Source organism: Amia ocellicauda, chromosome 19 (assembly GCF_036373705.1).
Source record: "Amia ocellicauda isolate fAmiCal2 chromosome 19, fAmiCal2.hap1, whole genome shotgun sequence".
Taxonomy (NCBI): Eukaryota; Metazoa; Chordata; class Actinopteri; order Amiiformes; family Amiidae; genus Amia; species Amia ocellicauda.
In genome coordinates, this window is record NC_089868.1 from 747,205 (window position 1) to 814,341 (window position 67,137).

Below are 67,137 nucleotides of genomic sequence, written 5' to 3' on the forward strand. Positions count from 1 at the left end.
CCTCTCTCCCAAAACACTCAATAATGGAAAGGCTTTAAATCTTTAACTAAACACAACCTCATTGCGATTAATGCACCATATAAAAACTAGAAACATCCCATGTGCGTATTAAGAGAGACCACATTTAGGCAAGATTTAGTCTAAATCTAAATTTTGACCTACTAATCAAACACCAGGATTGTAATTGTTGAAACTTGTTTTAATATGAGCCTACGTTACTTAAGCAAAACGATAGTCAATATGTTGTTATAATTATGTATTGGTTGTAGTTAAATATGTATTTAAGAACTGGTGTCAAACTTGCTATTTTAAAGGTAAAAGTTAAAGGGATGTATTGTAAGAGTTTTGAAAAATACCTTTAACACTGTTATACCTTCAAATTTGAAAGGACATATTAACCAGTATACTAGAACAATTACACGGCACATGAATACATACAATGTCAAATGTTTTTGTGACCAAAAAATATAATTTATTGATTGATTGATGGATTATGTGTTTTCCCGTAGCCCTAGTCTGTAACACTTCATCTTGACAGCACTTAGCTTTCACCGTCCAGGATGTAGGAAGTCTCTTACTGTACTTGTGTAAATCGTAATTCGAATTTGTAAAATGTATTATTTTGAATTGCTATGTTTTAGCTAATATGAATTTGTAATGATTGATGCCTTGTACTTCTCTGTATTTTTGCACTTATGTTGTAAGTCGCCCTGGATAAGGGCGTCTGCCAATAAATAATAATAATAATAATAATAATAATAATAATAATAATAATAATAATAATAATAATAATAATAATTATTATTATTATTATTATTATTATTATTATTATTATTATTATTATTATATTTAATGCATTTAATGTCCCTTTTCAGTTTGGCTGAACATCCTTTACATTTCTTGGATACTTCAGCCTGACCAGACAGGGAATTTTTTGTTGTCCCTTGTTGAGACATATCCTACCTACCAGCTCCTGTAACTCGGATTCAAAGGCTTGTAATTAGAAAGCTTGGGTCACATTTTACTCCATACAATTCACTGTCTCTAACACTAGGAAGTGTAAATGACCAGAATTGCTAGATGATACCTAACCCCACTCCTGTACTGCTTCCACTACAGTATTTTACACAAGAACAAGAAGGAGGACTCTGGATGAGGAGAGGCACATGTTGATCACCTGATGTAGCAGGTTGGTCCACAAATGCATAACCATTGGGGTAAACAAGTTCTTGCCGTCTTGCTATCGGGTCCACAATTAGTTGCAATAGAACAGACCTCCTCAACCCTGGTCCTGGACAGCTCCTATCCATCAACGTTTCATAGGGGTTTTCAACCAAGGGTGAAATACTTAGTTACTTGACTATTTACCTTGGCGATGTAATGTCATGGGTTGGGATGAAAACCAAAAGTAGCTCTACAGCACCAGGGCCGAGACTCCTGCAGTATAAACAGAGGATAGCTACAAGTGAAAGGACTAGCGATCCCATTTGTTTCATTGTAGTCTTCTTGCCTTCAAAAAGCAACCAATCTTCCCATCAGAACCACTGGAACAGCCCAATTAATTTGTTCAGACAATCCCAGGTGGGGGACACTGCCGTTGTACCCTTTGAGCAAGGTACTGTACCTGGATTGCTCCAGTATAAACCCAGCTGTATAAATGGGTAGTTGTATGTAAAAATTATGTGATATACTGAAACAATTGTAAGTCACCCTGGATGAGGGCGTCTGCTAATATAATAATAATAATAATAATAATAATAATAATAATAATAATAATAATAATAATAATAATAATAATAATAATAATCATCATCATCATCATCATAAGTAGTGGGTAGACTGCAGAAAATGACTAATTTGGCTCAATCAAATGGCCTAATTGGTCAGCATTACTACGGGTTCAAGAAATGAGATTGAGAGGTCTATTACACCTGCAACAGCCTGGTTCACAGGAGCGGGGCTGGACAACTCTGAATTCCCTTCACCTGAATTCTCAATGACATCATTTGAACTAATTATTTTCTGAACCACCCTAATTTAACACTTCCCCTGGCCTTAAGGTGTTGGGTGATTTAAAGTGATCTATAAAAACCTGATGGACCGAGGGCCTGCCTCGCCCAAGGTTAGATACCACTGTTGTAAATCATGTAAATGACAGTATAACGGTTGAGTTTCAGTAGTGTCCAGCGCAATTACGATTTTTCATAGCAGGAATAATATCCGTTATTAGATAACATGTGAAAAACCTTCACAACAAGTGGTAAAAAGTTGATTCTGCACAATATGATTAAATCCGAACGCAAGTGCCTAATTAGCTTTCTCCATGGAAGGGGTTAATGGTAATTTAACAAAATATATGGTTAAAGGTATTAGAAGTGATACTGTATTGTGTAACACATTATTTATCTTCAATAGTTGCATGAATTATTTAAAGCTCCTTAAATGTGTACGTCTGCAGTTCATGATGTTATAAAGCTATTGTGTATTTGAAGTAATTCTAGATCTACCTACAGTATCACTAATCGCTCTGCTCAACGCAAACCTTTTCACAAATATCGGTTTTCATTGAGTGCTGCTGGAATTTCTCCGCTCATTGAACGGCAGCCAATAACCCAACCAATCAGTGCAATTAGGAAAAGGCTGCATAATCCCTGGAAGAAGAAAAACACGCCCACACGATATATATATACCACTTTAAAATTAATCTCAGTGAAAGGAGTTTTTTTCTATTTCTTCTATAGAGATGTCCTATTCTCGTCATTCTTTTATTTTCATATTTCACATGTAATATTTCAACACTTTTTCAAATTCCTTTTCAAGTGAAACCCGGGTGTGGTTTTGAATGCATCCGTGTAGATTAACTCTTGTAGTAAAACTATCCAGAGCTTTGCAGCAGCGCATCGCCAGCATGTCATGAGAGCGGCTCAAGCCCTCTTCCTCTGAGTCATCCTCTCTGACTGCGACTTCTCTTCTGCTCGCTGGGCAGCTCAGCTTGCTCCGACCGTGACCTTTGAGAACAGCTGGGAGTGTATTTAAGAAGATTACCAACTGGTCCGAGGAGCTATTGTGTTCAAAGAAAGACAGCATCTCCTCAAGCCTTTTAGAAAGCGGACTGGCGTACATAGAGGCTTGTATAAGAAGGCTTTTATAGAATCCCCAAACTGTATTGCATTAAGAGACGTTGATATAATTAACAACTGTAGCCCAACGCTAACCTCCGCCCTCATCCCCACGAATACTAAAAATAGTAGGGGAGACGGGACCAGCTGTAACATGTTTTACCTTTTGCTCCATTGCTCCGAGACCGTTTGAGCCGGTCATACAGACAACTTACATTAGTCTGCTACCATTTCACACTGTGTTTCAGGTTTTTAGAGCTAACATACAGACCACAATGTTGCGTCAAAGCCAAAGGACGTCTAAACAGTAGTCAAATGTAACACGTTGTGAAGCTTAACAAAATAATAACAGCATCATATATTTGACACAAAAAATAATAGCTGGTATCTAATTTTTCTAAAAGTAAAATATTTAGTATTAATATTCTATATGATACTACGCTGTGTAAGGTGAAAACAGATCTATTTTTTAAACTGAAAAAGCTGATCTTTCTCTGTTCTCAACTTCTTGCTTTTAAAATATTTTCAAGCACTTTCAACTGTTTAATTAGAATTCATGTAAAGGATAGCAGTTGCTTTCTGACTTACATCATGGGGACAAACCTGCAGCCTTTGGCCGGTGCTCTGTCAGTATTATTTCCTGGATCTCTGTAGCCTACTTGTGATAATTTTGTGTATCCTGTTTCAGTTAACCTCTTCCTGAACAGCATTATGTGGTATATCATATGATTATGCTATACATTGTACAGACTTTCTCTTAGTTGTCACTTGGCTGGATGCTTCTTCCGTAGGGTACTCTGTACCATGATTGGTGGTACTGTCCTCTATCTAACTCTCAGCATACTGAAAGCCCAAAATGAAAAATAGTTGGTTTCGTACGGGGTCAAATGTAACGTGTTACAACTGACCCCAAATCTAGGAGCCATGACTTAACACCGTTTTCAGACAGGAGACACAACACTTGTACTGGGAATTTCATCAATTCAGAGTACACACATTCATTATAAAAAGACATGTATTTATATTTACTTGGCAATCACAAACTCATATAAAATAATACCCAAATAGGCCTACCAGTGTCTATATGTATGGATTCATATTAAAAACAAATCCATACATAAATAATCAAAACATCTGTTTTTTTTTTTCATTTAATTTCAAAAATGATTTCGTTGTAACTAGACCAGCCATGACTTAAACAGTAGACCTAAAATGTACATATAATATAGCAGTTTGGCCATGTACAAGACAGAAGTATGTGTGTGATGTGGAGCACAGCCAACAGCAACCACAGCATTGTGCCCAGATGAAGTGGTTCTGTGTTTGGTTGCTTGTTAACAGACATGCCATTCACATTGCCAATATATTTGATCCAGCCACAATCTTAACAGCCCGGTGCAGTTTGCGGCTGCTGGTTTCCTGATACATTTTCAAACAAGCAAGATCACATCAGACAACACAATGGAGCAACGGCGTTGCATTGAATAAGAGTTTATAAAGCGGTCATTGTTTTTCTTTATTTGACTCAGTTGCAACACATGTGGTTAGTGTGTGCCCTTTTACGTTACATATGTATGCATGTATTCATGCGTTCGTGCATCGTGGTGATTCGGTTCATTAAAATGGTGAATACAATCCTTGGTCAAACGTTTAAATGAACAAATCAATATAGAGCTATAGAGCTCACGCAGCGTCCATCAACAAGTGTGTGTCCACGGCTGCTCTTAATGGCCTCTCTTATCTGCATGTGTCGACCTACCATTACTCTTCCCTGTCTGTCGCACAGTCCCTCAGGAGCACTGCCTGCGTCCATCACACCGCAGAGGCTAAAGACTGTCTTTAAATAATACAAACTAAACACAGAAACAGCCTGTGGAAATGTGTGGTATATATAGGATGCATGTTTGACTGTAGCTGCTGAACACAGGAAGAGGCTTAACATGTGAAGGAATCAGACATTTTACAAATTTACGCCTTAAATATCTCACTTATATAGTCATTTATAATGCAGTAACTAATGTATATGTTTGTTACCACGAATATGTAATCAGCCGCTTCAAATGTAACAATAATATAAACATGCTGAAGTGGACATTTTTAATGATTATAAATTACACAACACTGCGTTTGATATTATTTAATTCGATGCCGTTGGTTACATTAATTTGATTTTGAAAAAGGCTTTCAGTTGAAACAGATTTGTATTTTTAAAGGAACGTGTGTGTAAATGTAACCGCAGGGAGACATATTGCTGTGTAAGGAAATAAATGGTATACAAGTTATTTAAAAGCCTGCACCATACTAAGAACTTAGTGTTATCTGTCATGTTGGAACATCCTCTGTATTCCTATATTTCAATTCCTAGATACAGCAATTCAACGTCGGGAGAAAATAAATGTAGCTTTTGTGTTCAGTTCATCCATCATGCATTAATCATAGACCAAAGTCAAAATATTAAGCTCAATCTAGCCTACAGTGTACAACCCCATATTGAGGAGCCGCTGATATTTACAGAGAAATGTCCGAAAGCGTGCAGTGTATCTGCATGCATCTATATTTCCCACAGCATTCAGTTACCTGCAAACATTTCTATAAACAAATAAGCAAACATGCAGAAAACGGTCAGACAGACATGTAATGTGCTCCTCACTACCAGAAACGGACACCACGACGCCCCCCGTAAGGACAGCGACAGTAGAGACAGAGGTGTCTAAAATACAGTTGCATGCCGTTTGTTAATAGGGTCACCAAGCCTTTCAAGAGCAGTGCTGTTTTTAAAGTGTTCACCCTGAACACCGTCCTGGTGGGCTGCTGTGCCCATGAACCTACCTGGTCCTCAGCTGCCTCTGCGGCCCGGGGCTCCTCACTGCGCGGCGGCCGGGGTTGCATTTCTGGTTTTGTTTTTTTCAAGAGACCAAATGTAGCCGCCAGGCAGCCGCCCGCATCAATGTCAGAGCCGCTCTCTCCACTGCTCTGTGAGGAGAGGCGAGGGGGCACCGAGGAAATTAAACTGCACTTGAGGGCAAATTCTATTAGGGAATAGTTATTGTCTCCTGACAGGTCCTGTCCATTTACGTAATTAGTTGAAGGACAAGACTGTGTTTTTTGGTTTGTTTGCGGGCCTCTAATGCTTTAGTTGTATTTTATTTACACGCTGATTAGAATAAACCAAAAAAGGGATATGATGTTTGTAATATCCGTTGTGGTTTTTAAAATTATTATTATTATTATTATTATTATTATTATTATTATTATTATTATTATTAATAATAATAATAATAATAATAATAATAATAATAATACTATAACATAGTATTAGCAAAGGTAGCATTGAGTTAGTTGCTATGTTCATATTATTAAACCTATAATATTTAAACAAAAACTGATCGCAATATAGCAAACTGTCTTCAATGTCTTTATACTTTGAAAGGGAATTACATTTTTTTTAAACAAAACAGAATTACATGTTTGGCAGTTAGAAGACAGAAAAGTGTACAATTTGTGTACAAGATGTGAAATCAATACATCGTGTTGGAGGAACAAGTTGTGGAATTTGAACCCACTCATTTAATGTAATTTGTTCAGTGACGAAGTGTGTTGTTTTACAAGCAGCGTAGGAGCGAATGATTGCCGATACTGTGACATGTAGTCACTGTATGTATTTATTTTACACTTCAGGCTACTTCAATGTCAATATATTGCCAGTACGATACACGATACACTCATGACTCAGACCAATTTCACTTTCCAAGACTTTCAAATGAGCCGCTTTAATGCGCAGCAGAGTCCACTCGTGCCGTGCAATGCGCAGTTTTGGGGCTGTGGTCGCGTTCGTGCAGCGCAGATGTCCGCAGATCTGCGCGGACCTGCGCCGCTCCGCCAGTGGCATCGGTGGGATTCTGCAGATCTGCGCAGAACTGCCGACATCTGCGCTACACGAACGCGACCTCAGTTAAGTCACTGATTTCCCGGGCAATACCCGAGCTGTCCGGACGACCCTGTGCGGGTCTTGCGCAGACAGGACGGTGCACTGAGCCCGGCGGACACACCATCACACGCCTGAGAGAAAAGACAGCGCGACGTCGAGATCAGACGTGCAATTCAAATGCCTAGAGATTGCATTGGTTTGAACAATATTGTATATATTTCAATATAGTATAACTGTGTAGTTCTTCATTCTGGATTCGTTCGCAGATTGTTCTGATACTTTTAAAATACATCAATATTACATTAATAGTGACATGTATTTATTTATTTAATACAGGAAAGAATAGCAACATCATATGACAATAATAGGATCCGTCTTAATGGAAGTCATTAGGGCCACATTAGCCGGTCTCAGTTAGTACGTTTCAGTGAGATAACAGGGGTCTCAAAAACTATGGGCCACGTTTGCCATTAAGTACATCTTATCTAGAAATTAGAGTGATCTGGAGTGAAACTGGTATTTTATATTCCTCTTCCCATTGCCTATAATGCCAACGAGATGTTTAAAGCCTTTATACTGCATGACTTCCCTTTTCGTTTTCGCAACGCTGAGCTATTACATATATTATTGGTTTAAATGTATTTGCATAACCTTTTCACTGCATGAGAAACAATGAATCAGGTTGTAATGATATCAGCATGAATGTCGCCTACATATTGGAAAATACAGGTTGGATTCCCGAATTAAAACCAAAAGCAACGTTGTCTCGGAGAATCTCTTCAATTTGGCGCTGTGAACCATAAACATCAATTAAAACCCTTTTCCATATAGCTGCGGATTGCCTCGAAAGACGAGATATCCTCGAATAAACAGCAATGCTTCTGGGCACTTGAGTACATTAGAAAGGCAGTGAGTGACAGTCCCGGGAAACAGTCCAAGTGCACAGCCGAGTTTAAAGGAAGCGCAGGCTTACTGTAATCGTCTGACATAATCGCTTGTATTGTGAAAGTGTCCCGCAACAACAGAAAGCAATATACAACATAATGAAGTTACTCACTAATGTTTTTACACGGTGACACCGTATATATCTATCTATATTCATTCTATATATTTACATACTGTTACCCATTTATACAGCTGGGTTTTTACTGGAGCGGTACAGGGAAAGTACCTTGCTCAAGGGTACAGCAGTGCCCCCCACTTGGGACAACCTCCACCCCTCCGCTCAGGAGCCAGAGCCCTACACAATCCTCACTGCTTTTGTTTGATCACACACAGCAGTCATATGAGGGGTTGCGTAAAACGATGAAACCTGATTGTAATGTACTTTGTTTTCAATGTCTTTTATGTGGCGTGTCTGATTAATTACCTTCGATATGGAAACACATGAATTAATACATATGGACGCGACACAGATGCTGTCTGTTGTATCCCAGCTGGAAGTTTTCTTAGTGTTGCTCTACACGGTTCTTCTTTTTTATTTTTAGATTTGCATTTTTTGGAGAGTTGATGAGATGCATCTAAATGCAATATAGGCTCGCACGTATAAACCCCATCTTCCTTAAGACAAATACATTATTGCACTTTACTACAGTATTAGGCACGGTTTATCTTACAACATGTATTAGCTCTCAATAAAGTTAAGGAAAAAATATATGTTCCATGGGCAAGAATAGGATGCAACAAATATAGTTTTTATAAAAGTGGTGCAGTGTACACGAAGTGTTTCCGACTCCTGAAGTGATTATGCGAGAGCACGTTTAGCTCACTTTGGAGCAGCAAAAATAAACCAAAAACGCCACAGACAGTGGGAAAAAAATTAAAATTATATATATATATATATATATATATATATATTATTATTATTATTTTTTTTATTTTTTTTTTTTAACCACGCACGCACGTTTCCACACATACGAAAGCGTTTCACGGGAGGGTGTGAATAATCTCATTCTGTACATCAAAAGAGAGGGATGCTTTCGCTGCTTACATTAAACAGAAACCAAAATAGTACGATTTCTGCATGAAACACAACAGTATAATACAAACCTGTGTCCATAAACGAAGCATCGTGTTAACCTGGGATTTATGTATGTGTTGACATGTTTTGACAGGTATGGTGGTACACTAGGAACAAAATGAGCATTAAGTCTCTAAGATGTTACCTTTCTTGGATATTCATTTTGACACAGACTGCCTATTTGTTCATTTACAATCCGTGACAAAGGATGTCCAGGCCTGGTCATAAGACTCGCATTGACTTTATGAAGAACTGAGAAGTGTAATACTACATTACTAGCTAAATGTTTGGAGGAGGGGATGTATTATTATTATTATTATTATTATTATTATTATTATTATTATTATTATTATTATTAGTAGTAGTAGTAGTAGTAGTAGTAGTAGTAGTAGTAGTACTAACATGAATGTGTGTAATTGTGTGTGTGGGGTTACAGCAGCTCCTGTGTGTATGGGGGATTAATTATTTGGAAAATAGATGTTTTGTGCTCACTGGATAATCTGCTTTGGACATTTTAAGGCTCTTTTCCAAGAGTTTGTGTCATCCTTGCTGAAATAATACAAACATTTTAGTTTTATCAACAATGAGAGAGAGAGAGAGAGACAGTCACAGTATCATCAGACGATAAACTACAATGACAAAATTGAGCTGGGTTGTTTTTTAAACTGCATTTCAGTCCTCCTTCCAGTCCCCAAGAGGGTGATATAGTTAATCATTAGCCACCTAATGAGGAATCATTAACATCATGCCATTGTTTTATTTTAATAATTTCAGTTAAGTCACTCTACTACTACAAAACTATGGCAGCACATTGAATAACAGAATACTGTATATGCCCAACTTTGTTTTAATCATTGTTTTGTTAATAATGGGTTTAAGTCAGTATAATTTCTGAATAAATAATGTATTATCAGGAATAAGTGTGTATCTTGTCAACAGAATAGATTTTTAAGAGATTCCCCCTTTCAAGCATTGATCTATGAATATTTTTAACAATAAAACATCAAGAGCAGAACATCAGATATTATGTTTCAGGTGCACAACATACAGTGATGGAAAAAAGTATTTGATCCCCTGCTGATTTTGTACGTTTGCCCACTGACAAAGAAATGATCAGTCTATAATTTTAATGGTAGGTGTATTTTAACAGTGAGAGACAGAACAACAACAAAAAAATCCAGAAAAATGCATTTCAAAAAAGTTATAAATTGATTTGCATGTTAATGAGGGAAATAAGTATTTGATCCCCTATCAATCAGCAAGATTTCTGGCTCCCAGGTGTCTCTTATACAGGTAACGAGCTGAGATTAGGAGCACTCTCTTAAAGGGACTCTCCTAATCTCAACTCGTTACCTGTATAAAAGACACCTGTCCACAGAAGCAATCAATCAATCAGATTCCAAACTCTCCACCATGGCCAAGACCAAAGAGCTGTCCAAGGATGTCAGAGACAAGACTGTAGACCTACACAAGGCTGGAATGGGCTACAAGACCATCGCCAAGCAGCTTGGTGAGAAGGTGACAACAGTTGGTGCGATTATTTGCAAATGGAAGAAACACAAAATAACTGTCAGTCTCCCTCGGTCTGGGGCTCTATGCAAGATCTCACCTTGTGGAGTTTCAATGATCATGAGAACGGTGAGGAATCAGCCCAAACTACATGGGAGGATCTTGTTAATGATCTCAAGGAAGACTGAAATCCTGCAGGCACATGTACAGGCCCGTCTGAAGTTTGCCAATGAACATCTGAATGATTCAGAGGAGAACTGGGTGAAAGTGTTGTGGTCAGATGAGACCAAAATTGAGCTCTTTGGCATCAACTCAACTCACCGTGTTTGGAGGAGGAGGAATGACCCCAAGAACACCATCCCCACCGTGGTGGAAACATTATGCTTTGGAGGTGTTTTTCTGCTAAGGGGACAGGACAACTGCACCGCATCAAAGGGATGATGGACGGAGCCATGTACCGTCAAATCTTGGGTGAGAACCTCCTTCCCTCAGCCAGGGCATTGAAAATGGGTCGTGGATGGGTATTCCAGCATGACAATGACCCAAAACACACAGCCAAGGCAACAAAGGAGTGGCTCAAGAAGAAGCACATTAAGGTCCTGGAGTGGCCTAGCTAGTCTCCAGACCTTAATCCCATAGAAAATCTGTGGAGGGAGCTGAAGGTTCGAGTTGCCGAACATCAGCCTCAAAACCTTAATGACTTGGAGAGGATCTGCAAAGAGGAGTGGGACAAAATCCCTCCTGAGATGTGTGCAAACCTGGTGGCCAACTACAAGAAACGTCTGACCTCTGTGATTGCCAACAAGGGTTTTGCCACCAAGTACTAAGTCGAAGGAGGCAAATACTTATTTCCCTCATTAACATGCAATTTATAACTTTTTTGAAATGTGTTTTTCTGGATTTTTTTGTTGTTATTCTGTCTCTCACTGTTAAAATACACCTACCATTAAAATTATAGACTGATCATTTCTTTGTCAGTGGGCAAACGTACAAAATCAGCAGGGGATCAAATACTTTTTTCCCTCACTGTATACTTATATTGCAACTAGCAATAGGTACAAGTTTATGTAAGGAACACCTAAGATTTCGCAAAAGAAAAGTTCTAGTGCATTATTATTAAACATATGTTTAAAATACATTTTTCAACCCTGTCAATTTGTTCTGTGAAGATGTCACCATATGAACAAACACTTGTTTCAGCATACATGGAATTGACAAATATATTTGATCCATTTTTGTTAAACTGAGAGAAATACATAATCTGCTTTAATCCAAATACAATTCAAAGACTTTTATTTTGTTTTATGGTAGGCTGCAGTAAGTATTCCGTTCTTGTAGACAGAAGCACTATGGTTCATGATTTTACCAACTTCAAACTAATAATAATGATCATGGTCCATGTATTCATTACTAAACAATAACATGCATGGTACATAACCATTGTTAGCTTTTCCATGATTATTGCCCCACAGGGACTTTAATACATATTCACTTAAAGCAGGGGTTTTCAAACCAGTCCTGGAGTACCCCCTGCCCTACTGGTTTTTGTTCCAACCTAGGTCTTAATTACTTAATTGATTGGTATATTGCTTAGTTAGGTAAATTAATGATTCAATTAAGCAATTAAATCCTGTCTTGGAACAAAAAACAGCAAGGCAGGGGGTACTCCAGGACTGGTTTGAACACCACTGACTTATAGGGATTGCTGATTTGTCCACTTTTTGATTGTGGGATTGTTTACTAGCACATTAATCTGTTGTTGGAAAAGAGATTAGTAACACTGTCTTCACACTGTTGTCTATGGTAACTAGACATCTGCATTATTTGGTAAGTTTTAAATGTAAAAGATTTAAAAGTTGCTAATATGATAGAATTGATCTGGAAGAGTAGTATATATCTTACTTATACAATATAGAAACACTAAAAGAGGCATACAACCATGATTTTAAACATGTCACTATTCACCCTTAAGTCAATCACTGATAAAGTGTATTATTTACATTTGTTCTATTATTAAACCCACCACAGGGAAAATGTAAAAACTTGTATAAACCAACTTTTCTTGCATTATTCATTATATACTATTCCATTTGATACTTTGCCGATATCTGAAATGAAGCAGTAGTTAAGATGTTAAGTGTGTTGAATGGCCACAAATACTCAACGTAATGATGTTTTCATTTTCTGTTTAGAAAGAGCTTAATGTGATGATTTATTTATTTTTACTTGGCTTACTTGAACTAGAGACACCTGCAGGATAATCAATGGATTAATATTTCAAAATGAAATTGTGCAAAACGCAGTTGTCAGGTGTGTTAATGCTCACACTGTCAATGGATACGTGTGCACGGCTCACAAGACAGGTGCATATAATACATTTCTCTTTAACCATAACACCTTTCTTTAAAAAACTGGCTATTTTCCCAGTACTATGAATACAATGCAATATTCATTCCCAAAGTCATTTTACACACATCAAATATCAAATATAGATTTTTTTTTGTACAAAATGAAAATCTATGAGGATTCCACAAAGAAAAAGATCTGAAAATAGACAAATCACTTATGAATGCTATAAACTGTTCTCATTCTCATGTTGCCCTTTCCTTCTTGCCTTGCACTGTATTCATATCAATCCAGCCTTACTCTGTGTATCATTAAGTCACTATGAATTCAATATAGTATTTTTATTAGTTACATTGCACTCTTGTACATATTGTAAGTCACCTCAGTTAAAGACATCTGCCAGATGAATAATAGTTCTAATATAAATATAAATAACTTGAAGCTGTTGATTTAACCAGCCTGACACTGCAAATTAAATTTGTCATTTTCAAAATCAAACCCAACCATAGTAGTGATATAATATATAGTATAGGGTGCAGAAATTCACTATTGTGTGTGTGGGGGGTGTTAGCACAGGTTATTGCCCCATCCTGGGCTGCCAACAAGGCCCAGCTGCAAATCATGTCTGGCTACACTCACCCAGAGTGTGGCTGTTGTTTGGTGACCACTCTTACTGCCTACGGGGACATTGAGCTGAAACTCACTATGAAGAATTCACCCCACCTTCACAACAGCGATCCTGGTGTTGCTTTAGCTGCAGCCTGGAGATTTAAAACTGAACCCCATGTCTGTAACAGGATCAGCAGCATTAAAGCGGGCATTAGATTTAGGGATGTATGTATTGATTGACTGTTTATTAAGCAGAGTCGCCTTTCCCCATGACTGCTGTTTGTACAGGATTGACAAGAGAAGGGATTTGAAGCTCTTGCTACAGGACTAGAGGATTATTTCCTTTTTTAGCGCAACAGTTGCAAAAACAGGCTGAGCCAGTCCAGCTGCTGGCCCAGGTTACAGAAAACACTACCCAACAGAAGATACTCCAAGAAGTTCTGTTTCTGGCTTCAGCACCTCCACACAACGCAGAACAGACCGAACTGCAGGTATTAATGGAGCCATCGGTGTGTAATCTGGACTGGTTAACCACAAAATACCCCCCATTGAAGCATTTCAGTGAGATTACTCTTTGGTCTTTTGATTAATTGAATTTCCTACCTCAAAAAGTGCAGAGTGGCTTTGGTGCGACAAATCCCCAGTCAGAAACAGCACTTTTATTATCACTTGTGAGTCTTCATTCATTTACTGGCATGATGGAAAAAAAATGCAACAGCCAAATCCAAAGACCAAAATAATAATCACATTAGGGCTGTGCGATATGACGATATATATCGTGTGACGATAGAAAAACGTCTATCGTTTAATATTATGCTATATCGTTTATTTCGTTGTGTCGCAAACTGCAATCTTTAGGCAGTATTTTTCGTCATTAGGACGCTTTGTGTTCTTCCCGGTTCTTCCACACGTGCCGGATGCAGGTAGAAATGAGCATCAGAAACACAGACAGACATGAGGAGAGTGAAGTGACACAATAACCAACACAAGCAAGAGACACTTTAATGCGCAATATATATATATATATATTTACGATGACAGCCTGCATGTGGTATTTGTTAGTTTTGCATATTCAATGATTAACGAAATACTTGTAGTTTGAATGTCTTTGGTCTTATTTTGTAGCTAGATTGGATGAAAACAAGAAATATCGATATAAATCGTGTATCGCCCAAACTTCTAAAAAAAAAATTATAAAAAAAAAATATCGAGATATTATTTTTAAGTAATATCGCCCAGCCCTAAATCACATGACTCTAACTATGGATGGAACGAGTGGGAAGAATGGAAGAAATGTTTACAGAATAATATTCAACAATATGTTGAATAAGCCATCCATAATAATGAATAATAATGCAACCTGTTGTACAATGACTAGATGTTTTGTCCATATCTTATTGCAATGTGCCCTTTGGCTTTCCATACCTAAATCAACACATCTCCAATCACTATAGCATTTGTATTTCCTTTATATCTCAGGATTCTTCAGATCCTATATGTCAGTTTTAAATATGGCCTCTTTCAAAGGAACTGTAGAATTATTTATGTGTGGTGGAGGAGAAATCAATGAGTCTGAGATAAAATCCCATTGGATTAAGGTACATAATCTACACAGGGGAAATCCTATAGGCTGTGTTTTTTCTTGGGGGGGAGGGCTACAAGGATCGTATATAATATAAACAATGACCATAAAAGCATTAAACTATTAACTAACACTTCACCTAGCATTATGAATAAATTAATTTAACTGATCAACAAGAAAAAGAGCTCCCAGTCTTTAAAAACTAGTGCTTTTGGGGATCTATGTTGGAGACCACAGTCCTACTGGAAGATACTTACTGTGGCATTTTTCTTCTATGTTTCCATTGGTGTTTAAAACACTCTTTTTTAATATCTAAAAACAACATTGAGCAATGGAATTTGTGTAAAAACAAGGCTCTGCTGATTTCATAGGTTTATTATTTACTTAATTGCAGAGAAGGGAAGCCAGTCATTATGGGTTTTATTTAGATTAAGTAGGTCAGTAAGCTTCCTCTGAAAATCCATCCATTTCAGTTATAACCACCCCACTTCATTTATGGGACATTTTATAATTGGCAGAATAAAAAAACAAAAAACAAACAAACAAAAAAAAACCCAAACCAAATTATATAAAACAAGCCTTGAAAAAATGTGCTGCTTGATTGTATGTATTAAATAGTGTAAGAAAAGTATTGGTGTATGTCTTGCAAGCTCTGTAAATGCTTGCACGGCACACGCATGTCTCTGTATTGCCTGTTTAACATTGAATTGTGTTGATTTTCCCATACAGGCAGAGGTTCTCTTGTTTACTCTTGTTCATGGACACTTTGTAGTTTTTGTATTGTTGTAAATTGCTTTTGTTGCAATCCAGTATTGTGCTAACCCTCTTACATAAGCACTGGTGTTGAATTGTATAATATCTTTATATAATTGTCTAACAATTATATCTTACTCTCGGTAGTATGTAACCTTACCACTGTGTAGCATTTACAAATTCCTTGTTGAATACAAACCAGTTTTTTAAGCTTCCACCAGATAATAATAATAATCATAATAATAATATAATCATAATAATAATAATAATATGGGGATTTCTTCCTTCACCAGAAAAACTAAATGTTGAAAGGGTCTACATTTTGCAATATGTTATAATAAGGCAGAAATTGAGTTGTTTGAAGAACTGTGAACTCCCCTTGGCTAGAGACGTAGCTCTACCACGATGCACAGAGAAGTGAATGCAATTTAACTCCCAGTTTTCAATGCAGACGAAAGTAGGAGGAGCCGACGCAGTAAATTTAGATTAATCTGACCCTGGTTGACTCCACTGTTTAGGGGTAAAATGTAAAAAACAGGGTCATTGGGAAGATCAGCCCTGATAAGTGTATTGTGTATATTCATCCCCTTATTTTGCCTTTTTAATTAATTCTCCCCCTGACTTTTCTGCAGCAGAAGGACCAGGCTGCTACCAAAGCTTTATAGTGTTATTAAAGTCAAAGAGAAAAAAACTAAAAAACGATCAAACCTGCCCCGCATTTTAATACAAGGAAAGTGGTAACAGGAGAGACCAACAATAAAAAGGGGACGTTATTTAATTTATGGAATATGAAATGGGGTGTGAAGGATTATTTTCCCTTTCTAATATATATGTATATACACACATTTGGTCTGGTTCCTGAACTTGCAGCAGTTAAATCTCTTGAATGTAGTCAATCTATTTAAATTGCAATTCCAATTGAAGGGCTGTGCCATAAATACAACTGTTATATTACCATTTTTCAATGAGAGACACAATTGTGTGTATTCACACACTGAGCTCCCCCCAGTCTTATAGATTATAGATTGCTCCATGTTCTCAGGAGATCTGTTAGGATATTCTCTGCTGGGGGAAAATCAATAGTTTCTCACTAGTGGATTCTTTCAGAGGGTTTGGGATGGGCATTGCTATTGAGGATCCCCAAGACAACCTCTTAAAGGGTTTCTGTCAATGGATCAATGTAATATTAAATATTATTATTATTATTATTATTATTATTATTATTATTATTATTATTTCTTAGCAGATGCTCCCTTGCCCTTATCTCTGCTTACTTGCCAGGATTACCAAATAATTGAATATGATTTGCATTCTGGAAGGCAATGTAAAATGATTCATAAATGTAATCATGCGCCCATCTTTTCAGAAACTGTACAAAATTGTGTCTGAAATTGCTGAAAGAGTCAGTATAACATCACCTTGGGACATGTAGCGGATATGCAACCATCTGAATTATACAACTCTTTAGGAAAATACACAATTACTATTATTATAATGATTAAAGTTGGAGGAAATTGTGAAAAAGATATTGTAATGTAAAATGTTGTATCTGCACTAGGTGGTACAAGGTGAAATTTCAGAACACCTTTGTTATATTCAGAACAGCATGTTTCAATAGCCTCAAAAAGGATTACTTTTATAGTTAAAACTGGAAAATGTTGGTAAAACAAGTGAATCAAATTACTCTGAATGAAGGAGATCCTGCCAACTAAGCAAATGTATTTCATATGATAGGGAGTACATTTATATGAGCCATTTCAGGTGCATGTTGATCACACATGCAAGATAATTCATAGTTATCAGAGCAGGGGAGCACCATTCAGACACTGCATGATACATACACGCATCCTGGGGTCTCTGTGTTATAGTTGGATAGTTTCCAACGAGTTATTTTAAGTTTCCATGGAAATCATGAATGATCCTGCATTAATCTTCAGAAAACTCAACCTCCTTATAATCCCCCCCCCTCCATTTCTTACACAGATATTTTATGGTTTGCTCTTGTCTAACCCAATGTGGAATAGAGAGCACTGTACCCCAGCCATTTATCTAGCCAGAGCCCAACACTGGCAGCTCTATACACTTAGTCTTAACTAATTTCACAGCTCAGTTGACTTCAGATCTACAGGGACATCATCCACCATTTGTGACGTGCAATCCCACTTTGGTGCAGAAGTCCAAGACATAGAGGAGAAGCCAATCACTTGTGGTTCTCCAGCATACAGCTCAAAACAGCACTGAGACCCCCACCTTCAGTTGTTTAGGACAGCGGGCCTGCTGCTGCAACACTGATCCTGCCTTCCTGGGGGGTTTAAGGAGATCAACCACTTGGGTCTCAGAAAATGTCTTTACCATCTAATACATAATCCCTGAAAAGATGTTCCTATGTGGGAACAGCTTTGTAAGACTCAATACGTTAACTCAAAGTGCATCTATCTGGACAACGGAAGATCTGGACAAGGGAACCAGAAAGATACTAGTGATGCCAGTGAGTCTCAGTCTTGGTAGACACCGATTTACTTTACGACCAGCTAGATGGACCACTGCAATACTCCCTTGGACACATATCTTGTATTTCACAGCACAGAGCATCAATTTAAATACACTTATCACTTTCTGGCCAGGTGCTTGGTAGCACTTGAGCTACAATGTTTCAAAAACCATCTTGCTGACTGGAGTAATGTGCTTCAGTCTCTTAACGCCACAGGATTCCAAAGCAGGCTGAGACATGTGGAGAAACAAACTCAAGGTTGCCTTCTTCCCGAGTTCTTGAACTGATCACGTCTGGGACAGCAGTGAATGGCAGGACCTGGCCATCAGACACTTATCAAACAAGCAGTTTATTGAAGATTTGAGATGAAGAAACAGAGGACCACGATATCTCTCTAGGATTGGAGATTTCCCATTCCTACCTTGCAGGAGTATTTCATAATTGCAGAGTATTTTCTCTTCATTATCCTTAAATAGTTTTTTGTATGCATGTTGTCTTTGAACCGATTCCATTGTTGCTACTTCTGCTATGATTTCTATTGGGGGAGACCTCCTCCATTCTTAGTAAAAGTAAAAGTTATAAGCTGGGAGGAGGTTTTTTTTATCCCTGAGCAGCTCTCTCTACCTTCAAACAACCAATAATCATCAGACTGCATTTAATCAAGAACACCTTCCACTCCCTCCCTCCTTGGACCAGGGATGGTGTCTGTGCCTGCCCCCCCCCTCCCCAATGATGGCTTCCAAGTGTGTGAAGGAAAACCTGAAAGCCGATTGTGTTTTAATAAAGTTTATTATCGGGTAGGAGCTAATCCTCCTGTAAATCCCCTGCAGTCCAAAGGGATGCTGGATTACGCACTTGCTATAATCCCAATGAAATTGTTAGGATTTATACAATGCTACAGACCAGATGGTCACAACAAGCTTCTCCACCCCCTCCTCAACTCCCACTGAAGGCTACCCCATAACTGCAACGCTGGGGTTTGGGACAGACAGAGGGAGTCAAGGAATGGCTTTATAACCAAATATATATATTCTTATTGTGTGCCTCTGTAATGATATACAATACTCCAAACCACCTGCTCCCTGTTCAATTGTGTCGAACTCTGCTGTGCAACTCTCGAATCTCTGTCCTATGGGACCTTTCAAGTTTCAAAGGGGATTTCAGGTGATGTGTTTATTAAGCTGACATCATGCACATGGCTAATCATAAAGATAACAGATGACCTTCAAGGAAAATATGTCTAGCTCCCACATTTATAGTCTTTCTGTATGCCCATGTTTGTCTAACCAAGAACATAAAACTGGATGACAAAAACAAAATACTGATCAATGTCCTGTAGGTACACCCTACCAGACTACACTTACTCTGCCAGCTCAGACCTGCGCTGGGATAGGTCCACAGAGAAGAGAGATTGTGATGTTGCATTTCCACAGAGGAGGCCCTGTGGACATCAGGTCTGATTTTCACACACACACCCTTTAACTAGAACCAGTGACACCAGAACACGCAGCCAAGAGCGCTGTGCTTCAGAACTGAAACAGAACTGAAAAAAGCAACACAAAACAGGCACACACAAGTTATATAAATAACAAAGCTCAAACAAGCTTGAGAGTGAATATATTTTTAATGATCACTTTTGAATAATTTTAGTAGGAGCAATCAGTCACTCCATCTAGTCCAGCAAATGCAGAACTTCGAGGTCCATTTCCTTGCTTCATTGTGAAAACCCTGAACTTAACCTAGCATCACAAAAAAACACCAGTTTCACATTGCAGTTCAGGAAAGGATGCTTTACTGGGCTGATTATTAATTAATTCATTACTTAATTATTAAAAGCACATGAAAATCCATAACAAATATGGAATCATTGAATAACTCACTTCAAGAGAATGGGATCTTCTTTCAATTGGCTCTGAACTTTGCAAACAATGCATTTCCTTAGCCTTCAAAATCAATTACAGGGAAAAAGAAAAAAAAATTAAATGACCATACAGAGGAACATTATGTAGCACAAGCTTACACAGGGCACCGTTACAACAGGCAATATTGCAACACCAATCCACACAACTGTCAGATTTCACAGCAAAAATCAAGAGCAATGCAAACTGTTCATCAGCTCTGTGATCCACTTCTTTGTTTCATCAAGTCACAGGGTAATGCTTTGGGGGGTAACTGCTTATTAGATGAACTGCTTCTCAGCTGTGATTGGCGTGTTTTGTAGGAGTACAGACGACCAGGGTCTGATATTTGGAACGGCCATCCCCTTTCCCTGAAGCCCCACAAACCCGGCCAAAGGCTGAAACCCTCCCTCCCCCTCTTTCATTGCCCAGGTAACCAAAGGCAACATCAGAAATGCACACCTACCTGCCCCCATCACTTTATATCCCAACCCCCCAAAAAGAAAATCTCTTAAATGCCAATAAAATCCTCCTCCTGCCCCACGACACAGTTTACGACGTCAGATCATATTCAAGATTGTGGTTCCTGTGGTGGGTGGGGGTGGGGGAGGGGACTGCTCCATACATGAAGCCCCAGCTGTCACGGGCCAACAGTGCTTAAATAAATATGGTCCCATTTTCCCCCAGTAGGCTGTATGTGCACTTTATTCACATTTAGAAACCTTGAAAATATAATAAGTCAAATCAATCTTACTGTTCCAATCAGTTATGACCACTTCCTCTTATATAATAGAGGTATAGATCTGCCAAAAAGTGAGTGCTAAAAAGGTTTCTAAGCACTGCCAAAGGATCTTGAGAGAGTGGTGTGAACCAGAAGCAGGGCTGAAGGATGTGTGCAGTGTGCTCTGAGCTCTGGTCACACACCACTGAAAAGGTGGTCAGGTTCACATTGTGTACACAGGGTACGCCTTCAATGTTAGCCTATAGCAGGAGTAACTATAATCAGATTCCCCCAGGACTTCCATTTACAGAACTTCAGATCCATTTCTATCAGTGTTCCTCATTTCAAATTCCTGAGGGATCGATCACCTGGAAACAACTATTTATAAAGAAATTAACTCTTCTGCCACTCAATTATCAGTATATTTCAAATGGACAATATAGCTGAGGTTTGTAGTGATTCACAGATTATTTTTATCCAAATAAGTAGTTTTAATACAGTGATGAAAATGAATGATGATGATGATGATAATAATAATAATAATAATAATAATAATAATAATAATAATAATAATAATAATTTGAATTACGAAAAAAATAAACAACTGACACCAGTTTCCAGGGGGGCTGCGGATCAGGGTTTAGGCTTTGTCTGAAGGGCCGCCGGGGGGGTCAGGGCAGTGCCTGCTTGCCCCTCCGCAGCCGCAGCCTCATCTTGAAGTAGAGGTACATTGCCATCAGGCACAGTGAGGACAGCAGGTACAGCAGCACGCAGAGGCTGATGTCCAGCCGGGAGAAGCCCACGTTCAGCAGGAAGATCCAGCGCTTGCCCTGGGGCTCGGTGTCAGCCTCCTCCAGCCCCATGTACTTCCCCGCTAGGCCGCGCTTCTGCAGCCGCTTGCGCACCGCCACGTAGTCAGCCGGCTCCTCTGGCTGCCCCTGGAGCGACGGCCCCTGCTCAGCCTCCTCCTCCTCTTCCTCCCTCCGGTGGGCGGCATCGGCGGCGGCACGGAGGGCTTTGATCTTGTAATGCTGGTTGACGAAGGAGTCCAGGTCCACGATGTCCTCGCTCCCCCGCTCCTCCCTCAGCCTGAGCCCCACGATGCTGGGCCGCCGAATCCTGGCTGGGCCCACGTCCTCCCAGTGCCGGCCCGCGTCACCGGCCTCCATCTCCGGTGCAGCCTCCGCAGTCGCCTCCCCCTCCCCCTGTTCATCCACGTCTTCCCCATCCTCCTCTTCCCCTGCCAGCTGCTGCTCCCCTTCCTCTTCCTCCTCTCCCTCCTCAGGGGCGCCCCTGCCTTTCCTGCGGCCGCCCCCACCAGCCTCCGCCGCTGCACGCTGGGCTGCCTGCTTGTCCAGCAGCACGGCCTCTTCCTCCAGGTAGTCTGGGAGGATCCTCTGGGCCGAGAAATACTCCTTGAGGAAGTACAGCACCGGCTCCTGCTTCCACGTGTGCTCACCCCTCTTCACATCGTGGCAGCCTGGGCATTGCTCTGGCGGCGGCCACTGGATCTTGGGAAACTGGGGGTCTTCACTCAGGGCACCTGTAACAGAGAAGACCAGAGTGAGGTAGGGGCTGAACATAGGATACTTCTCTTAAAGCCTTGATACAGATGAACAACATTCTTGATCACGCAATAATGAAGCAGAACCAAAGCACACACAATAACAGCACAACAAACACACAGTAAGCGCATACAGATACTTATTTCTGCCAAGAAATAACCATAAGGCACAAATGATAAGAACATCAAGTTAATCCAAAGAGCCTAAAATGAGTAATTGATTCAGATTGATGGACAAACAGTGGTAATATCACACAACCCTGGTGCACAGCCTGCAGAAGCTCCAGCTCCCATCATCTGCCGCTTTGTTTAGGGACTGAACGTCAGGCCAGCAGAGCACAAACTGGGGGGGAGTATGGTGACAAGTCTCTTAGGTGATCTGGGGCCAAACCACCGAAAGCTTTATAAGCTGTGAAAATCAACTGTAAATGACTTTGGTAATTAGGCTTTTCTGAGAAAATACGTGAGCAAATGCAACACCTAGAGATGTACACAGACCTATCCAAAGGAAAGAGGAGGATAGGAACACAGCCAGCAGAACAGACAGAACCGGAGCACAATCTTACAATTAAAAATATTAAAATCGGACACATTTTTCAAGAAGAGTTGAGCAGCCAACACTGTTCCAATACTTCATTCTCTGAAGCATCGTTCCCACCCTGTATACTAAGAAAGAGTCAGACCATTTACTTCTATGCCAAAAAATTATAATAATCCTATAGATTCAGCGTGTATATTTTAAAGTTGCTCAACACTTTCATGTGGATTTAATTGAACAACGATAACAGACCACATTTTGAGGGGGTGGAATACTAGCTTTGACTTCATCGCCTCTGAAATCCTGCAGAGTAGATGTTAAGATGTTAACAAGTCTGTGTTGACACACTTCTTTTTCCCCATCTCCCATGGGAGTTGCCCGGGGGGAGGGATTTGGGGAGGCTAGCATCTGCCAGTGTGTAGAGGAGAGCCAGCACAGAGTCGGGTCCTGGAATGAGGATGGGGCGGTGCAGACAGGGAAGTGTGTGACAGGATCTCACAATGATCAATGTTCGGCTTGTTGTCCCGGTGGACAAAGGGAGGGGGTCGAAAGATAATGAATATGACTATGGCGGAGACCAACCACCGCCCCCCCCCCCCAAACCCACACACACACACACAAACACACAAACCCCTTTGAAGGGAGCACTATCTCCAGATTGGTTATGAAGCTGGGCACCTCAAGGGGAGCTCTTGTTTTAATTGAATTTCCTACATGCTCCCCTCCACCCCCCTGCAAAAGGAGGCATCTGCTAATAAATTGCTTGTCGCCACTCTGGAAAGGAAACAGTCCAGCTGTGCTGTGTGTACAGCTCCATTCATTTCTATTCTCTGTCACAGATTAATCCACCTGCAACACATGCGTGTATCTCTTCTACAGAGAGTAGCACCAGCAACAATAATCCCAGCATTGCTGCGTTTCCTTATTTGCAAGAAATGAATATCCATGCAGAAAAGATGTCTTGCTGTAGATATTGCGGCAAATCACGGGGGGAGAAAACAAGTCAAATCCTTTTTCCTCATCCAATTGTTGTTTTCTCCCTTCAGAACATTGACATTCAGGATTAAATCGAAAGAAGAAAAAGTCAAGAAAATTCTGACTTATCCAAGAAGACATTTGGTAAACTGATTAAGGAACAAAATGTATTCTGTGCCGCATGGTGCTCATGAAGGAATTTACCAAATTTTGATTGTGCGTTTTACTCCATCATGTTTTGATAGGTATGTAACATAAGCAAAGTGTCCTCACAATATTTATTATGCTGTAAAATGAATGCTATATATATGTATATCTGTGTAATGGGAACAGCCAAGAAAAAAATACCCTAAATGTGAAAAATTAATAATTTTAAAAACTAACGAGACCAGTTACAATAGACGTACCATTAGAACAAATGTCTAACTTGTGTACTTTCGGACCTCCAATAAGCAGCAATCCTGTCAACGTGCTGACTTTCACACAGCACTTTCCCAACTCCAGCCAGGCGTCCATGACATCAGCTCCTCAGTGACATCAAACAATGGTCTGAGCATGGACAGACGGCCTGCATCGAGGCACGGCATGCTTTAATAATTGACTTTGCCCTGGAAGTGCACCAGTTCTCCTTTCAAGGAATGCAATCGTGGTACATATATACGTACATTAAATAAGACTTACTACTGTAACAGTGCAGTGCTGTTTATATGTGGTTACTAGTACTTTCTAAATCACACGCTCTGCTGTGGTTTGGCTGGTTTACACTACAATATGAATACCGACCTAGAACAGGCAAAACAAATAAAGGCCATCAAAAGACTTCCATAGGAAAAAACATTTAGTAGGCTAAAATAAAAATACCCACAACTTGAGCTTTTCCACTGTAAAACAATACAAATATGCTACTCTAACAATATATGAATATGTACAGTGGAATAACTATATTCATCAATAAACGACAAAGGATTGGATTTCGGAGTTACTTCTGACAATTTACTTTAGAACGTCAACTCTCTCCAGTGCCGCCAACACTCTCTATAAAATAGCCACCGACTATTTAAACCAGTAAACGAGGAAGTTGTAACAGTTTTCCAGAACACAAAGGCAATCATTTCCCTGTATATATAAATCGTCAAAATGTAGAAAAACAGGCTTAACCAAGATAACTGCCAGATATAGGGTTACCAAATTCATTTAATATAATTTAACTTTTACTAGGGGATATAGGCCTACAATACAATGTGAATAGCAAAAAAAAGTACAGAATCTTGTGTATGAATATAGCAATGTGATAAGTGAGCATCTCTCATCATTTCTCCACTTTATGTAGGGTGGCCACTTAGTAATAAGCCATGGGAAAATCCAGTGTAGACGCTTGGAAAATGGATAAATCTGAGAGTCATAGTGATGGACGCAACAAACATGCTGGGCATGTATTTGACATTTGTTCATTTTTTGGATTCTAAAAATATACCTTCGCCTACATGAATGTCATAAAACATTTCAAATACCAATTATATTATTTGACTCGAACAGCATGTCACACACATCTTTAACAGACTAAATCTGAACAGTGAGATACTGTTTTATGGTGGAGGGATTAATGTGCAAAATGAATAAATATGAGAGATGGGCACTTTTATTTCCATCACCCTGAATCTAGATACACCTGGCTGCTTAAAAGCAGAGCTGCCACATAACAGCAAAATAGTTCCCCAGGAGGATGTGAACAAACAGATCTGCTTAAGAGGGAATACAAGACCTCCGCCTCCACATGTTCCCCATGTCGCCTGATCTATGTCCAGACTGTGGGCACAAGCTGTCTGCGTGTGTGTGTGTGTGCACGCGATTCATATCAGTTAAACAGGCCCTGAAAGCTGACGCTGTGCTTTGGTCCGCCCTGACAGTAAAATTAATTGGTCTCGGTGCTTTACAAATAGCTCTTCTTCACGCTTTGCTGCTCCCAAAAGGGGATTTGTGAAAATGGCACACTTTGAGGAAAACTCCCTTGGGAAGAGGCGCATGGAGAAAGGGGAACAGAGAAGACAGAGTGTGGGGGGGGGTATTGCTACTCATTGCCACGTGCTGACTGCACCCCCACCCCCGCTACACCCACCTCCTTTCTCCACGCTGTCACCATGTGAACCAATTTATGAGAGGATGACAATAGTTGGGAAGCTTGGGCAGGTTCTTGGCTTGTGCCACCTGCTGTCAGTAGTTGCCCTGGGAATTTGCAAAAGGTCCCTTGGTGCTGTTTTAGTAGATTGGGTACAATATCCATTGTCTGCTGTTAAACTGGCTGTCTGTGCAAGAGATGAGGCTGGGGGCCACACTTCAAAGAGTCCCTGTAATGGGATTGGGTGTCTGGGGAGAGCAGGAGGAGGAGGGGTTCCCTAGTAAGTATTCATATCAAAATAGCCGGTAGATTAAGTGAGGCTGTACAACCAGCAACCTGATGCTCAAAATAAAGAGGATTCAGAGATGGAGCACTTATTTCAGCTGACCGGATCAATAATGGAGGACAATATTCCAAGCTGACGGGCAAGGCGTTCATTCTAAGTGGACAATGGGAGCTGAAAAGGAATTTCCCTTTTGAACTTCAACAAAGAGACTCGACACCCATCCTATAATGGCATGGATTAGCACTCGAAGGAAGGAAATGGCCTTTTTAAAAAGTCAAATGTTGGTGGCTGTGCGGGCGCCATCAAGAGGGATTTTGAGGCAGTCAAAATGTGACGTTAAGATTGGAGAAGAGCAGCTCTATTTGTTAGAAGTGTAATTGATTTCTCTGAAAAACAAAATCGTGTGGCCGGTGTAGAATTACAACCTATCACGTGAGGTTCAAATTAGCAATTATAAATATCCCAGGTGTTTCTAGTGAAGACGTGTGGCAGCTGGCATGTCCAGCCCATGATACAATGGCACAGTGAAGACAGCACACTGCCTGGGGAGGAACAGAGATCGAGTCACGGCCACTCCAGGAGCTGAGCTTCATGTGCGGGGGTGTCATTCCAGCATAGCTCAAAAGACACACCACCCTACCACACTTGGGTAGGGGGAGGGGGAAGATGACACCAAAATTAAGTACATGGTGGGGGTCCCCCTCACCCTCTCCATTTCAAAATGTCACGGCCTCAGAAGCCGGACCAGCTCACTCTGACGCAGTGCCATTGTTTCAGGGAGACGGCTAATCCCATTGGAGCTGAACTGTGGCAGGGACAGCTGGCGTCTGTGGAGAGGATCGCTGAATTAGAGGGATTAGGGCTTGAGAGAGCAGGCTGCCCTTCGCGTGGCAAAGCCTCTGGACTTTGAGGTGCTGTTCACCTGAGATTGTGGAGAAAGTTGATTTCAAGCTCCCATGAGATGGCGCTTGTCGGGATTTGACAATGTGAACAAAACATTTTATCTACAGATTGACTTTGCGAGTAAAACTTTCAGGTATGTGGCAATTCAGTCAATCTTACTGAAGGAAGACATTGACTTTACTGGCCCCTTCCCTCACAGAACCACCTTTCCAATACAGGGGACTATGGATACATGTTCATAATATCTCAGCCTCACCCTTGGAGCCATGTTAAATCATCATGAGTCCACAGTCCTAAGGGAGAACCGTTTCACTGGACTAATGGAGATCAAATGCAAGTAAAGCATGATCTCGAAATGGGTAATACACTTTCTGAATGAGGCTGTATAATCTATCATCTAGTTTTACTCTCTTATTTTCAGGTGACCCGTATCATACTGTAAGCTCACTAAATAACAACAGAATCATATGATTCTGTGACGACACAGGTTTGTATATTTCAGAGCATGTCGTCAAAATATTATAAAATAACACGTAAATAACAGACAAAATATTGGCAAATATAATGTAGAATAAAAATAGATATTTAACTTCAATTTAATAACATTTAACAATATACACTGCATTTATGTGTTCAAAATAAAATAATTGAAGTTGATATATATTGAAATTGGCAAACATTATTGTGCCACACAATTCATATTACAAAATACAGGCAAACTACAACCTCACAGAATGTTCCCAAAAATAAATTTGTTAGCAGTATGTTTATTCTATATTCAGAAGTAGAAATTAAACTTAGTTTAACTAAACTTAGAATTTAAATTCTGCAAGGCAACCTTAATTTGTGGATTAACAAGTGACAAACGAGCACACATCTACATTTTCCTTTCAAAGAACTTTAAAGATACAGTGTACATCCAAAAATATTGCCGATTACCCTTTGACAAGCCGGCTGCAGAGCAATGAATAATGAATTTGAGAGCACTGAGGTCTTTGGCATTTGTGGGTTGATAAGTTACACAAAATTCAACTAGAATAAATGAAAAGTTCTTCCTGAGGGAGGGCTGGGTGGGATCTGAAAATGCTGTGTCCCAAACTGCATAAGTACAACACTGAACTTAGTAGTTTTTGTGTAACCTGGGGTAGGTCATAAACAGAAAATATTCAGAATAGAGTCAGAGGGCTTTTAGCATCTTTCCTTTCATGCCAGCTCTCAGGAAATTCATTACTCTAATGTAATCGGAGTAATCAGACATTTAATGGTCTTTCCAAGTTTCCCAATGTTTATGCAGGCACACTGTACACTGTATCAAGTAATCACAGCTTAAATAGAAAATGTGTGTATATGAGAAAGATTAAATGAGTTAAGTAAAGTGATTTGAAACTAGGGGAAACAATAACACAGAAGACTAGCGCTACATTCTTCAGCAGTCCACTTGGTGACACTGCTTGGATATTCTACGAGGTATACTTGTCAACATACAGATCTGCGTTTCACAGCGCTGTCTGGGCTTGCGCAGACTGTATGGCATTGGCGTAGGAATACAGGAACTAATTTCACTGCCCTTGAGAGAACCCAAAGAACAGCGTCTCGCGTTATTCCTGGTCTTCAATCAATGTCATACACTGACAGGTTACAACAGACGACACTCTTTAGTCCTAAACAGAGGAGATTAGGAGTGGATTTTATTCAGATATTGCGTATCCTGAAGGTAATCAACAAAGTCAAACCCAAGGACTATTTTCAGCATCATCATAAAACCAGGATCAGAGGTCACAAATTAAGATTAGGAGCATTTAAGACTGAAAATAGCAGTGATACACAAAGGATTACTGGGGTCTGGAAGAAGCTATGTAATTGAAGTGGACTCAAAAGCATAAAAAAACTGCTGGGATCAATTAGCTACTAAAAGCAATCGGGACCACCCTGTATACAATGCAATCAACATGTTTGCACAACCTGGATTGTGAACTTTGTATTCTCGCTAGTTAGTTTAAAAAGGCATCCGAAACTAGAATGAACCCATTAGTTGGAAGTGTAAATAAGGGCTGTCGTAATAGATTTGCAGTGGAATTGAGGACCACTGTTCAATTAGAGGCTTAAAGTAGGGAAGTGTAAAGACATTTGGTTACAGTAGGGAGTATGCTTTAGCTGTATTGCTTTCAGTAACAGAAGACCTCAATCTCAATCCTGACCTGGAGTACCCCTAAGTGTGCTGGCTCTGGATCTAGCTGAACTCTAAAACCCCGTTTCCACTGGCCATGTTCAGGTGCACCTCAGCATGACCGGGCTGTAACTGTGCACCTAAACTTTGCTGGCAGTGTTTCCATTCATTGTCGTTCGGTACAGCTTGCCTATGAAGTGACTGAGACACGAAAGGTCAAAATGCATCCTGAGACACTCGGCATTCTGGGATTTAGTGTTTTAAACTGGAGGCTGAAATACCTCTAACATTAAAGCACAATAAACTTTTATAAAGGTTATACCAGATATTCAAAAGTACAAACTGGGACACATTGAAACAATATATAAAACAAATGACATCACTTAAAAATACGACAGTTTGTTAGAAATGTAAGTGTTCATTTCGACTTAATTCCCATTTCATCTAGTTTATTTTGTTGAGCAGCGCTTCTAAAAAATAAATAACCATGTTACTTCTCCCTGTATCATGATCTGATTAACATTGACAATATAGCTTAATTTAAGTATCCTAGATATTCTCCCTTATTGTTTATCTGTGGGAGAATGAGCTTGCGTTGCATTATTAAATACTGTGCGCCTGGGTTTACATCTGTCCCGTGTAGCCACTGCATATCTAGATCATGAAATATACAGTATGACATACACAGTCATAGCCTATATATGTAGTTTCTTAAGAAAAATTAATACATGTATAAATACAGCTACAACACTCTGGGATCCATAACTTACTCGAACAGTTTTTCCACAAATGTAATGTTAGCATGTATTCTCTGTATACCTCCAGCTTTATCAATGTCGCAAAATAAAAGAATCGCACATCAATAACATCGTGGGGCATCAGCTTTTATTGCGAATGGGATTCCTTTTAAAAAATACCTTTGACACCATAATGAATGGATCAGTTGTATTAATCGGTAAGTTTTGTAAGGTTGTAAGGTTTGTATTTCTGCAGTCGGTAAAGCATCTATACTTGGATTACGATTAACATATAGTTATAGCAATAATGAGGGCTTACAAATATAATTAAACGATGTGCTTCTTCATACGATTGATCACATAAAAACTAGCCTCTGTATTAAACATTTTAATTGTTTTAAGATAAAAACCATGCCATTTAATTTAAATCCAGGATGAATATTTAAGGAATGTATTTCGACAAGGCACATTGTATTGCAGTCCGATGCAGTTCTTTCTCAAACAGGATTTTCGCGATCTTTTAAAACACTTTGAAATGTCTTTCTGCGCTAAGCAATTAATCCTGTGTGGCACTTTTCCACAGTGTGTTAATAACTGCTCCAGATTAATCGTTTTCCCAAAGTAAACACACATATTCCAAGTTTCTACTGCATCTATCACAGAGAGCGGCTGCCATTACTGTAGTTACAATTTCCAAGTGCAGTGACGTTGTGTAAGGGACGTCACAGCACGTGCCCCAGACCAGTTTGAGACTCAGCCGGTACGATGTACGAAACTGTGCCTACTGAAACTAGATTGGGCACAGGCAGAGGTGCAGCTGAGCCCTAGTGGAAACCGCCCGGACTGGCACGGCCACGCTGAGGTGCAGCTAAGCATGGCTAGTGGAAATGGGGCATAAATGACTGGACCGAACACTTAACTCCACTATAAAATGCCTTGCTGGACATTTAGGACTGTTGTCAGCCGTTGGGCATTTGGGAGCAGTTGTTCGGGTAATGATTCAATGAAGTGACTGAAGCACAAGAGAAATGGGCATTCGGGGAGCAGCGGGTTGATGCCCACTGCCCTGCATGGCAGTGAAGACCCTGCTCTCACCTGCCAGTCGGTTGTTGACCCGGTTGTGCCGCGACCACAGCCAGAGCACAGACGAAGCGAGGGACTTGACTTGCTGCATGCTCTCCTGCGCCATGTTCTCGAAGTGGCTGGCGCACTCTCTGCAGCCAAAGAAGTTCTTCACGTAGCCAATCAGTGCCTGGGGGACCTCAAGGGGATCTGCATGAGACAACAAGAACACTGGACAGTGTAGGAGTTCCTGTAGAAGTGAACTGCTGAGGTATTACTATCATTGAATAATACCAAATCACTCAATTGTCAGATTTTAAAGCGGTACCACATTTGCAATCAGGCCCCTCCTCATGTGATCATCAGTTTACTATTTTAAGCCATCTATCCTGGTCTTTGGTCCGTTGTTACATATATAAAAACCAGAAGGAAATATAACCACAAGAAAACAAGCCACAAAACGAAAGACAAACCCAAGTAGCTCGGTCTTGTGCAGCGTCCAAGGCCTTACACAGCCACAAGGAAGAGGTTTCTTATACGTCCATAATCAAGCCTTATATGCAGCCCAAGACAATTAATCACAACTTATGAAATAACGAATAAATACAATAAAACATAAAATAAATAACATAGACCCAGAGAATCTACTTCTTTGGGGCCATTTTATTTACATTCCATATTTTGTTTTAAATTTTTTGTTGTCTTTTTTTTTTTTTTTTTTTTTTTTTGGCATTTGGGGGTTTTACAGTCCAGTTTATGGAGGATCTTGCTGGTCAGATAACATGGCTGAAATAATCCAGGGGCCATGGTGGACAGATGGACATTGCTGGCAGCCCATCTGCAGGTCACATGATGGCCCCTAAACCCTGGGATTAACCCCACGAGGGGGAGGAGCAGAGCCACTGTCAGCTGCATCCTTCATTAACTGCTCAAATTCCACTAATCTAACCAAATCCCTTTTACCCATCCTAAACAAATTACTTTTCCAGTAGCCAAAAAAAAAAAAAAAAAAGGGATTTTCCTTACAATCTGAGCAGCTGTAAGCATTCTTATATCTAAATTTTCTTGTTTAATCAAGATTAAGCATTTATAGCCAATTTATAGCTAAACCCTCAACACCACTCCTCCACACACACACACACACACTTGTGTTTAGCTACAGGGCCATCATGAGAGGTTGGTGGCACTTTAGAAAATTAAACCTCTTTTTACTGAATGTCAGAGAAAGCCTGGCTAAGGCACACTGGAGGCGTCTCCACTTCTTCCAGCTGACAGCTTACAGAGCAAGACCTCTGATACACGGCAGCAACTTCAGTGACTGGCACTTGGATGTTGAAGACTGGGGGTCTTTGTATCAAAGCTTCATTTCCACATCCCTTCGGCACACAGGACTAGATACCCAGAGTCTTTTCTGAAGGTCTTTCAGCTCTTGGATCGCACCAGCAATTAGCCGTGGAGGAGTGTGAACAGTGAACAGCATGGGGGACTGCTCAGCCAGTTTGCCCTTTGCAGGCGACAACTGACAAATGTGCAGATGTGAAATTTACAGAAGATATCAGTGCCAGGTTTGCGATATGGTACTTCAATTTGTTACAGAGAGGGGATACACAATTCAAATCAAGGACATCACATGTGTAAGGACAGCAACAATGTGTTGCTAAAAAGCCAGATGTGTTGCATTTCAACATCGAAAATATACTCTGCAAAATTCCTTTTATATTCCTTAAAAGGGCAGCATTAAAATGCAATAGACTGACAAAAATATTCTGAATAAATTAACTTTCAATAATTTATTGGTTATTAGTTTGTTTTCACCCAGGTACCTCCAGTGTGAATTTGCTTGTGGACACACGACATTTGTTGTACAGGCATGTGGGATGTAACCAATTAACATGCTGCAAAATTTGAGGAGAACTAAAGGAAAAAATAACGTATTCTGTTTAAAAAAATAAATTAAGAAAGGCAGACAGCTACCATACCTGATTTAGCGGTCCTGTTGGCTGTAGCCTGCACTGTGAGCACGTGGAAGAGGGTCCACACAGAGCAGGGGTAGCCCCTGAACTGTGGCTGGGACCCCTGACAGCCCACCCACTTCACCTCACTGGGCAGAGCAGCACGGGGAACCTAGGAGACACACCGGTGCTCAGGGAAGCTTACAAGTGACACAGGGCTGTTCACCAATGATCCTGTTCCCCCAGCTACTAGTAACGTCCAGAACCTAGGAGAGCCGTCTCCAACCCTGGTCATAGAGAGCCCCAATCTAAGTTCTTAAAGGCTGTTAATTATTGATCAGTCAAGCAAATCACTTAGTAAATAAGGGGAGCTGTGGTGCTTAAGGTTGATTCCAACTGCTCTCTCAATTACTTGATTGACTGTAATTAAATGTTTCCAGGTCATCATAAATTAACAATTGTAGGGTGACCTAAGAAAAGGATTGGGCTGGGCCTCTCCAGGGCCTGGTTTGGAGACCCCTGGCCTAAACCACTGGAGTAAAGATTATTCAACTCCTGAAAGAGTCCACAGTTTTCTGAAGGAGAAAATAATATTTGATCTCAAACCAGTTGCTTTGAAACACCAGACACTATGTAGCTACATAACCCAGATAATTTAGGTAATCCTCCCCCTCATAAAAGGCTTAGAACTGGAAACAGCGTTTCTCAGTATTACTCCTTTTTTACCAGCTGGTCAAATATCTTATGAATTTCAAGACTGTTCTTTGAACCAGCTACATTTGTCAGCATCGACAGCACAACAAACTGAAAGCTTGCATATTAACTGCTGCACTCAACTCCACTCAGATGCGTTTCCTTAAGGGACTTAGTTAATTCTGATATTCATTGATTGTGCAGCTCCAAGTTAATGATTGTACTAACTGACTGTTTCTATTGGGATTGTGTTTACTGGGGACGTTATTATTCCATGATCCTGAAGCCCTGCTCTGCACATTGTTGGAGCACTTTTAAATTGGAAAAATCGAGCAAAATATAACGGATGGTTTTTCTTTTTCTACACATAAATAATTTGAAAAATTAGCAAGAATTTCTTTGGAGATGGAAAAACACCAGTGCATTTTTGCAATGCTGTCGAGCAAAAACTGAAAGCTTTCCTGACCATATTCCTAAATGTAACTTCATAAATGACAGGCAGTCAGCTTTTCTGTTGCTCCAAGTTTGTTTGATTGAAGATGGTGGAGAAAAGTGCAACCTTAAAGGACATTATCCGAGAGGCCAAAGACAGCAGGAAAATTAAGAAAGAACATACTTTCACATGAATATGGAAGAACAGAAGAAATATTAAAACACAATAGGTACTTTGGACCAGCTTGCATGCTTTGTGCTGGTAGCTTATAGATCTAAAGATGTCATCATAAGAAATGTCCCAAAGTGCACCTGGAACATCTGGCAGGGCCAATTTTCTAACCTTAGCTGATCACAGACTCATTGTCTTTCCTCTCTGGCAGCAGAGGGCTTGGTGGCTCTCCATCCAGCAAATGCTGGGTCAGCTGAAAACCAAACCAAACCAAACCAAAACAAGGCAAAGCCACCAGTGGATGGTGGAGGATAGAAATGTCCTACCTGTCAATTACATTGGGATCTTTTGGTCTGAAAAGCACTATTGAAATAAAAGTCATCAGTTTTCTCACCTCCATTTTGTTGTCCAGCACATCCAGCAGAGAGCTGTAGGAGATCTCCGGCTCCGTGATGCCCTGCAGCCAGGAATCCAGGTATCGCAGCAGGTTCATGACAATGGGCCGCCCAGGGAAATACTGAGAGAGCGACACAACACACACCTGGTCACTTCTGTTCCTGGCCTAAAGAGTCTTTGTAACATGTTCTCAGTAAAAATGCACAAAAACTATTTTAACATAATGTGTACATAATGGGGCCACACCGTCTGATCTTAACAGAGTACCAAGGGTTATACTAGTCATTTCCTCAAAGCATGACTGGCCATGAGTGCACGTCCACTGAAGATAAACTTTTGTGGTAAAAGGACAGAACAAATATGCACTGGTTTTCTTTGGCTTAGGTTAAAATATTTTTCATATAAAAATCAATTTGTTCATGGTGATTCTAGTTGTGGCCGTCACATTTCAGGAAGCTTGCACGTTACACAATCTGGATGGTGCGGCAAAAGATCGATACGGTTACTGTGGGTCTGCACACTTCTTACTCGGTAAGAGAACAGGAGCAAAGATGTCCAAAAGTTGTAACCTTATTCTTGATAACACACAGCATCCAAGTCCTATACATACGAATACAGTAGATAGGTAAACTGCCATGAAGACAAGACAGATTGATAAAGGCTGTATGTCTGTGAGTAAGAAGTGTATAATGTTAAAAAATACACTTCATTTAAATTTAATAACCAATTTAAAAGCAGAAATGAAAGTTATGTGGAGAATAAGGAGGCATCAGCTAGCAGTGCTTCATTTTACTTTATTACATCATTTTTGTTTTGGCTTTTTTACCGAAATGTAACTCAGAAGTCTTCAAAGGATTGTTACTACTTCCTGAAGAAAGTGCTGACAGCAACCATTAGTGGGTGAAGGAAACGAGGTATTAAGGAATGGAATAATTGCTTCTATATTTAAAGTCAACCTCCAATCTTGACTGAACGGCTGTAATAGAATGAATGCCAAAGGAGAGCCCAAAAATACCAGAAAGAGCAGGATCAAGTCAGGCAAGCTAAAATTTAATCTCCTGCTTCTTTTGACTTCACTGAACAGTAAGGGAAGGGTGAGAACAACAGAGCGCTGCCATGGAAACCTCAATCACTGTATTGCAGGACTAAACCCAAAACATAAAGCCCAAGATCAGACTGCAGGAAGGTGTGTAACAGCCTGTAGTCACGAAGCGTCCTCACTGACAGGTGTCCTTAAAAAGCTTTGCTGTTTCTTTCAAGTGAACACGCCCCAGTATTTGTACAATCGTGAAAAACAAAATTATTCAATTAGATATTATACATACCTGCATATACATACATAGTTTGGTTTGTAGAAATGTCCTGGCTTCAAGATCAACTCTCTCAGTTTCTGAAATGATGGTTGTATATCCTTGTGTGTTGGTAAGAGTGTGTCAGTCAAGTTTCTGTGATTTTTCTGTTTGGCTGTATCATATTAGCACCTTTTAACACTTCAGAGTAACCTTCACCAAAAACACGGCTGCAGTTTGTTCCTCAAAGGAGCTCCTTTGGGGCATTTTAATCACTGAGCCGAGAGCAAAAAAGACCACAAGCTACAAGAGAACAGGATTTTGTCTTCTCCGTGGCAACTCTGGTCATAATTCCATTCATATTTTTTTTATGAAGATTTGTTCATAACTGAACACAGTTAGATCAATAGATACTGCTGTAAAGTTCTTAATCAGCTTCCGTTCAAATACTCAGTATCAGAAATGGTGGTATCTGGTTTTGTTCAATTCCTACTAACAATACTTCTACAGTTTTGAAAACTCCATTGTACTGATAATCATTTTATGTAATTTTAATATCAATAAAGAAATATATAGAATAACTTCTACTTCTTAAATCTGTACAAACCAGAATAAAAACTGCTCCTGCTCATTTCCAAACTGTTTATTGACAGTGGCAAAAAGTGGTTTGGCTTCTCAATGAAAAGTCTTGTAGAGGCTGGTCAAAATTAAAGTGCTGTTATGCATAACAAGGACTGAAATGGGGTGAAATACTCTCATGAAGAAAATTTGCTCCTGCCATCCGTTGTGTTTTTCCACAGTCGGCCTTGGGTGAATTCATCACATTCACAGGGCGATCCATTAAACCATGTTCAGAGCGCTAGGTGGCAGCTGATTGGTTCGAATCAATTAAACAGGAGTCTCTAAATCGTGAACGCCTTATAAGAACTGGGCACAGCTGTTAAACAGATCTGGGTAAGCCAATAACGATTTGAATAAGGTAGTTAAGAGCTCAGCTGGAATGAAAACCTGAAGACATTGCAGACCTTTAGGACCACATGTGTGCACCCCCACAATATCCTCACTGCGTAGCAAGTGGATTCATTCCTGGCTGTTCAAATTATACTGATGAAACTGAACCACAAATAAAACACCTTTTTTTGAACACGACACGTAGTTCCATTCAAATCTTCTCAGAACACGATCACCAGCACTAAATATCCTGCACTTGGTGTTGGCAGATTGACAGAAGCCTGCAGGTTATAAACTCTGGCTGAAGAGGTTATGCAATGGGATGTTATTTCCATCTTATATCTGTGACTGTAGACCAAAGCACCCCTTACAGCAAAAGAAAATAAATAAAATCTGTCCAAATGAATTGGTCATCCCATTACACTTGAAGAAGCCATTGATCTACCATACATTTTACAGACAGCAGTTAAATGCAAAACATAAGATTTCTGTTTTAAGTAGTGGACAAAAACATGGAAACACCAATGTAAAGTGACTTAATGGGGTGTTGGGCCGCCATGCGCCATGGCATAGTGGCACCAGTCTTCATCGGGCAAGGCAATCAACTCACGCCTGGTGATGGAAGTGGAAAATGCGGTCTCAGGCATCATTCCAGAATATGGTTGATTGGGTGCAGAGCTGGTGACTGAGAAGACCATAACATATGGATAACATCAGTGTCCTGCTCATCAAATCATCGGATGACCATACATGCTGTGTGGATTGGTGCATTGTCATTCTGGAAGACACCCCTCCTGGGAGGAAGGAAATGCTGCAACAGGGGATGCAGATCTGTGTGTTTGTGCATATGCAGGGCACGTTATCTACCTTTTCTCGCTCTTGAGAAGCCACCGTTTTTTGTCTGGTAGTTATCAAGGACTGCGTTTTTAAAATTAGTTCAGGCTGGGAGGAAGAGCGCTACAGGACTTTCGCTATGTGTGCTGATTTGATTTGATTTGAGATGATCATCAATTGTTGACTTCATTGTTTGGTCTAGGACTTCGTTATAGATAGTACAATATAACTTCAATATATGTTATAAATTCAATACAGCTGCCATCCTCCTGAAGATCTGTGAACTCCCGTGTCTCCCATCTCCTCTGTTTAACCGATTACATTTCTAACTTTAGTTTTTGTTCCAACGCTATTTCCACGATCGCGGAATCACAGATTCCTGGAGGGACTACAATAAGTAGCAATTAGCAATGACTTTGCCTTCTGAGGGAATGAGTGCACCCAAACCATGCCTGGACAACAACCACCACCAGAACCCTTCACTGCTGGAAACAAGCAATCAGGGCTCAGGACTTCTTTAGGCTGGCATCACATGTTCCCTCGTCAGTTTGTTGTGGTTGTTTTGCCTTGAATTTTGTATTAATGCACCGGTATCACGATCCAGGAGTGTGCACTTCCCTCAGAGTTCAGTACCAACATCACTTTAGACACCATTGCTCGTGAAACATCTGCAAGCTGAGCTGCCTTGGTCACTCAAGCTCTGGCCAAATATGCCCCAACAATCACAACCTCTTCACATTGGGTTCTCAAGGGTTAAACAACAACACACAATTGAATACATGTATTATGTAAGAGTGGCAGGGAAAACTCGGGCTCCAGACAAGAGAAGGATTTCTGGTTCTCATTCTAAGCCAGCTCTCGGTCATTTAATTGAACCAATCAAGGACTTAATTAAGTCAAGCTTAAGGTGATCTTTAGCCGCAGACCAACAGTACCTGAAGGATAAGGGCTCAGAAGCAGGGTAGAGACAACTGTTATTGTGAGTTTATAGGAACAGAAACAAATAAACTAATTTTCAACCATAAACTTTAGGGTCAGTGTCAAGTCTCTGGCAAAGACTGGCTGCAGAAATCTAAATGGCCACTTTGACCAATGTTGTTTAAATCACTATCCAGTATCCATGCAGAACTGTCGTCTTGTCAGCAAGGAGGCAGAGGGTCATTCACCATAACAGCAGGTCCTTTTCAGACGGGTTGCCAAATTTCATCATGAGACGGTGTATGGGCTTTGTACTTGTGACCATGAGGAATGTAGAATTGCAAATACACACATACCTTAAAACCTATTTAGAAAGAGTTTTGATCTGGTCTTTTATAGCCACGACATTGTACGTATTTTTATTGTATCTGAGCACAGCTTCACACAACAGTTATACAGCAATAACGGAAAGAAATTACAGTCTAGTATAGCTAGATTCAAAGCTGAATAGCAACCGTCTGTTTGTCATCAATAATCTGCCCAGCGCTGCTAAACAGGGATCTCAGACCATCCCCTGGGTTTGAGAGAATGTGACCGAATGGCCGGGCCCATTTAAAACAATTTCAAACAGTACATTAAAAAAATAAAAAATAAAGCCAGTTTCTTTGATTCTTGCTGCATCCTCAGCATTGCCCTTCTCTTCTCTGCTCAGCTCTAAATGTTGCCCATCTCTCCCCTCTCTCTCTCACTCAAGCTCTTGCACTTGCCTTCTCTGCCACAGACTCGCATGCCTCAGAGGACCACGACAATCCACTTCACCTCGGCAATATGTCATCTTAAATCCGATTAGTATCAGCACTTGAGAAACCACAGCCTCCTTTGAGAGCCGTTCAAAAGAGAATGCATCTGTCGGCTGGCTCGGGGAAGCCCTTTTTAATCCCGCCTCATGTGGCCTTGGGGAATAATATACATGCCACTGAGCAGAAAGCTGGTTAACAAGCCAGCAGGGCAGGGGCCCTTCCTCCTGCTGCACAGGAGTCTCTCATTCCAGAGGCCTGGCACACATCTGGCAGCATATAGTGGAGCGCAAGACCGGCAGTCCCCTACACACCGCACACTGCAATACAGACATATGATTGAAAAAAAATAAATAAAATCAGTTAAATAATAAAATGGAGAAAGTCCAAACAATTCTAAAAATATGCATACCAAAATGCAAAGCAAGATCATTCTATGCTTTAATCTGGTCTCCTTTGGAAGTTTTTCTCCTCCTCCTCCTCCAGAAAAAGCAGGGCACTAATCCTAAAACCTTTGTAATGCTGCTTTACACCAAGACAGGGCCTCTAATCCTGAAACTGATTTTCGACTTTATGAGTCTCGAGCACAGTGTCTTGTGAAAGTACACATGATAAATCCAGCTGCATATTAAGGTGCAAACACTAACTAGAGAGAGACAGAAGAAGGACATTACAACATTTAAGCAAATAATCCCTTTCTTTTTAACTACATTTTCAAGTCAGGTTTCATACGACACGAACACAGAATTGGTAAAGGGAAAGTGTCCGGTCAAATGCTGTCGCAGATAAGGAAATATGGTGATCCCAGGCAATCTGAGTTGGTCTTCAGTGCAGTGATTCAGGCACTGGTGTTGATTGGCAGATCATTTTTGGAAGAACGCGGACTAGCTTTTGTCCCTTCTTGGAGAGCTCGACAGTTTATCCAGCACATTAACATGCATCCAGTACAATGAGACACCTCATGAAAACCACAGACTCCCACCAGAGATCAACTGCTTCTGGGGATGGAGATTTTCAAATTGAACTGTATTCCATCACCCGAGTTAGTGACAGCTTACGTGCTTAATTATTCAATTAATCCAATTCAAGTAATGTGACATTAATGTAATATTTAGAAGTTAGTAAATAGAAGCCCTCTGGTTCTAGGTTTCATCTAGAGATTATACTGTATACTGCCTTCGAGATTAGGTAGTACAGATTTGCATGTTTTAGTGCTCACACAATTTGCTGTCCGTACAAGGTGAGAAACGACAGCAGTGTTTCCTGTTCTAGAGGACTGAGGCAATTGCAATGGTTGCTCTATTATCTAAAACCTGTTTTGGGAATACACCCCAATCATACAGAAGTGGTATTGCATTGTGTGTCGGTATAATGACTCAATATCAATTAAAACCTCTTTGCACCAAGAGTTAACAAGGAAATTAATCCTCAGGCCCAGAAACCCCCTTCCACAAACCTCTCAAACAAACACTATAGCATGCTGTGTAAATCTTCCTCCAACACAAACAGTGGCTTAAACTGATTATAATTTGGCTCTGATTGCAATGGAGTACAGGTTTTAACATGATGATATTCTATTTCTTGTCCTGAGTTTCCAAACAGGGTTCACCCACAACAGTGACGTCCCTGCCGAATCATTACAGACTGACTCGAACATCAGCAGCTCCCGGTGAGCCAGAGCATTGGCCTGTGTGTCTGTATTCACTGGTGTCCCGCCTGGCTAGACTCCCAGCTCTCGTGTCCTCTGCTAAATACACTCCGTGACGGGGCTAAACATCCTTTGTTTAGACAGGCCGTGCGTCTAATTGAAATCTCGGACACGCGTCGATACTATGAGTAGCTGGAGTCCCTGAAGCCCACGGTGAAGCCAGCCAGCCGGACAGTTAAAAGTTCCACAGGGAGCAGAGATATTGACAGGACAAACTGGAGATAATGGGGGGGACGGCCTAAACCCCCTCCCGAGAGAGTTCATGACAATCATGGAGATGGAAGTGGGAGGAGGGGCGGTTGTGTGGAGCCAATAGGGAAGAGCCTGGAGAGGTCAATGTCCTGAGCCTAATTAAAAACATACCTGTTTGTGGTCTACACATATGCACTGTAATCAAGACTGGGAGGCGGGGGAGGAGAGAAATGAACATGCTAATAAACCCAGTCTAAATCAATAGTGGATTTTCGATTTTGTATTATTAAAATGAAAACTAATCTGGCTGAGCAAACTACTGATTAGCACTACTCTTCTGTGCATATGAAACCTGTAACATACATACATACAGACATTCAGCTGTAAACGAAATCAGTAACTTCCTTCACTGGAAACGGTTGTGGAGAATGATTTAGTTTGTTGAACATCGATTGGGTGCAGAGAGAACCGTCAGCTCGTTCAACTGAGGACAGGGGGTTGTAAACTTTGGACTCTCATTCCATTCCTCTGTATGACTACAATTGTGATTCCACTTATTTTAGATTATAAAATTATTGTTTTTACAAATTTTCACCACAGAATTGTCTCAAAGGTTTTTGTAGCATTATGATTTCTGATTATATAGCAACTACATTCATTTAGAAAATGTTTATCTGCCAATTTCCTTTCATAATAATCGAAGCCACTGGTAGGACACAGATTAGCGCACACCTCCCAGCCAAGAGGTAGAAACAAAACCGCTAAGCTGGGAGCAAAATGCCATAATATAACTGAGTACAAATGACCAATGGCCATTTCACAAACAAAGTACGTTTACTAGGGGCCAAAGCTGCTTTTGTTAGGGGGTGATTATATAGATCATCAAGGCAGGCTAAGGATCTTCAAGCAAATTATCATAATATTCAGCCAAAAATAAATAGCAAAACAGACAAATGTGCCAGTCAGTAGCTAGTGAAAGCATGCTGTCTCCCTCTGGTGGTCACTCTCAACAGCTACACCGGCAAGACTCAAACTCACCCAATACAGACAATTCAAATGTTTTGCAATCCGTGACACTATACTGGGCAGAAAAGCCAATAGCCAAGAAGATACGAATAACAATCTTCTAGAGCCCCAGATTTACATCTACACTGTGGTTGATCAAATCAGCATTTCCACCCAGTCTGAAAAGCACAACAAAAGGATGCTCTCCAAGATCCAAAAAGCTTTCGGCCTTCAGTCAACACAATCACATTTAAGGCTAGGCCGAATTAGAAGTCCCACCGGCAAATCTCAAATTATGAAGTTGTACCCTATTGCATTTTGCTTATTAAATAGTAGAAAGCGACTTCTAGAAATAAATGAAAGTGACAGGGAACAGATGTGTTCTTTGCATTTCGTGGGTAGGTCTAAGTTTTACTGTCTAGACCTCTGTCTGACAGTGAGGCGCTAGAAAGCAGGGTTGGGGGGTCTCAGGACTGGATCAATGAGAAGTGCAAGTTATTACAAGAAACAGTATGATACACTAGTGTCTTAAGCTGTGAACTGCGCAGATGGCAAAGATGCTTGTATGCAAACCCAATTCTTTTTTTCCATGGTCTGCCCTTCTTTCTTAGGTCATGTTTGCAAGTGTGAAGTGAAAACCGCTCAAGTGGTTTCAAATTGTTTTGCTCCACAATCAGTGTCTTATACAGCTCTTTAACTCATGATCTGCAGACTCAGGCTAACACTGTATGAATAACGAACATAATTAGCCTGGTTGTAGCTGTGTGAGTCCAGCTGCTTACATTTCACTCGTGGGCTTTGAAACAATACGTCATCATAAGAGGATCCTGTTCTCAGGAGCCTAGAAGGTCATTCCAGGCCCTGCTCTCCAGCGCTGGGTCTCCACTCACCTTGGCCAGGACAGAGATGTATCGCTTGAGGGCCTGCAGGGAATCTGTGCTGATCTGGGGGTGTCCGGCCACCTCCATGCGCAGGGAGTAGTGCAGCGCCGACTCCAGGTCTGCCATGTACACCCGCCTCCTGCCAACACAGCACAGCTCACTGCGCGCCTCTCTACAGCAGGGCTCACTTAAACCACAGCATCTTATCAACTGGGGGGTCAATAATGAGATTCACAGTGAAGAGCTGAGGTGCCGTGAGAATCTCAGGACCCAAACTGTTCACCCCCGTGTCACAGCACCTCCACACAACACACCGAGACCTGCAAACCCCACGTTTACTCATTTTCCAAGAAATACATGGTTATCTGCACATGGCAGTACTGTGTTACAGACCAGAAATGGAAGAACAAAAACAACTAAAGCCAATCCAAGTTTAATACACAGCTCTGTCTGTTGAGCACGCTGCTGGAGGGGAGTCCATATAGAGACTGTGACGGGGGCTTCTTTGAACAGGGATACATTTATTTCCTATTTCCAGTGAAAAGGAGACAAAGCTGTGGAAAGGCTGCAACCTCCCAGTAGGTTGAATTAAAGATAGAAGAGAAAAACAGCAGCTCCTCTAAACGAACACTTTGACTTTGAATGTTTGAAGGTGCTGTGTGTAACGTCCCTCACCCAGGGTATGGAGGACTAAGGGGGCATCTTAACTACAGCGGTTTTCTGTGCTGCCCACAGACTTCACTGTGTGTCCGAGCTCTGTCCTGCTCCTTACCTGTTGAACTCCCTCCACTCCTGGTTAGTGGCATTGGCGACCAGGGTTACAGTGCCCTGCTGTGGCTTTCCCGCCCGCCGCACCGTAGGCAGTCGCTGGAGGACGTAGGAGTAGAACGTGCGCGCCTCCACGTGCCTGGGGAGGACAGCAAGGGAGCAGCATTAACCGCAGGGCTCCTTCCTCGGGAAAAACTGCCTTTTCACAACGAGGCAGGTGTCCTGGTCTCATTCAAGGAGGGGCAGCTCTGGAGAAAGCCCTGCTGAAGTCAGTGATGAAACTAAGCTGGCAGTGTGCATTATAGCTCGATACAAAACCTAGAACATGACCACAGACCACCGAGATGGGGAAAGCTGCTGCAAGTGAAGAGCGATATGTGAAACACAGGCACTGTTGTATGCCAACACAAAAATGTTTAATTCCCCGCCACCCCCCCCTCCGGATTTGCCTATATTGCCCACGGCTCAGCGCGACAGGTAGGCCACAGCTTAATCAGTCTGCGTTCATCGCCGCTCTGCTTTTCAACAGATGGCAGTGGGAGATATCATCATAGATAATTTTCCCCTCCACCGCCCCTGGCAATGAAAACGCTACACTTTGTTTTCCTGTCTCTGCCCAACAGCGAGAGGAGGCGAGAGAGAGGAGAGAAACAAGGCCTTCACCTGCAACTGTAGCCTGGGACTCCATTACACTTGACTAGGGCCTATTCATCCCTGGCAGTCCCCAGAGCACAGCGGCACACTGGTGGGGGGAGCAGAGGGACTGTGTTCACCTGGGAGCCCGTGTGTGACAGCTCCATGACCCAGAGTATCAATCATCCATTCACACGGAGAGGCTGCCATCTGCCATCGTGCGTTTCTGGGCCATTTGGCAGGTGAGCCGCAGTAAAAGGCTGGCTTTGTTTTCAAGCAACAGATTAAAAATCTTTTCCCTCCTGTACACTCCCCAAAAATAAAATAAACCAGTCATAAATCATTTTTGCATGTGTGAAGTGAAAACACTTTTTGGTGCCAAGTTATTAAAATTAAAAGGCAAAAAAAAAACTTGACTTATTCATAAGGTAGGGAAGCTTCATTTTGGTAACAAGCAAGAAAGCCTGTTAACTATGAATAATTGCCTGCATTATAATTCCACAATCAACACACACACACACACACACACACACACACACACACACACACACACACACACACACACAAAACAAACCTGTCCTAATTAGAAAACGATTTAAAGGAAGTCATTTGTACCCAACAGATATGTTACAATCATACAAAGAATTAACTGTTTATAGATTGTAACCACACGATTAAAGGAAAACCTGCCAAACTACTGCAGGTTTCTTGCACAATGGCTTGTTGACTGCCTTTCCCACAAAATATAGCACACATTGATGGTATATTTGAGGACGTTTGGGGCTTTTTTACATTTTGTTTCGAAAGTATTAACCACTTCAACTCCAGATTAAAAACCCTTCCCAGGTACCAGCTTTTGAAAATAATGATAATAATGTCTGAAATGGTTAAAAATGTAAATATATGATGAATGAAATACAAAAACATAATGAACCAAAATAGTTTTCCATTAACCATTTACGCTCCCGTGTACTACATATCCATGTTCAGTAAAGAGAACAAAGAAAACAACGCCAATGCAATATAAATAACTTTAGTTTACAATATTATACATTAAAATAAATCCCTAACTTTTGTAATAATAAAAACAATAAACAATACAATAAAACACAATTAAACGAAACACTGAAACACAAATACAGATGATACGCAACACACTGGAACTCATGAACATAATGAACAATACACTGAAACGCTATAATAAACAATGAACAGTAATTATCAACTAAAACTCAAATCACTATCAAACCCTGTGCCATCACTGGCATGCTCTGTGCCATTTATTGAAATGTTCATTACAATAAACTTGGAAGACTGCTACCGGGATCTGCGCAGCATTGTGATGGATCTGGCTGCGCAGACTCTGCTTCATTGCCTTCCATTCAGCACTGTTATGAATGCATTATGTCACAGCACTGTATAGCTTTTTCAAAAAATTACATAACTAAAACTAAACAAGTACAACTAACAATAATAATATAAAACTCAGTGTATATAGTGGTAAAAGGTGAATGTAGGGCTGTGCGATATGACGATATATATCGTATGACGATAGAAAAAGGTCTATCGTTTCATATTATGCTATATCGTTTATATCGTAGTGTCGCAAACTGCAATCTTTAGGCAGTATTTTTCGTCATTAGGACGCTTTGTGTTCTTCCCGGTTCTTCCACACGTGCTGGATGCGGCAAGAATTGAGCCTCAGAAACAGACAGACAAGAGGAGAGAGAAGAGACACAATAACCAACACAAGCAAGAGACACTTTAATGCGCAAGCGCACACGGTCCGCCCCGCTCTCGTCGCCGGGCTAAACTCGATCTGCCAGCACCCCCCACCCCCGCTAATTTAGACTGATATAATTTGTATAACATTAATAATAACGTTTGTTTGCATTTTAATCAATTGGAAAGCAATGCAAACACATGCAGAAAGTATCGTTTTATTTTTATTAAGATGGTGAAGTGGTTCAACAGTTGTATTATTATTAATATAACTATTTTGTATTAACGTGTGCTGTACTTGTAAGCAGAATCGAGACGACAGTCAGAAAGAAATGTCTCTGTCTAGCAGATGTTAATGCGCCACTGTAAACCCGGCTGTGCTAAATCTACCTTAATCTGCACCTTACAACGCATGTGTTGCGTGATCACTGTTACTTGTGTTATTGTGGTTATGTGGCAGTAAATCATACTGTGTATATGTATATATGTGCTCTGAGGAAGATAAGTCGAAACGCGTAAGCATTATGATGTTCACTTTCTCTAATAAATAATTTTCGAGACATCTGTGAATATGGACTGTTTTTAGACGGGAGCTGCTGTACCATCCTAATATAATATGCATAATTGTTCTATATAAAATCCCTGGGATAAGGAACCCCGCATTTAAGATTTATTAAAACTATTGTAACGTCAGCTTTTAAAGTTATGTATATGTGTGTGTGTGTATATATATATATATATATATATATATATATATATATATATATATAGATAGATATATAGATATAATTTATATATCCCATAACAACATAACACACGTAATAGTAATCACACACCACTTGCACTGTAATGTGTTGCATTCTGCATATATTTACCATGACAGCCTGCATGTAGTATTTGTTAGTTTTGCTTATTGAAGGATTAACGAAATACTTGTAGTTTGAATGTTTTTGGTCTTATTTTGTGGCTTGATTGGATGAAAACAAGAAATAGAGATATATATCGTGTATCGCCCAAACTTCTAAAAATACCGAGATATTATTTTTAAGTCATATCGCCCAGCCCTAGGTGAATGGATTGTCGGAATATACACAAGACTTCTAGACCCGCACAGGTACACTGGAAGCTCTAAACGAACGAAACCTGAAACGGCAGACAAAGAAGCCACTGACAGAAACTTGACGTAGGCATGGTACTGTGTGAGGGTTTTCATTTGACCTATGTGCGGACGTCATGGTGCTGAAGTGGTTAAAATGTTTTTAACTGGCTTTTTGAATATTTACATTTTTGTGATGGCAAACTAGGGACAAAAAGGCTTTGAAAACACAGTTGGCAAAACCATCCATTTTAAGATAAAACTGATAAATATTGACATTAAAAGAAGGAATAGTGAAGTACAGCACACAGGCATGGAGTATGTCTGAATAAACTAATGTGGGATAAAGGCCTTTTAACATACACAGCCATGAAAAATAATCAGAACTCTATAAAACAGAAGCTGAAGTAAATCCTGGCGATGCACTGAAATGCACAGAACCTGTTATGGTTTAGATGCAATAATGCTAAACTGGCGCATGCAGGTCTAGAGCATGTGGTGCTGGGACTGCAACCAGGGCTGAGAAAAGAAGGGTGTGAAATGAAAGCAACATCGGTGGCTGTGCAGATTCAGATTTGTCATCGCCTCATTCAAAATGGGATGGAAATGGCATGAGTAGAGGCATCTCAGCATGCGGCTGTGTGGGAGTCGCTCTCCCTGTGTCTTGAAACCCTCAGAGGCTGTCTTTAAGGCCCAATGCAGGGATATTTTGGTTTTAGTTTACAGACTGAAAATGTTCCAATTCTTCCTGTATCTTGGATCAGGTTGTATTGTTTCCCAGTGAAATGGTGGGTGTCTATAGAAGTGACTTAGCTCCTGGGCAATGTCAGAGGTGCAAAAGATCCTGGGTGTGGTCTGGTGGGGCAGGGGCACTTACACATTGAGCCTGGCGAAGGTCCCGTTGGCGTAGTAGAGGTAGCAGGAAGGGAAGTCTGTGACGGCCATCTTGGAGACCAGGCCCTGCTCGGTGTTCAGCACCCTCCTCACCGCGATGTTCTCGTACTGCAACAGATCCAGCGTGACCTGAGGGGACACCTCACTGTCAGCAGCCCGTCTTCAGCCTCCCGACCACCACACCCTCACGTCACACTCAGCCCCGGGATCTCTCCACACAGCCTGTGCAGCGTCCTTACCATTCACAAGTTTTACACTATGCTCTCATGTGACACACCTTTACCCACCTTTACTACACTGGACCAGGGCAATACCATGGCATGCTACGTTAAATAATGTTTATTTCCTCATAATAAACATAATTTAACAATAAATTCTGTTACAGTAAAAATCAAGTCAAGATAGTAGATAGTAGCATCATTTTGATCAGAATCACTGACTACCCTGACTAATATACACCAAGTTCAGTTTCTCCGTTTGTCGTTGTTCCCGGGCTCACCTCTCGACCCACATATGAATCTGCCGTCTCAAAGATGAGCGCCAGGTAGCCCCCATTGGTTGTTTCCCAATAGTTGTCGATCTCGGCCTCACTGGAGAAGAAACAGAAGCACACAGATGACTGGAAAGCATTCACTGAACAAACTCGAGCTGCGACACCTCCCGAGTCCATCCCATTCCACTGTACCTCATTCCTGAACGCTCTGCTGGATACTGTCGGAGAGGCTTCTGCCCCACTTGGTATTAGAGAAACGCAACACTGAAGCAGCTTGCTGGGAAAACCCAGGGTAATCAACAGCCATTTCACTTTCCTTTGACTCAATGAACAGACCCTTTCAAAATGCAGTGGTGCCTCTTCCCTGGACTGTGAATTATTATTAAGTTTTTATGTCTTTATCCAAGGCCAGTTATATGCTTTCCCCTCCTAAACCAGCCTACAATGTACTAGATGTGCACTACACTTAGTAGTGTAATTAACCAGCCACCAGCTGACATCCACTAATGATTAACGACGTGTCCTTAACAAATGCTACACCATTCCCATATGTTCACACTGTCTAAATGTATAATCCAATGCTTTGTTAATGAATCATTTAGGAACTGCACGTACAGAATTAAAAGTGTTACAGTGGGTTACAGGAAGTCCAGTGCGGCCCTCAGACCTCAGTTTCAGGAGTTCCACGAAACACAGAACGAATGTTTTCAACAAAGTCTGCTATAACTCGCCCTTCTTTTCATTTCCTGTATGGCTGATGTCAGCACGATAAACACTGTGGCTGTGGGAGGAAGCACCCGACTGCGTGTGTTTCGGACGATACTGAGAGAGAGGAAGAGTTTTGCAGTGATCGAGAATGAACGGGAAATTACTACCTCCAGGCCTTGAAATGCACAGGTTTTGAACTCTGCTTTGAGTAGATTTTGAAGAAAACATCAAAGCTTAAACCTTGGATTAATTAAGTAACAGAGTGAGACTGAAACAAAAAACAGAAAACAGTTGCCCTGAAATACTGGGGATAACCATATTCTGTTTTGGGGGACCATTTTACAGAGTATATGAGAGTAAAACCCAATCCAACATCAAGAGTATAGTAGATTACTATAGCCCTTTTACCATTGAGATATGATCTACATAATACACTGTTTGTGAGCAAGGTGATACTTGCAGTTATTGCCCAAGCAGCTGCAGCAGCAGTGTTAAAAACTATGGTCAACACAGACAAGTATAGCTCTGTTCACGCAGGTAATAGCTCTTATTACTGTTTTCATTGTTGCTGATGTATTGAAAAATGCACACACAAAAATACATATACGTACACTCAATTTTGAAAGTCAGCTATATATTTTTCATTACAACAATTCCTACTGTAGAAGAACAAAACAAGAATGGTGTATTTAGGAATGCACTATGTTACTTCTGTGTTTTTGAGGAAAATTGTCACTGTTTTTCTACCTTTGGTGTCCTAGTCAAAACAGTGGCCTTCAAATGGACAGAACGGAGCCTGGGACCTGGAGTTTGCCCCCTCCCGTTTGGCGCGACTGTGGGTGCGAGCCGGGGGATGCAGTCGGACTCCAGGCTCAGTGTGAATAGGAGGGCCGAGTCCTACCTGGCTGGCTCGAGGGGCGGGCAGGCGGGGGGCCAGGTGTGTCCGTGTGACTCCAGGAGGTCAATGACTTGCTGCCGCAGCCCCTTCACATCACTAGAGACACCTGCGGAGCAGACGGGAGGGAAGGGGACTCTGAACTTTCAACCTACTTAGAGTATTGTGACCCATTCACAGCTAGAGAGTTTGCGTTAAAAAACTTTAGAAAACGTCTGTTCTAAGACTGACATCAACCCTTTCCCAGATTGTTAAGCCTCCTTACAACCCTAGACAGTCCCGGCAGGTTTCACAGATAAAGCATGGAATCACCACTTCATAAAGAGGAGAAACATTTTGTTCTGATCAATGAAGCAGGTGACTTAATATATGAATTAATTTTGAAGCTCCACTTGGAAAATGTCTCAAGCATTTTAAGACAAGTGGGATTTTCATTTTAATTTTGATGTGGTTTTATTGTTTTTGATTTGTATTTAACAGTCAATGCAGCATACGACCTTCATCACTAAAGGAAATTAAATGAATCCACTAAGAATATTCACTTAAATTTCCTGCAATTTCAGAGCTCTACCACTTTTTACACCATTTTCAGAGTTGTTTTAACAAAGTCAAGTGTATTCTATAAATGTTGTCATGAAAACTGAGGTATATCAAAATGAATTCATATCTTGCTTATCCAGTGTCTGAAATACTAATCTTTTACTTTACTCCTTTCAGCAACCAGCACTCCATCCCAAAGAAAAGTGGAATTAAAGAAGTTTACACAGAAACATCAGGATGGCTCATGTATAGGAATTGAAGTGCTTTATTTGTATTTACAATTGCAGAGCTCCTCTTGTACAACTGTCAATTTTGTGTGGATCACCAATAATTCATCTTGGCAGGGTGGTGGCTAAATTATAACGCGAGGCTACAGCTGAGCTGCTGCTGTGCTTGTCTCGCTAACCACAGTGTGTGTGGCTGGAACGAACAGGGCCCACTGCTAATTACAGCCTACTGTAGTCGCCCCATAAGGGATAAAGGAACATTTTAAGACAATGGCTATGGCATTAAACGTATAAAAAACTGAGGAGAAAAAATAATAAATAAATAAGTAAATAAATCAAAACACTGATGCTCAAAACTGCACTATAGGGGTGGGATACAACACTCCTTTCTGGGGCTGAACTGGGGTTTTCATGAATCATGAATCACCGCTGCACCATTATTACACTAACACCATAGTGTGGCAGCGGGTTTGTCATTTTGAAGACAACGATAACAAATAATCATATAACACATGCTACTTACCTTCAACTAGCTCTCCCTTGGATCCGGGCTTTGAGTAAGCATGGAAAAACTGCAGGAGAGATGCATGAAGAAACAAATCATTAGGCTTCCAGATTAACAGATGAGGTGGGGGGGGGGTATTTGGGATTCGGGAGCCCTGTGACACTACTCCACAGGATAGACAAGGCTGGATTTATTTACTACTATAACAAATATTGACTATTGACAGACTATTGTGGTTTGCATTGTATAAAAAAGGTATTTATTATACCCAGCCACACTGTTGATTCTTTGGATCCTTAAAGAGATGAGTGCTATTCTAGAATCAGACACTAGGTACCAAATCAGTATGACGTTCTTCTTATGTTTCCATGTATAATGTGACAGGGCACAGACAAAGAGCTCTTGGTCCGTTAGCCTGCTAAAGCGCCCCGGCTGAAAAGGAATAGCCTCCTTTCACTTCAAACGCAATTATTAATAACTAAAGCAAACTAACAGACAGGACATTGCTACACAATCAGCTGTTTCGTAGTCAACATCTATACATCGCTTGTGCATAGGTCTGGTTCTGAAATTGTTACTGCACTCTTTATTGAAATACATTCCCTCCTTTAGGTGTACTACTGTTGCCCAGGTCATTTACTATATGACAGACAAGATCAAGTTACACTGTATCAAACACCATAATAAGCATTCTTTGCTTGGAAGGGTCGCACATGCTTCAAATTCCACACATCCAGTCATTATTTAAGGATGCATAAACAAGGAGAGCCCTAGCAATCAGGAATTTAGGATGAAACTTCAAGCCCTGCCAAACATTTTAAGAACTACAAATCATCCTTATAAATCGCTCAGCTGCATTGTGTTTCCTTTTAGATTTTAGTATCCACTATATTTTGGCAGCTGAAGGTTATGTAACAGAACTTTTGCAAATGTGAAAATAAAAAGCCACGGGTTGGGTCTGAAGTCATGTTCTACACTCGCCCCTCCATTACTGTAACCACACAGGCAGCGCTGAGGCCTGGCATATCTCTAAAGAGCTGAACATTAAAAGTGCCCTTGCTTTGAAAACAGCCAACATCAGGACAGCTACCGTAAGAGATGCAACAGCCGGGGCGAAAACCACTTCCCCTGTCAACAGCCACAACCAACAGATCACAATCAGCGTGTGACTTGGAAGAGATGAAGTCAACACTGAGGACAGCAACAGCGTTCGCGGCACTGTGGAGGTAGAGGGAAAAACACACACGAAAAACAGTGTGTAAGCATGAGTCCCCTTCATGGATGGGGAAATTATTTGTAGTCACCCTCAGTACAGGGAGGAGGATAAAAAAAAAAAAAACATTTGTTACCGAACAATTCAATGTAACTAAAAGGAGCAGTTGTCTACATATCTGTCACAACTTTATATGAAGACGCACTTTATAAATAAAGACAATCTGGATAGACAAAGGATCGAAGGAGATCGCAGTAGATGGGAGAGTAACATGACCATGACAAAGTGTGGCTAACTACAGGCTTTTAGAAATGCAATGAAAAGTAAAACAGTGCAACCCCACATTACTCCTTTCAGACTGATCATTATTCTTCTACTTTAGACTTGGAAGTGGCAATTCCCTTCAGCTCCTTCAGTGAATATAACTTGGATCCCAAATATGATCCCAAATGTTTAATTTTATCTTACAAACAACCACCGAGCTATGCCAGTGCATTCAATTAAACCATACCTTTACCAATGGCATTCACTGTAACAATAAAAGCAGGTGACCCCCACCTTTCATCCAAAACTCCCCGTTCCCCTTCATTTGAAAAACCACTCAGAGAAGAACCTGAATTAAGAAGCATATTTATAGATTCACTGTGATGTGGGACAGTGCCCTGTCTAGAAGCCTAATCACAATGTATGGGATGGGACTGCGAGTAGAAATAGTAATCAGCCTACACACACACACACAGACACATGCGCGCACATTACTTAATTTAACTGTATATTGCTTTGTTAGTTAAATTAAGGATTCAATTAAGCAATTAAGACCTCAGTTGGAACAAAAACCAGCAGGGCAGGGGGTACTCCAGGACTGGTTTGAAAACCACTGACTTTCAAGATAACGTGACAGAAGTCTGGCTTTTTCCATTCCTCGAAGCAATCTCAAAGTCCATCTGACTAAATTATCATAGAATATAGCCTGACTTAAATTATCAGATTAACTGAATCAGGTTGATTAGCCTGATAATTCAGGTTAAACCAGGTATGAGGAACGGGCCCCTGCTCTCCCACATCCAGCTCAAACTTCTCACGCTTCCAGACCCTGCTGGGGGTGCGGTCAGGGCAGCCTGAGCCACAGACCTCCTCTTGCGGCCACACACAGAGATTTAAACAGGCACATACATGCCCTTAGCGTGCTCTGGTTACTACACACCTCATTCCTTGCAAGCTGCACTATGTGCAATTTGCATGACTATACTGATATTGTAATTTTCCAAGCCAATGCATTATTTCATTAAAATAAAAAGGGGTGTATATATGCATTATACATTTACACTGCCTATTACCATTGGAGGCCATTAGGGAACACAATATGACTCATGCTCATGCACATGCTCTTGTCTTTTGGTGCAACACAAATATACCTCCCCATGGTGCATCCATGCCTCAGGATTGAGCAGGTGTGAGTGTGGGGAAATAATGAGGAGAAATACCTACTGAGCATACAGGACAGGGGAGAAATTAAACATGTGTGCAGACACTGGTTTTGAAAGTAGTTTCTTTTTAATTTAATTTTAGTTTCTGTGCTGTTTCAGTGTCTAATACTGCAAATGATGGATATGAATAAGAGGTCCCCAGGAATGTTTTATTTTTATACCTAGAGTTAAGACTTCTTGTGGTAATCAACCTGAATCAACCTGAATGTGGCAGACACTCTGCGGTTCAATGAACAGACGGTCACAACTTCTCCCACAGAAACACCGGGTGTGGTGAGGAGACCTCTAGCAGTTCAAACAATTTCCTGGTTTGAGTTTCAGTTGGATTGACACGGATCATTAGTGCCAATGAGAAGTGCCTTTCATCACAAGTGTACAAAGGGAGGAGATGTTATTTGTATTCGTTTTTCTTTCCTGTGACTGCAAATATGCAAAGAGAGTGAAGAGTCAGAAAAGAGTACGGAGAGCACAGACAGCTCTTCCCAAGTGTCTGAAAACCACCATGGTGATAACACACCAGACTGCAACACTAACACTAAGCCATTGTGTTCTCTTCTCCAATGAAACAGATGAGATTACAGCTCGGTTGGCTGACTGATCTTCATTCTCAAAACAAGATAATTGTTTTCCCTTCGTTGTTGTTAATATTGTTTCAAACAAAAGTTACAAATGAAGACACTGCACTGTGCTCCCCTCCCATGTTATATTATCATTTATTTGGCTGCTGCTTTTATCAAAATGCACTTACAGGGGTATTTAATATTATACATTATTCATTCTATGAAAACATCCCGGATTGGCATTAACATAAGAGTCGGCCCCTTTCCATCATTCACAGCCCCCCTCAGTGTCTCCGTACCTTTATAGTGGGGTATCGGTTAACTCCGAAACGGATGCAGGTGGGCCTGTTGATCTCCTCTGCACAGTCCAAGGCTGCGAGATCCACAGCGGGCTTCCACTCTGGAACACAACACACACAAGAAGACATCCACGACACGGGTGAGACCCAAGAAGACATCCGAGACACAGGCGAGACAGTGTGCAGTGTTGTGTGTGAGGGATGTATCAGTCCCCCCCCTGTGCTATAGCGGTTTGTGCTAGTTGACTTTGGTATCAAACAGAAAACAAATTTGAGCCTTGTGTTCCTGTTAACACTCTTTGCATACATACATGTAACTATAAAAATGCCACATTTTGCACAGTACTTCCTGCGGGTGTAACTCTGCCAACATGGGCCACTGCACACAAACCTGACGGTGCTTTGAAAACTCATCGGTTGCAAGAAAAAGTAAAAGTAAAAGATGTTGTACCCTATTGCTTTTGGATTGATAACAAACATAAAGCAGCTTCTAACAAGAAATGGACACACAAAAAGTATAATAACCTCCTTACTAAGAAGATCATTCAACCTGCTGAAGCATTTGATTTCCTAACTGTATTTCCTTCTAACCTGTGCAAGACTGAAATGAGCCCCAAATATTAAACTGAACTACTGAGCCTGAATGCGGATGTCTGTTACGTAGCGCTTGAATACTGAAGTGGAAGGTGATGCAGCCATCGATCCATTTCATTTACAGTATACAGAGAAACAGTGAATTTACACTGAACATCAGAAAATCTAAAAACTACATGTATGATCAGACTGAAAAAAATGAGCTGCTCCACCAGGGGGCAGCTTACTAATTCTCCCAGCTGTTCAGAGATCCCACCCAGTTCAGGGCTGCAGGTGCAACAGTTACTCTACATTCACTTTCACAAGAGCAGACCTGTGCCTGACGCCACCACTAAACCAGTAACAAGTGGATAATAAGGGTAAGAGAGAGCGATCAAATCCATCCCTTAAGTACCACAACCGCAGAAAAGAACACAAGAAAAACTTTCAAGAAAATATCCCTTCTGGTGATACCAAACATGACACACACAGGGGTGTCTTCAGTTATTGATACGGAGTTTGCTCCCGTTAGCAAGTATCATAGGCAGAATAAACGAGTTGGCACAGGTAGCCCCTCCAGCATCAACACCCATTGGTTCCCAGTGACTCCTGGCAGCCATGCTCTTGACCCATGAAAAAATCTGCAAAACAATTAAGGCTCAGTTCAATCCCTGTGCATAAACACATACAATTAAGCATTTGTCCCCTCAATGAAATGCAACTGCCCACTCAGAAACCACCCCTGGGCACTGCTGCCGAGACCATCCGTGTCAATAAGGCTTCCCCACTCATTTAAGCATCATTACGGATGACTACTGAAAGTTAATCATAGGAAAGGTGGTCAGTATAGACCCCTCTCCTGTCTCAGCAGTTCTTCAATCACTGCCAAGCCCTGCAGCAGCTCTTCAGTGTGTAATGCCAGTCATGCCAGTGGGGGTGGTCGCCCTCTCGGACACCAGCTGGATAGTTTAATAATCATTTGGTACCACACAGGTTATACAATCTGGTGACTGAAACACGACCATGTTTCATAAATAAAGCACGTCTCCTGAAAGACAACTTTTGTTATTCGTTTACGTCTATGTCCCTCTTGCCATTCATGGGTGAGTCCACCTGCCACTCATGTCCAGTCTCAGTGTCCCTCTGAAGCGTGTTAGTGGACGCGTCTCAGCCCTGCACACTGTTCAAGATGCTCACTGTGCAAACCGGCACCCCGTCAGTCTACAGCCTGTCAACAACGCGTGTGCAAAAACGCAACATACGGACTACGAGGAGACCTTTCCATTCACACCAAACACGGACTTTTTGGACAATAAGAACGACGAAGGCAGATCGTGCCCATGCACCCAGCCCGTTTAGAGACCAAAGCCAGCGCAGCAGACACGCACAGGAAGAAAAGTTTCGAAGCCCGAGCTCGCACGGCGCACGGACCTGTGATGTCCCGGGCCAGGCGCTTCCAGACGGGCGCAAAGCCCACGCAGTGTCCGCACCACGACGCGTAGAACTCCAGCAGCAGCGCCCGGGACGAGTTCCCCAGCAGCGCGTCGATGCCGTCGGGGTCCGGCAGCAGCACCTGGTCGCTGGCGGAGTACAGGCCGGCCTCGGCGGGCAGCGGGGACAGCAGCAGCAGCAGCGGCAGCAGCAGCGGCGGCGCGGAGGGGCGAGGGGTCCGGGGCGGCGCGGGGCTTCGAGACGTGGCAGAGCCGCGGTGCTGCGCCATCTTCCGTGTCTGTTTCCCTGCGAACAACAGGCTGCGGCCGGAGCCTCGACCGAGGGATGCAAACTTTGTTTCTCTTCCCCCTCAGATGAGCGGAGAGGAGGAGCCGGAGTCCCTCTCTCTCTCACCGCGAACACTCACTGTCGGTCTGCGCGCTGCACAGGCTGCTCGCGTCTGCTGTTTTGGAAAGCAAACTTTGTATCGATGTATTATTTCATCAAAACACTTTTAGCCACTCGCTCGCAGCTGCCATAACTGTTCGTGAATATCCTGCGTGCCATTGCAACGTCAGATGGTGTGAAGTGTGTTGCAGCTGATCAAACATCGCTGCACTGTTCTGCGCAGATCTGCAGAATCCCCCGATCCCATTGGCGGAGCAGCGCAGACCCGCGGACTTCTGCGCCGCAAACCTGAAAACCGTTCACAGTCGAACCCAAGCACATTTGATTGACCAGCTATTCTGAATAGCAATCATTTCAATGCACTCGTATATTTTACGAGATTATTTTCCGCCTTCCATCAGATAACTATACAAGACACTTTTTTACGTTTCTAACCCGAACAAATATGTACACAAACATGTATCTATAGGAGGTGAATTCGTTTTCTTTAGCTGCACATTTAACAAGGTTTCACGGAAACTTCAGCTGTGAAATGTATTGGCCAGTATGAATTTACTTCCAGTAGCATGTATTTTCTAGAATATAAGTGTATTATGTTGCAATAACTTCTGCATTGTTTCCCCCTCTGTAAAATATCACATTCGTGACTACTCCAAAACTAGAAGCAAAAATAAGGCAAGAGAAATGTTCCACTGGGTAAAATAATGGCTGAAGAAACACCCTTTGTGTGGTTCAAACCGGGCTCTGGTGCCCCCAGGTTAAATCCAGTTTGATTGATGTATATAATAATGTCAGAGGGGCAAATGTTTATTATAGATGCAATTCCATTAGTGGAATAAAGTTGCTGTTCTGTAGTAACAGTGTCACAGTAAGTTGGCTGCCCTGTCAGTACAGCACTAAAGCACGGACATTATACTGTCATTTTTCTGGTTCTTACGGTTTTTCATTTGGGCTGGTAATGGAATATTATATATACACACTCACCTAAAGGATTATTAGGAACACCTGTTCAATTTCTCATTAATGCAATTATCTAACCAACCAATCACATGGCAGTTGCTTCAATGCATTTAGGGGTGTGGTCCTGGTCAAGACAATCTCCTGAACTCCAAACTGAATGTCTGAATGGGAAAGAAAGGTGATTTAAGCAATTTTGAGCGTGGCATGGTTGTTGGTGCCAGACGGGCCGGTCTGAGTATTTCACAATCTGCTCAGTTACTGGGATTTTCACGCACAACCATTTCTAGGGTTTACAAAGAATGGTGTGAAAAGGGAAAAACATCCAGTATGCGGCAGTCCTGTGGGCGAAAATGCCTTGTTGATGATAGAGGTCAGAGGAGAATGGGCCGACTGATTCAAGCTGATAGAAGAGCAACTTTGACTGAAATAACCACTCGTTACAACCGAGGTATGCAGCAAAGCATTTGTGAAGCCACAACACATACAACCTTGAGGCGGATGGGCTACAACAGCAGAAGACCCCACCAGGTGCCACTCATCTCCACCACAAATAGGAAAAAGAGGCTACAATTTGCACAAGCTCACCAAAATTGGACAGTTGAAGACTGGAAAAATGTTGCCTGGTCTGATGAGTCTCGATTTCTGTTGAGACCTTCAGATGGTAGAGTCAGAATTTGGCGTAAACAGAATGAGAACATGGATCCATCATGCCTTGTTACCACTGTGCAGGCTGGTGGTGGTGGTGTAATGGTGTGGGGGATGTTTTCTTGGCACACTTTAGGCCCCTTAGTGCCAATTGGGCATCGTTTAAATGCCACGGCCTACATGAGCATGTCCATCCCTTTATGACCACCATGTACCCATCCTCTGATGGCTACTTCCAGCAGGATAATGCACCATGTCACAAAGGTCGAATCATTTCAAATTGGTTTCTTGAACATGACAATGAGTTCACTGTACTAAACTGGCCCCCACAGTCACCAGATCTCAACCCAATAGAGCATCTTTGGGATGTGGTGGAACGGGAGCTTCGTGCCCTGGAAGTGCATCCCACAAATCTCCATCAACTGCAAGATGCTATCCTATCAATATGGGCCAACATTTCTGAAGAATGCTTTCAGCACCTTGTTGAATCAATGCCACGTAGAATTAAGGCAGTTCTGAAGGCGAAAGGGGGTCAAACACAGTATTAGTATGGTGTTCCTAATAATCCTTTAGGTGAGTGTGTGTGTGTGTATATATATATATATATATATATATATATATATATATATATATATATATGTATGTATGTATGTATGTAAGATGCAAAAACAAATAGTGTTGCCCAATAGCCAAATTTAGATTTTAGTGGTCATTCCAAGCCGAAGGGACATACTCAGAAAGCAGATACTGTCCTTGCATCCTAGAGGTTTCCTGGTGTAAGAAGAGCACTCAGATCTATGTTCAGGAACACAGTTGTGCGTCACAGTCGTTGCAGCAGAACACAGCTGGTTTCCAGTGTCTTCTGCTCCAGTGAAATGTAAACTATTACTCAATGTTTACCTAAAGGGAGAGTGTCCATTTACAAGTTCACATTATGCCACTTGCACTAAATAAACAATACATGATGTTGGAGGAATCTTTAAAACAAATAACACAGTCCTATCAGTAGAAATGTTTATATATACAGTAATGTGCAAAAGGTTTAGGCAGGTGTGAAACAATTCTGTAAAGTAAGAATGCTTTCAAAAATAGACATGTTAATAGATTATATTTATCAATTAACTAAATGCAAAGTGAGTGAACAGACGAAAAATCTACATCTAATCCATATTTGGTGTGACCACCCTTTGCCTTCAAAACCGCATCAATTCTTCTAGGTACACTTGCAAACAGTTTTTGAAGGAACTGGGCAGGTAGGTTGGCCCAAACATCTTGGAGAACTAACCACAGTTCTTCTGTGGATTTAGGTAGCCTCAGTTGCTTCTCTTTCTTCATGTTATCCCAGACAGACTCGATGTTGAGATCAGGGCTCTGTGGGGGCCATACCATCACTTCCAGGACTGCTTGTTCTTCTTTATGTTGAAGATAGTTCTTAATGACGTTTGCTGTATGTCTGGGGTCGTTGTCATGCTGCAGCATAAATTTGGGGCCAATCAGATGCCTCCCTGATGGTATTGCATGATGGATAAGTATCTGCCTGTACTTCTCATCATTGAGGAGACCATTAATTCTGACCAAATCCCCAACTCCATTTGCAGAAATGCAGCCCCAAACTTGCAAGGAACCTCCACCATGCTTCATTGTTGCCTGCAGACACTCATTCGTGTACCGCTCTCCAGCCCTTCAGTGAACAAACTGCCTTCTTCTACAGCCAAATATTTCACATTTTGACTCATCAGTCCAGAGCACCTGCTGGCATTTTTCTGCACCCCAGTTCCTGTGTTTTCGTGCATAGTTGAGTCGCTTGGCCTTGTTGCCACGTCGGAGGTATGGCTTTTTGGCCGCAAGTCTTCCATGAAGGCCACTTCTGATCAGACTTCTCCGGACAGTAGATGGGTGTACCAGGGTCCCACTGTTTTCTGCCAACTCTGAGCTGATGGCACTGCTGGACATCTTCCAATTGTGAAGGGAAGTAAGCATGATGTGTCTTTCATCTGCTGCAGTAAGTTTCCTTGGCCGACCACTGTGTCTACGGTCCTCAGCGTTGCCTGTTTCTTTGTGTTTCTTCAAAAGAGCTTGGACAGCACATCTGGAAACCCCTGTCTACCTTGTGTCTTGTTGCTGTGCTCAGTCTTGCCACGGTGTATGACTTTTGACAGTAAACTATCACCTTATTAGCCGAGTCTGGCTGTTCCTCAACCAGTTTTATTCCTCCTACACAGCTGTTTCTGTTTCAGTTAATGATTGTGTTTCAACCTACATATTGAATTGATGATCATTAGCACCTGTTTGGTATAATTGTTTGATGATACACCTGACTATATGCCTACAAAATTCCTGACTTTGTGCAAATGTACCTAGAAGAGTTGATGCTGTTTTGAAGGCAAAGGGTGGTCACACCAAATTATGTAGATTTTTCTTGTCTATTTTTGAAAGCATTCTTACTTTACAACATTTTTTTCACACCTGCCTAAACCTTCTGCACAGTACTGTATATATGTAGTCCAAGGGCAGCAGACACCTGTCATTCCCACAATTAAGCACTGCAACACTGAGCTGAACCCATTCTTCCACCTGGGGAAGCCATGGATGCTTTTTAAAGTTTTTGTAAACTCCAAGAGAACAAACTTAGAGTGGATCATCACAATCATATCAACAACCTGCACATTTTGGGTTTTGGTGATGGAAACAATATTTATTGCCGCTCACATCTCATACAGTGAGGGAAAAAAGTATTTGATCCCCTGCTGATTTTGTACGTTTGCCCACTGACAAAGAAATTATCAGTCTGTAATTTTAATGGTAGGTGTATTTTAACAGTGAGAGACAGAATAACAACCAAAAAATCCAGAAATACGCATTTCAAACAAGTTATAAATTGATTTGCATGTTAATGAGGGAAATAAGTATTTGATCCCCTATCAATCAGCAAGATTTCTGGCTCCCAGGTGTCTTTTATACAGGTAACGAGCTGAGACTCTCTTAAAGGGAGAGCTCCTAATCTCAGCTCGTTACCTGTATAAAAGACACCTGTCCACAGAAGCAATCAATCAATCAATCAGATTCCAAACTCTCCACCATGGCCAAGACCAAAGAGCTGTCCAAGGATGTCAGGGACAAGATTGTAGACCTACACAAGGCTGGAATGGGCTACAAGACCATCGCCAAGCAGCTTGGTGAGAAGGTGACAACAGAAGAAACACAAAATAACTGTCAGTCTCCCTCGGTCTGGGGCTCCATGCAAGATCTCACCTTGTGGAGTTTCAATGATCATGAGAACGGTGAGGAATCAGCCCAGAACTACACAGGAGGATCTTGTTAATGATCTCAAGGCAGCTGGGACCATAGTCACCAAGAAAACAATTGGTTACACACTACGCCGTGAAGGACTGAAATCATGCAGCGCCCGCAAGGTCCCCCTGCTCAAGAAAGCACATGTACAGGCCCGTCTGAAGTTTGCCAATGAACATCTGAATGATTCAGAGGAGAACTGGGTGAAAGTGTTGTGGTCAGATGAGACCAAAATCGAGCTCTTTGGCATCAACTCAACTTGCTGTGTTTGGAGGAGGAGGAATGCTGCCTATGACCCCAAGAACACCATCCTCACCGTCAGACATGGAGGTGGAAACATTATGCTTTGAGGGTGTTTTTCTGCTATTATTATTATTATTATTATTATTTTTATTTCTTGGCAGACGCCCTTATCCAGGGCGACTTGCACCATAAGTGCAAAAATACAGAGAAGTACAAGGCACCAATCATTACAAATTCAACTTAGCTAAAACATAGCAATTCAAAATACATTTTACAAATTCCATTTACAATTTACACAAGTACAGTAAGAGAGGTCCTACATCCTGGACGGTGAAAGCTAAGTGCTGTCAAGGGTTACAGATGAGGGCTACGGGAAAGGGAGCAAGGAGGAAAACAATCAAGAACGCGAGGAGCATAATAAGCTGAAGTGCTATCTAGCAGGGATAGAGGACTAATATTACAAGTGCTGTCGGAAGAGATGCGTCTTGAGTAAGCGCCGGAATGAGGTCAAGGACTCTGCTGTTTTGACTTCGGTGGGCAGGTCGTTCCACCACTTAGGGGCCAGGGATGAGAAGGAGCGGCTCTGGAGGAGGGAGAGTGGAGAGGAGGCAGAGTTAGCCTTCTGGCACTGGAGGAGAGCAGTGGTCTGGAGGGGATGTATGGAGAGACGAGTGACTGAAGGTAGCTTGGTGCAGTGTGGTCAAGACAGCGGTAGGTGAGGGTCAAAGTCTTGAACTTGATGCATGCCGCTATCAGGAGCCAGTGGAGGGAGCGGAGCAGTGGAGTAGCGTGTGCGAATTGTGGCAGAGAGAATACCAGACGAGCCGCAGAGTTGTGGATGAGCTGGAGCGGCGGGTAGTGGATGCAGGCAGGCCGGCCAGGAGGGAGTTGCAGTATCCAGGCGGGAGAGGACCAGGAACTGGACGAGTAGCTGAGTCGAGTAGTCGGTGAGGAAGGGACGGATCCGGCGTATGTTGCTCAGGAAGAATCTGTAGGTGCGTGTCAGCGTGGTGATGTGCTGGGAGTAGGAGAGCGCAGGATCGAGGGTGACTCCTAGATTTTTAGCGGAAGAAGAAGGAGAGAGTGTGGTGGATTCCAGGGGGATCGAGATGGGGAGGTCAGCAGAAGGTGAGAGAGTGGGGGAAAAAGAGGAGATCTGATTTGGAGAGGTTGAGCTTGAGGTGATGCGAGTGCATCCAGGAGGAAATGGCAGACAAGCAGGAAGAGACGCGTGAGGGGATGAGAGGGTCAGAAGAGGAAGGACTAAGGGGACAGGACAACTGCACCGCATCAAAGGGACGATGGACGGGGCCATGTACTGTCAAATCTTGGGTGAGAACCTCCTTCCCTCAGCCAGGGCATTGAAAATGGGTCGTGGATGGGTATTCCAGCATGATAATGACCCAAAACACACAGCCAAGGCAACAAAGGAGTGGCTCAAGAAGAAGCACATTAAGGTCCTGGAGTGGCCTAGCCAGTCTCCAGACCTTAATCCCATAGAAAATCTGTGGAGGGAGCTGAAGGTTCGAGTTGCCAAACGTCAGCCTCGAAACCTTAATGACTTGGAGAGGATCTGCAAAGAGGAGTGGGACAAAATCCCTCCTGAGATGTGTGCAAACCTGGTGGCCAACTACAAGAAACGTCTGACCTCTGTGATTGCCAACAAGGGTTTTGCCACCAAGTTTTGCCACTCTCCCTTTAAGAGAGTGCTCCTAATCTCAGCTCGTTACCTGTATAAAAGACACCTGGGAGCCAGAAATCTTGCTGATTGATAGGGGTCAAATACTTATTTCCCTCATTAACATGCCAATCAATTTATAACTTTTTTGAAATGTGTTTTTCTGGATTTTTTTGTTGTTATTCTGTCTCTCACTGTTAAAATACACCTACCATTAAAATTACAGACTGATCATTTCTTTGTCAGTGGGCAAACGTACAAAATCAGCAGGGGATCAAATACTTTTTTCCCTCACTGTAACTGTTTGACATCATCCTCTCTCATTAAAGGAGAGGTGCAATTAAAAGCCCCCACCCCCCATGTATTTTACCGTATTGAAACTGGTCAAACAAGGGTTGTGGGTTCAGTCCCAGGTGGGGGACACTGCTGTTGTACCTTTGAGCAAAGGTATGTTACCTAGATTGCTCCAGTAAAAACCCAGCTGTATAAATGGGTCATTGTATGTAAAAAGTGATATATTGTAACAATTCTCCCTGGCTGAGGGAATAAAATATTTAATAAAAACTTTTTTTTTTTTGTTTTTGTTTTTTGTCTTATACATTTCTCCCATGGCAGTTTCCAGTTCTCTGAAACTCTTCTGTGGCTGTACAAACTGGAGCTCCTGTTCAGTGGGGGAGACTGGATGATTTTTTCAGAGCAGTGACAGAGACGAACACTTCTGAAGATCTGAGGAAAGACGAGAGAGAGAGAGAAAGGACTGTATCGAGTGACTCAACACATTTCCTATTTCCCTGCAGTTTATGCAAATTGTATCGGTTGATACTCCAAACAGTCGCTCTGTAGAGGCCTCTAAATTACACGTCCTCCATGAGATAGTCATATTTGTCTTGTAACATACATGTAATCAGGATATTACTACATTCTTACAGTCATACCTAATTACATCATTGTAATCATATTTATAAAGTTGATTCACACCTTTAATCAAGGCAGGGAACATATAAATGTGATATATGGGTTTTGGCATAGGTTTATATAATCCTTTAACAGCAGCACTCCTTTCTAAAACATAGGTTCAGTTTATTATGCTGATTTTCTTTTCCTGATGGGAAAACAAAAAAGGTCACAGAAATGTTTCAGGGTACTCAAAGACCATGTGGACATAGGTAGATTAAATGTTTATTTTTCACCTGTGTCAAATAAGAGTTTGTTTTGTGTTTTTTCCAAAATGTTCATTAGCCTGGAGAAGTTCAAGAGCCATAGTTGATGATTAAGGACAGTGTTTAGTTTACAATTTGTTTGTAATATACAGATCATTACCATATTATTAAAATAACAATTAAAACAAAATAAGACTATGATTAAAGGTAAGCCATACATATATTCTTTAAAATCCTGCACTGTATAGTAGATCTGCTGAATGTGGATGTGATTGTATCATTTCCCTGGATTGCATTAGATTAGATGAGTAGCTTTGTGAACACTGAAAAAAACTGGAAATTGAAGTAGATCAAAAGATACTCAAAGTCAACAGTTATGTTTACATTGGACAACAAATCAGTTGACCCTGACACCTGGTCCCTCCATACACAAATGATACAGACACTGCAAACAATGGAAAGATGCCTGCTTGGAATAACAAGAAGAGATAGAAAAAAAAATAGATCTGAGAACAAACAAAAATATGTGACTTCATTGACAGATTGAAAATGTTACAATGGCAGTGGGCTGGACAGAAGAACAGACCAAAGACGCTATCAAATGGATCCCAAGAGATGAAAAAATACCTAGAAGACCACACAAAAGATGGGAAGAGGACAGAAGCAGCTTTCCTGGCATGAGCTGGAAGAGAGATGTTATACATCGAAACAAGTGGAAATATAATGAGGAGGCCATCATCTAGCAGTAGACCACCAGAGGCTACTGGTGCGAAGGATGATACATATATGATTAATCTAACTCAAGTGGGTAGATCATTTTGGTTTTTACTCCTGGATCTTCATTCTTCCACACAAGTGCTGTGGATCCACCAGATCATTTAAATCTATTAAACTATAAGAGAATCTTGTTCTTCTGGACATGTACGCAGTTGACATACAGCCCAACATTAGAAGCATGCAAAACAGCCGGTAGTTGATGACACAGCTAGTAGGCAAATCGCACAGAGCTCTTGATATACACCTCAGTTTTATGGTGTGCGGGAGCATAGGATCTGCACAGTGCTGTAAATCACACTTCACAAACCTTCAGCTGGAGCCCCAGTGGGGGAGATTGGATGGCTTTTTCAGAACAGTGACAGAGACACACGCTTCTGAAGATCTGAG

At 41.4% G+C, this 67,137-nt stretch overlaps 1 protein-coding gene across 1 annotated transcript; it reads right to left on the reverse strand.

Annotated features, from left to right (window-relative positions):
- Positions 1–19,962: 19,962 nt before the first annotated feature.
- Positions 19,963–58,251, reverse strand: qsox1 (quiescin Q6 sulfhydryl oxidase 1). The gene is made up of 12 exons (XM_066692630.1): positions 57,589–58,251; positions 55,585–55,685; positions 52,044–52,092; positions 50,760–50,862; positions 49,157–49,247; positions 48,641–48,786; positions 44,317–44,451; positions 43,554–43,683; positions 34,968–35,090; positions 33,304–33,448; positions 31,358–31,534; positions 19,963–22,519 (listed from the first exon to the last, which is right to left on the reverse strand). Exons 1-12 carry the CDS (start codon positions 57,875–57,877, stop codon positions 21,648–21,650), a joined length of 2,361 nt encoding a protein of 786 aa, XP_066548727.1. The 5' UTR covers positions 57,878–58,251; the 3' UTR covers positions 19,963–21,647.
- Positions 58,252–67,137: the final 8,886 nt, after the last annotated feature.

Excerpts from the sequence above, each read along its gene's own strand:
- qsox1 (XM_066692630.1), bottom strand. The coding sequence starts at position 57,877 with ATGGCGCAGCACCGCGGCTCTGCCACGTCTCGAAGCCCCGCGCCGCCC. Across the intron at positions 55,686-57,588 it reads CCTGGCCCGGGACATCACAG|AGTGGAAGCCCGCTGTGGAT; the intron begins GTCCGTGCGCCG and ends GTTGTGTTCCAG. Across the intron at positions 43,684-44,316 it reads GAGTGGAGGGAGTTCAACAG|GAGGCGGGTGTACATGGCAG; the intron begins GTAAGGAGCAGG and ends CTGTGTTGGCAG.